The sequence below is a fragment of the Piliocolobus tephrosceles genome, chromosome 3 (genome assembly GCF_002776525.5).
Source record: "Piliocolobus tephrosceles isolate RC106 chromosome 3, ASM277652v3, whole genome shotgun sequence".
NCBI lineage: Eukaryota > Metazoa > Chordata > Mammalia > Primates > Cercopithecidae > Piliocolobus > Piliocolobus tephrosceles.
The window spans coordinates 153,649,500-153,721,588 of record NC_045436.1 but is presented as its reverse complement, the minus strand read 5'-3'; positions in this window follow the sequence as shown (position 1 = coordinate 153,721,588).

Below are 72,089 nucleotides of genomic sequence, written 5' to 3'. Positions count from 1 at the left end.
AGGATATTTCCTGTTATAGCTTAAGTGTGACTCGGCCTTATGTTCCCTGCCTCCAAACCCTATTTTCCTGTCTCAGTTGGGGAGGCCTCAGGAAACTTTCAATCATGGCAGAAGGGGAAGCAAACACATCTTTCTTCAGATGGCAGCAGGAGAGAGAAGTTCAGCGTGAAGTGGGGAAAAGGCACTTATAAAACTGTAAGGTCTTGTGAGAACTCAATATCATGAGAACAGCATAGAGGTAACCGCCCCCATGATTCAATTACTTCTCAGAAGTCCATCCCATGACACATGGGGATTATGGGAAATACACTTCAAGATGAGATTTGGGTAGGAACACAGCCAAACCCCATACAATATAAATATACACACACGTACACACACACTATATATATATACACACACACACACACACACACACACACACATATACACCATTACAGTGTTGAACCATCTGTGGTAAACGAATCCTCTGGATGATAATTAATAAAGGTTAAAAATGCTTATTTCAAAGCTGAAAGCTGCATTAGTCAGGATTCTCCAGAGGGACAGAACTAATAGGGTATATGTATATATGAAAGGGAATTTATTAAGGAGAATTGACTCACACAATCATAAGGTGGAGTCCCAGGATAGCCTGCCTTCAAGCTAAGGTGGTAGACAGCCATAGTGGCTCAGTCTAAATCCAAAAGCCTCAAAAGTATGGAAACTTACAGTGCAGCCTTCAGTCTGTGTCTGAATACCTTCAGTGGTGTAAGTCTAAGGGTTTAAGGGCCAAAGGACCTGGAGTCTGATGTTCAGGGGTAGGAAGCATACAGCATGGGAGAATGATGAAAGCCAGAAGACTCAGCAAGCCAGCTTATTCCTTCTTCCACCTGCCTTGTTCTAGCTTGCCTGGCAGCCAATTTGATGGAGCCCACCCACACTGAGGGTGGGTCTGCCTCTCCCAGTCCACCAATTCAGAAGTTAATCTCCTCTGGCAACAGCCCCACAGACACATCCAGAAACAATGCTTTACCAGCTCTCTAGGCATCCTTCAATCCAATCAAGTTGACACCTAATATTAAACATCACAAGTCCACCTCTTGTCAACCTGAACACCTATGCATCTGAAAGCATACTTAATCTTCAAATAAGACAATAATAAGGTTGTAATTACACATAACATCATATAACTATCCTTCGTATAATCAGAAGCACATTAATCCTTAACCTAAATGCTGTTACATAATGTTAACAACACTTAAATATGGATATAAAGTTAATAAATATTCTCTCACATGATAAAGAAAAAAGAAAGAAAATGAAGACTTTTTTAGTACAAGAGTATACATGCACCAACATATTTTTAACAAAATAAAGAGGAAATATTCATACAAATTACACTCCTCATTTCTGCAACTGGTCACATGGTCACAGCTTGTATTAATAACTACCTTTTTCTACTGCCCATTCTATATCCCCTTGCCTTTAGCAAGCACCTCAATAGGTCATGGTTTTTTACCTGTTGGAGTGACCCAGATCTTCATTTCTGAAAAGTCTGAGCCACTTGTAGCCCTGCCTGAATTGAGTCTTTGTAGTTTTTCATTGACCTTAATTACAAGGCATGGTAACACTAAGAGATGCCCTAAGGGATCTCATGTATTTTACAGATACTCTTTCTCACTCTTGTTGTGTGAGTAGTAGACTAGTTTCATCTTGATAGTTCAGGGCTATCACCCCAGCCACTAATGTAACTCCCTTCTTAGCCTGTTGACTTAGAGGTAGGAGGAGCCCAAAGTGGCCAGGTGGCAATCTTAACTTCCAGTTCAATGAAATCATTGTTGTGTCTCCTGATGGCAGCATTCTTCCCTCTTGAACTAAGACCTCAAGGCCAGTAGAACATGTCAGAAGAACAAAAAGCCAAAATTTTGCTGGTGGGTCACTAGGGATAACAGTGGAGTGGTGCCACTTCCACTTCTAGCCCTTGATTCCTAGACCAGTAAATCTTGGCTGTGGAAAAAACAGTACCATATATTGGACACTGATTCAGGGTATACACAGCCTTCTAGAAAACTTTGCCCCAGCCCTGCAAAGTATTGTCATCTAATCGGCATTGAAATTTTGACTTCAAGAAGCTATTCTATCATTCCGTCAATCCTATCAAGCTGCCTCAGGATGATAGGGGACACTGTAAGACCAGCGAATTTAGTAGGTATGAACCCACTGCCACACTTCTTTAGCTATAAAGGAGTGCCTTTGTCAGAGGCAATGCTGTGTGGAATACTGTGATGGTAGATAAGGTATTCTGTGAGTGCACAGATCATAGTTTTGGCAGAAGCACTGCATGCAGGATAGGCAAACCCATATCTGAAATAAGTGTTTATTCCAGTGAGGAAAAATCACTGCTCTTACCATGATGGAAGAGGCCCAATATAATCAACTTGCCACCAAGTAGCTGGCTGATCACCTCAACGAATGGTGTTGACGGCTCAGTGTTGGACTCTGCTGCTGGCAAATTGGGCACTCAGCAGTAGCCTTGGTGAGTGGAATTCTATGTTGCTAAGCCCATGTATAACCTCCATCCCTGCCACCATGGCCACTTTGTTCATAAGTTCATTGGGCGATGACAGGGGTGTGTGGGGAAAGAAGCTGAGTGGTGTCCACAGAATGAGTCATTCTATACACTTGATTATTACAATTCTCCTCTGCTGAGGTCACCCTTTGTTGAGTATTCACATGGAACACAAATATCTTCAGTTTTTGACCACTCAGAGAGGTCTATCTACATACCTCTTTCCCAAATTTCTTTGTAACCAATTTTCCAATCACACTACTTACAAGTCCCTGATCATTCAGCCAAACCATTGGCTACGGCCTATGAATCAGTATATAATTGTACATTTGGCCATTTCTCCTTCCAAGCAAAGTGCACAACCAGGTGCACTGCCCAATTCTGCCCACTGGGAAGATTTCTTCTCATCACTGTCCTTCAGGGATGTCCTAAAAAGGGGCTGTAGTGCCTCAGCTGTCCACTGTTGGGTGCTGCCTGCATATCATGCAGAACAATCTGTAAACCAGGCCTTAGTCTTCTGTTCCTCTGTCAATTGATCATAGGGAACTCTCCATGAAGCTATCTGTGCAAGATGGAAGAGAAAAGGCAGGGTGGGTGACAGAAGTGAGGACCATGGGCATTTGATCCGCTTTCTCATGTAATTTACTTGTGCCTTCAGGACTTGCTGGAGACTGATTACATATATACCACTTCCATTTGATGATGGAATGCTGCTGTGCATTCCCAATTTTGTGGGCAGATGGGTCAGAAAGCACTCAGATCCTGATAGGTGGTTCAGGTCTCATGGTAACTTTGTGAAACATGGTCCAACATTCAGTTTCTACCAAGGGTCAGTAACAGGTCAAAAAGCTGTGTCTCAAAAGGAGAGTATTTATCTGCAGAAGCTGGCAGGGCCTTGCTCCAAAATTTATAGAGACCTCCACTGTGATTCACCTATGCGGGCCTGCCAAAGGCTCTAAATGGCACTTCTGTGATGGTTAATATTGTATGTAACTTGATTGGACTGAAGGATGCAAACTGGACCAGTAAATCCTGAGTGTGTCTGTGAGGGTATTGCCAAAAATTAATATTTGAGTCAGTGGACTGGGAGAGGCAGACCCACCCTCAATCTGGGTGGGCACCACCCAATCAACTGCCAGTGCAGCTAGAATAAAACATGCAAAAGAAGGTGGGAGAGATGGACTTGCTGAGTCTTCTGACCTTCGTCTTTCTCCTTTGCTGGATTCTTCCTTCTCTTAAACATCAGAGTCCATGTTCTTCGGCTTTTTGACTCTTGGACATACACCAATGCATTACCAGGGGCTCCCGGACCTTAGGCCACAGACTGAAGGCTTCACTGTCAGCTTCCCTGCTTTTAAGGGTTTGGGACTTGCATTGAGTAACTACTGGCTTCCTTGCTTCTCAGCTTACAGACAGCCTATCATAGGACTTTGCCTTGTGATTGTGTGAGTCAATTCTCCTTAATGAATTCCCTTTTATATATACATATATTCTGTTAGTTCTGTTCCTCTAGAGCACCTTGACTAATAAAATCCCTATCTGCCTCTGAAACCTTAAACACACTGAATCTGCTTGGGTCATATGGCCCAAGTGGCAGAGCAGCTTGCCCAGCAGCCTGGAGCTGTTGCAGAGCCCTCTTCTGTTCTGGATCTCACTCAAAACTAGCAGCCTTCCAGGTCACTCAACAAATATGCCAGCCTAAAAAACTTGCTAAGGCATCAGAAGCTTAAGAGGCCAAAATTCTAAATACAAGTATATAGAGATGAGGCGAATATTCTCAATTCTTTTTTCTCGAGTCATTTGTTCAATTTTAACAAGTGACTGAGAGATGGAGAAAATGAATAGTTTCTAGTTCTAGCACAGTGTGAGGGAAAGTGATTTACAAAGACTGCAGCCCAACTTTGAATCAGATCAATTTCTGATTGGTTTAAGATCATCAGCCTCCTACTGCATTTGCTAGTCTCTAGCAATATTTAATTATTTTTAGAGGAACAATGCCATCTAGATCCTCAAATTTTCTTTAAAATTTTCATACTTAATATGGAATATATTAAAAATATACCAGGCAAAATAAACCCATAACTAGAAAATAGGAGGGAAAGGCAGGCAATTGACAGAAACCTGTAAGTGATTGAAAATTTCATGTCATAATTAAATATGTACATGGACCAGACTACAAGGTAAATAAAACTCTACATAAAGAATCAGATAATCATTATTATAATGAAAAATACCTAACATTAAGTATGTAACAACCAGACCTGATGACTTATGCCTCTAATCCCAGTACTTTGAGAGGCCGAGGTATGTAGATTCCTTGAGCCTAGGAGTTTGAGAACAGCCTGGGAAGCATGGCAAAACATTGTCTCTACAACAAAATAAAAACATAATCCAGAGTGGTGATATGTGCCTGTAGTTCCAGCTTCTAGATAGGCTGAAGGGTGGGAGGATCACCTGAGCCTGAGAGGTTGAGGCTCTAGTGAGCTGAGATCATGCCATGGGGACTACAATCTGGGCAACAGAGTGAGACCCTGTCTAAAAAAAAAAAAAAAGAGAAATGTAATAAATAGTCTTCATAACAAATTAATCATCAATGAATAGATGATTAGTACACTGGATAATAGAAAAAGTATGAAGACTGAAGTATGTTGGGAAAATAATTTTAAAACTCCCAAAATGAGTACAGCTGACTTACAGGGCATAATAAGGAAATTTACCTCATAGAAAATTTGAGTATGGTGTACAATAATCAACGAAGAGATAGAGAGTGAGAATGAGAGTGAGAGAAGTGGGGAGAGAGAGCGAGCAAAATTAAACAGAAGAATTAGAAGCAATATTTTACAAGCTAATTAATGAGAGTATTGAAATTGATCACATACATCAAGCCATAGAAAAAAGAAATGCTACACATCTCCAGTGTGATAATGCAAATATAAATGCACCCAGAACATTTTTTTATTTATCTTTTATATTTTAATTTTAATTTTTTGTAGATGGAAGGTCTTACTTCATTGCCCAGGCTGGTCTTGAATGCCTGGCCTCAAGTAATCCGCCTCCCTCGGCCTTCAAAAGTACTGGGATTGCAGGTGTGAGCTTCTGTGCCTGGAAACAGGAAAATAACAGTACAGCTACTGATAATCAAAGACAAGGAGAAATGTTACAAGAAGTCAGAGGACAATATAGACATATTATCTTCAACAAATGAGCCATAAGTCTGACAACTCACTTATCAAACAGATTTATTGGAAAATAAAAGACAAATGGAATGAACTTTTTACAGTTCTAAAAAAAAAAAAAAAGAAAAACTGTCAAACAGTAATTCTGTAGCCAGAAAAAAAAAATTCATAAAAACTTGAAGGCCAAAATAGACATTTTTATACAAACTCTGAAAAAATAATTATTAACAAAGATTTAAAATAATAATAAAATGATTTTTTTTAAGCAGAAGGATTATAAACACCCAAGGTGAAATTATGGAAAAGCAGGAAGGAACAAAGAACATTGCAGCATGCAAGGATATGGATAAATTTAAATGAATATTGGTATAATAATAACAATAACTTGTAGACTTTAAACACATCCAGAATTTAAGCACATGTGAACAGTCACGCAAAAGGTAAGAGAGAAAGTGGAGTTTCAATATTTCATGGTCCTTGCTTTGTTTTGAAAGTCATTAAAAGTATTCCAATTACATTTGAATTCATTACAAATACATTTTATAAGTTTTAGGGTAGCCACTAGCAGAATAGTGCATTTAAAAAGTGGCCATTTAACAAATTACCAGTATGAAACTTATAGAATAAAAATAGTAGAACAAAAAGCCCTCAGTATTATAAATAATTTAATCCAAGAGAAAAAATAATTAGTAAAACAAAGAACTTAAACAAGGTTAAAAATAATAAGTGTATAGTAGATAGTAGGTTAAAACCCAAATATAATAATTACACTAAAAAATATAGAACCAGATTCTTCAATTGAATCAGGTTCTCCAATTAAATTAGATTATTAGATTTTAAGTAGGGAGTGGAGGGCAGTGTTATAAGAAATGTGTGCTCCCATGAGAGATACACCTAAATTAAAAATACATAAAGTATGAAATATAAGGAAGGGAAAAATGATAATATAAGCTGTAATCAAAATAAGGCTGGCATAGCTATGTGTTTATCATACAATGTAGATTTTACAGTCAAAAGGTCACTGAAATAATGATCTTTCAGAAAAATTTTTGGAAATCACCTTTCCTTCAGGAAAATATAACACTTTTATATCTGTATTAATCTAACATTTATTCATAAAAATTCCTAGCAAACAAGAGATGAAAGAGATCTTCCATGATGTAAAAAAAGAGTATTTACAAATGATAGTAGTCACATTTAATGACTCCACATGGAACATTTTCCTCAGAATTGTCAAAGTATGGAAAAGTTATTTTATTACTTTTTTCTTCAAAAATATGCCCAATGTTCTAACATATAGAAAGACACATTTTTAATCTTATTTCCTGCATGACACTATATGAAAAAATAACAATTATATGTAGATTGTAGATTTAAGTACAAGATGTGAAACAATAAATTCTCAGGACAGTACATGGAAGAATAACTTCAGGAGTTTGCAATTAGAAAGTATGTCCTAGGTTGCATAAAATACTAACTATAAATTAAAGGATTAATTAACTGTCCTCCATTAAGATTAGAAACTTCTGTTTATCAGAAGACACAATTAAGATAGTGAAAAGGCAAACCACATGGGAAGACAAGATATTTGCATTGCATATAATAAAAAAAGAACTACAAATAAATTGTTAAAAAGACAGCCAACTCAAAAGAAAAATGTGCAAAGGACTTAATAAGAACATCACGAAGCAGCACAATGGTCGGTATAAACAGCTATCAATTATCAACTAAAGGTAAGAAATGTTTTCCGATGTATGTAAAGGATCTTTGTGTTGGTAATGTGATTATTTTGTGTGACTACAGTTTTGTTTTTGTTTATTTTCTTGGTGATATTCCACAGGATCATTATTTATATAGTTGATGGTTGTTAAGATAATTTGTCAGGGTGTATACAGCTTCTTTTGGAACAAGGATATTGATTTTTCTTTTTTATTAGCTCTAAAAAAGTACCCATTGCCGATGGATACTGTTTTTTTTTCTTTTGAAGCATCTCAATATTGAACTACTGTAGCAGCAGTGAAAATTCTAGTTCTTCTGTCAGGATTCCTTAATGACTTTATACTTCTGTATTCAGTTTTCTCTTACTCAAGCATGTAGCTAGGCCTGCTTCATTTGGGATAAACCATGAGTGAGTCATTCATGGATGCACAAGATGAAAACCAGGATAATTGGTAGTATATTTGGAGTGAACTTGAGTGACAATAAGTATGTGTTTGTATTTAAAATGGCATTTTAAAAAGTTTTTATAACCCCTCAGAATTGAATGGCAGACCTCACAGCATAAACTAATTTTATTTGAATTTTTTAAAAAATTATATTTCATTTATTTTAAAGAATTTTTTAAAGTAGTAACAATATTGTTTTTGTAAAATGGAATTGTTTAAATTAAATAAAAACAAAATTGTCCTTATATTTTCTATTTAGTACTTAAAATATACAGAGTCAATGAAAATATTCAATGACTTATGAGTAGTATAAGCTATATTGAATACATATATACATATTTTTTAAATGTCAACTTTAATTTTAGATACATGGGGTATATGTGCAGACTTACTGCGTGATGCTGATGTTTTGAGTATGGATATTGTAGCGAGCATAGTATCCAATTGGTATTTCTTTCACCCACGACTCCTCTCTCTTCCCCTTCTAGTACTTCATGTCTGTTGTTCCCATGTTTTTGTACATTTGTGCTCAATGTTTAGTTCCCACTTATAAGTAATCAAATACCTACTCGTAATAAATTTCTATTATTTTCTGTTCCTGCATTAATCAGATTAGGATAATGGCCTCCAGCAGCATCCATGTTGCTGTAAAGGACATGATTTTTTTCTGTTTTATAGCTGTGACATATTCCATGGTATATATGTACCACATCTTCTGTATTCAATTCATCATTGATGAGCACCTAGATTGATTCCATGTCTTTGCTACTGTGAATAGTGTGACGATGAATATACACGTGGGTTGCTCTTTAGTTTAATTAGATCCCACTTGACTTGTCAATATTTGTTTTGTTGTCATTGCTTTTGGAGAGTTAGCCAAAAATTCTTTGCCAAGGCCAATGTTAAGAAGGGTATTTCCTAGGTGTCCTTCTAGGATTTTTTTTTGAGGACTTACATTTAAATTTTTAATCCACTTTGAGTTAATCTTTGTATATCATGAAAGGTAAGGGTCCAGTTTAATTCCTCTGCAAATACTACCCAGTTATCCCAGAACCATTTATTGAACAGGGAGTTGTTTCCCCATTGCTTGTTTTTATCCAGCCTTGTCTATAATCAGTTGATTGTAGGTATTCAGCTTTATTCCTGAGTTTTCTATTCTGTTTCATTGTTCTGTGTCTGTTTCAGTACCAGTACCTTGCTATTTGGGCTTCTTTGGCCTTATAGTGTCATTTGAAGTTGGATAGTTTGTTGCTTCTGGCTTTGTTCTTGTTGCTTAGGATTGTCTTGTCTATTTGGATTCTTTCTTGATTCCATGTAAATTTTAGAATAGTTTTCTCCTAATTCTGTGAAGAATGCCATTGGTAGTCTGATACAAATAGCATTGAAACTGTAAATGGTTTTGGGTAGTAAGGTGATTTTAATAATCTTCATTCTTCCAGTCTATCAGCATGAAATATTTTTCTATTTTTTTTGTGTCATCTTTTATTATTTATTTATTTATTTATTTATATTTATTTTTAGACAAAGTCCCACTCTGTCACCCAGGCTGGAGTCCAGTGGTGTGATCTTGGCTCACTGCAACCTCCGCCTCCCAGATTCAAGCAATTCTCCTGCCTCAGCCTCCTGAGTAGCTGTGATTACAGGCTTGTGTCACCACACCCAGCTAATTTCTGTGTTTTTAGTAGAGACGGAGTTTCACCATGTTGGTTAGGCTGGTCTCAAACTCCTGACCTCATGATCCGCCTGCCTCAGCCTCCCAAAGTGCTGGGATTTCGGGAGTGAGCCACTACACGCAGCCATCATTTTTTATTTATGTCAGAAGTGTTTTGTAATTCTCCTTAAAGAGATATTTAACCTCCTTAGTTAGCTGTATTTCATCTTCTTTGTGGTTATTGTACATTGTGTTATGCTCTTGATTTGACTCTCAGTCTGGACATTATTTGTGTATAGAAATGTTACGGATTTTTGTGCATCGATTTTGTATCCTGAAAGCTTACCAAAATCATTTATCAATTCTAGGAGCATTTTGGGAGTCTTTGGATTTTCTTGGTATAGAATCATGTCATCAGCTGAGAGAGATAACTTGACTTCTTCATTTTCTATTCTATTTGGATGTCTTTCTATAAAACATAAAATAATTCTCTTGTCTGATTGCTCTGGCTAGGATTTATAGTACTATATTGAACAGGAGTGATGAAAGTGGGCATTCATGTCTTGTTCTAGTTCTCAAGGAGAATGCTTCCACCTTTTGACCAATGAGTATAGCTTTGGGTGTGGGTTTTTCATTGATGGCTCTTATTATTTTGAGGTATGTTTCTTCTATGACTAGTTTGTCAATGGTTTTAATTATGAAGTCCCGTTGATTTTTTTTTGAAAAGCTCTTTCTATATCTATTTAGATAATAATTTGGTTTTTGCTTTTAACTCTGTTTATATGATGAATCACTTTTATTGATTTACATCTGTTGAACCAGCCTTGCATCCAAGGACTAAAGCCTATTTGATCATAGTGTGTTAACTTTTTCATGTGTGCTGGATTTGTTTATCTAGTGATTTTGAGGATTTTTGTGTTTATAATCAACACAAATATTGGTCTAATTTGTTGTTGTTTTTGTTTTTTTTTTTTTTGTTGTGTTTCTACCAGATTTTAGTATCAGGCTGATGCTGGCCTCATAGAATGAGTTAGGAAGAATCCCCTCTTTCTTGATTTTTTGAACTAGTCTTAGTAAAACTGGTACCAGTACTTCCTTGTACATGTGATAGAATTCAACTACGAATCCACCTGGTATGGGGCTTTTTTTGGTTAGGGTTTTTTTTTTTTTTTTTTTTTTTTTCTGATTCAATTTCAGAGCTCATTATTGGTCTATTTAAGGTTTCAGTATCTTCCTGATTCAATCATGGGAGATTGTGTGTTTTTAGGGATTTGTCCATATCTTCTACATTTTCAAATTTTTGTGCATATATAATTCTTCATTGTATTTTTCTCAGAATAGTTTATATTTCTATGAAATCAGTTATAACATCATCTTAGTCATTTCTGCTTATAATTATTTGGATTTTTATACTTTTTTCTTCATTAATCTAGGTAGTGGTCTATAATTTTTTTTTAAGAAGCTATTCTTTGTTTTACTAATATTTTCTATTGATTTTTGCAATTCCTTTTCATTCAGTTTTTCTCTAACTTTAGTTATTTATTTTCTTCTGCTACATTTGTTCACACAAGAGTTATTCCAAAGCCAGTTGTTTAGTTTTCATATATTTGTGTAATTTTGAGGGGATTTCTTGCTTTTAATATCTATTTTTATTGCACTGTGGTCTGAGAGTATGCTCAGTATGATTTCAATTATACTGAATTTATTCAGATTTGCTTTATGACTGAGCATGTGTTCAGTCAAAATATGTTCCTTGTGCAGATGAGAAGAATGTGTATTCTGTGATTGTTGGGTGAATTGTTCTGTACATGACTATTAGGTATAATTGGTCAAGTGTCAAATGTAATTTCAGAGGTGTTTTTCTGCTAGTTTTCTGCCTTAATAATCTATCTAAAGTTGTCAGTGGCATTTTGAAGTCTTCCACTATATACATAGTTGTCTACATCTTTTCAGAGGCAAAAAAAAACTTGTTTTATGAATGTGGGTGCTTCAATGTTAGATGCATATGTATTTAGCATAGTTAAGTATTCTTATTAGATTGTACCCTTTATCATTCTGTAATGTCTTTCTTTGTCGTTCTTAATTTTTATTGGTATAAAGTTTGTTTTATCTGATATAAGAATAGTGATGCCTGCTCTTTTTTCTTTTCTATTTGCATGGTAGATCTTTCTCCATTCCTTTACTTTGATCCTGTGGGTATCCTTACATGTGAGATGGGACTCTTGAAGACAGCAGATGGTTGGGTCTTGTCTTTTTATCCAGCTTGCCACTCTATGTTATTTAAGTAGGGTGTTTAGCCCATTTATCTTTGGAGTTGGTATTTATATGGACAGCAGATAGGCTCTTACTCAGCTGTTGCTCTGTATTTTCTTGGACTTGCAGCTATGCTCTGTAGTGTATGGAGAAGAGAGATGATCCCCTCACCTGGTATGTTCTTAGGTCTTGGGGGAATCACTTCAGATCATTGACACTATGCCCACATTTTTTTCTGTTAGACATTCCAGGCCACAGGGCTTCCTGTGCAGAGGCCATAGTAGAGGTATCCCACATCTTTTCTGGGTTAATCCTATGGAGGGAGGCATACCCCATGCCCCCTCCTTTCCATGAACATACACATCTCATCCTTCTCAGTTCTCTGAGGTGCAGGCTCTTCTCTTGCTCCATGGCCACAGATCTTGGTTTGGCATTCTTAAGCTGCATACAGCAGCCCTGGTTTGCCCTGGATCAGCGCACAGCTTTGTCCTATGAACCCTTGACGTCAGGTTTTGGGTGCCCTGGGGGATCCAAGGTGCTCCCAGGCCACCTGGAATGTAATAAGTTGGAGCAAAGCACCCAGGCTAGGCAGGAAAGGCCATGCTGTGCACATGCTTCTGCGAGGCAGCCAGGCTGGGGCCCTGAGAGGGGCTGTTGGGCAGGACGGCCTGCTGAGCATTTGTACCCCAAACCCACTGGAAAGTTGTCCGTGCTTTCTCCTGGCCCATCAGTCAGCAAGGACTACAGTTTCTTGGAGGGAGTTGCGGAATCCTGGAGGATGGGCACCTACACCATGCCACACTGGAGCTGCGCTGTGCACAAAGGCTTCTGGTTTCATACCAGCTGCCCTGTGCACAAAGGCTTCTGGTTTCATCCTATCTCTGTCTATTCTCCAGCCAGATTCCCATATCAGCTCAAATGTCCATGGGAAATGTGGAGGTCCCTAGAGTCAGGATCCCAGAGGTTCATGGTGAGATTTGGCAGTTCCCTGTTTCCTTCACTCACCCGTTCTCCAGGAACCATTTGGGGCCAGAAACTAGCCCAAGCTTTTGAGTATTCTGGGCAGGTTCCCAGCTTTATTGCTCTTCAGTCTCAGCATCTATGTCACATCTTCATCCATTCTTGGTGTTTCTTCTCTGAAAATATGTCCAAATTTTGTTGGTTCACTTGAAAACTTGTTATCTCAATGGAATTGGCACTTTCTGGTTGTGTCTAGTCAGCTGTCTTGTTCCAATTTCCATTTATATTTCAAAAATAACAAAATTCTGTTTAGCTAATGCTTATAAAGAGACAAAAAAAGAAACTATTCAGTTGCTACTGGACTTCTCTAAGGCTAAAGAATTTTGCTAGCTATACAAGAATGCCCTTGAGTTGTACAAGTCTGTTTTTTTTTTTTTTTTTAAACCAGAAAACTCAGCTAAGAAAATGCGTTTTTATCTATTGAAATTTAATTAAACCGGAAGCTTTTATTTATAGAGCACACTACATAAACTTGGAATTTTTTTCTTCTCTTTCAATAAAAATTAACCACAGTGTACTCTTTAGGTATAACATTATTAGGCAGGCATACAGGCATTTCAGATATGAGAAATGGAGGGAAAATAATGAGAGGGGATATCCTAGTATTTATTGGATGTTTATTATGTGGCTGTGACTGTATTAGCTATACATTTTAAACTCAGTTTTCAAGGAACTTCATGAAATATTTGTCAGTTGTTCAAGAAGGAGCTGAAAAATCAGAAATCTTTAGTAACTTGATCAATGTTATACAGCTGTTATGAAGGACAGGATTGTAACTTCAAATTTGTTTTTCTTGCAACTTCCAAACTATCTTCTATTCACCTGTGTAATGTCAAATAGAATATGGATACACATTACCCTGATTACATAATGTCTTTTTATAATTATTTGCATATAAAGTTGTAATATCTAAATCAGATTAATCTTTATTCATAATTTCAAAAATATTTCCCATTGATTATCATCATTGGTTTCAATAAATTCAGAAAAATTTTAGATAAAATCAATATTGAAAATATTGATTGTGTTTGATTATAGATATTTATTAGTAATTTCTAAGTAAAATTGATTTATTTCCAAAAAATAGATTCAGTTTATATAAAGGAATTTTTGTTGTTGTTGTTTTTGTTGTTTATAGGGAGTCTTGCTATGTTGCCCAGGCTGGAGTGCAATGGCATGATCTTGGCTCACTGCAACCTCTGACTCCTGGGTTCAAGCGATTCTCCTGCCTCAGCCTCCCGAGTAGTTGGGATTACAGGCACCCACCACCACGCCCAACTAATTTTGTATTTTTAGTAGAGATGGAGTTTTGCCATGTTGGTCAGGCTGGTCTTGAACTCCTGAGCTCAGGTGATCCACTCACCTTGGCCTGCCAAAGTGCTGGGATTGCAGGCATGAGTCAGTGTGTCTGGCCAAGGAACTCTTTTAAACAAACATTTTATAGGACTAAGAGAACATTCTTATTCTATATTGTGTTTGCTTCATAGTATGGTATGTATGTGAACAAGTATTCACACATGTGGATAATACTAATTTGACAGGTAGATAAATGTCACTACTGTGTACAGGATATTTTACAAACCAGTTTGTGCCTCCGAAGATAAAAACAATAAACTCCATCTTCAATAGAGGTTTTTAGAGAAGATATATGGACATACGAATTCATTATGACATATAAAAGTGGATATATTTGTGTTAAAAAATAAGCATATGAAGTACCATGTTTTGTCAGGAGACAGAATTACAACATTATAGCACAGTAAATGTTTAGCTGGTGGAAGGACGGAGAGAAATTCCTCATAAAACCTTTAAGCAAATAGTAGAGATGGGGAAATCATGTTAGTTATAGAATGACATTCAAGTTCTATATAAAGATTTCTATTAAATTCAGCAAGTCTGCATTAAAAATAAAAAGTAAAATAACATATAAAACCAAATCAAAGTGGACTCTTGTACATAAACATCTTTCTCTGTCATTTTGACTTAATGTAGTAGCACACTTTTCATATGAAGTTTCAGAAAATTTATGTGAATTTCTTATTACTTTCCAAAATTATAGTATTCTTTAAATTCTTGAATAAACATTTATAGAGATGTATTTAACAAAGGAAGACAATATAATTCTTTAGTGAAATATTCTATAGTCCACATGCAACTTATCAAATAATCTCTATAATAAACTTACCTATGATTTATTTGTATAAAAATGTGATTATGCTGGGTAAAATGGCATGCTTCTGTAGTCCCAGTTACTCAAGAGGCTGAGATAGGAGGATTGCTTGAGCTCCGGAGTTCAAGGCTGTAGTGCTGGATAATCATGCCTGTGAATAGTCACTGCACCCCCACATGGACAACATGGCGAGAGCTTGTTTCTAAAAAATAAAACAAAGTGATGATAATATTCCCTGAGCCTCGTTTTAATGCAAAACTGAACAATATACTGTTGTGAATTTTTTTTAATGGAGCATCTGAAAGACAAATATCAATGCTGCGCATGCCCAAATTTGCCCATAGCGTGAATGAAGGATTTGCAGGAAATATTGTGAAGTGCAAGCATCAATCTCAATCCGTTTTGCTATGTCCTTACTCTGTATCTATAATGCTTGGTAAATTGCAGAATATTCTGTTAAAATTATTATTTAAAATAATGGCCTTCATTTGTATGTGTTAAATAAAGGCATCTCTAATAATCTATTCCCAGGATTTTTCTCATCATATACGAAAGACAATCATGATCAATAAACCTGATCAACCCAAGTTTAGCTAAATTGGATTTTATTAAATAAACCCATATTAAATTTATTTTTAAACAAGTTAGTATTTATGGCTTTAAAATGTTCATCTATTTGAAAAAAAAAGGTTCATTTAAGAACAGATGGATTGGGATGTGACAGTAAGTTCTCATCATTAGAACATAATTGGTGTAAAAATAAACTAAAAAATTCCAAAATATATAAGGAAATTCAAACAGATAACTGAACAGTTTTTAACTAAAATAAAATGGCAATATCATGTTAGCAAACATTAGCTGTAAGTGAAAAGTACAGGTTAAAAATATACATGAAAGTTACCACCTTTATTCTTGATATCTACTTTTATTTTTATCCTCCAAATTATAGCAGAATTTGAAGGACACTTTAACAAAACAAGGATCTAGAAAACATGATTATACTAAGTTAACATTTACTGCTTATTTACCATAGACCTTTAGAAATGATTGAAAACTGGAAATTCTTTTCTGTAAGATACAAATTAAGTAACTATTCTGTCTTGTATGGGATAGTCAGCTCCTTTTTTATTCTGTTTCTGAGAGGAAGTGTGAGAGGGGAGAGGGAAATCCTAGGCTGCCTAGAATCCTGCCAGAATATTACAAGGTCTATTTAATTTCCTTGCCTGTTGCTGTTAATCATTTTTATTTATGTTTGTATTTTTACTGGTATAATTATTTTCTAATGGTGTTATAGCTTTATTGCTTCTGGGGCTTTTTTCATGCTGCCTCTTGTTCTTGTAATTCTTCCCTTTTCTTTCTCTGTTTATGAGGTCCTATTTGTTTTTGATGTCCCAACTCTAACTTTGAGTATCCAGTAATGACTGATTTTTAGATTAATACAGCTTTCTCTCTCTCTGTCTTTCTTTTATCCTTATACTTATAATTGACATACATATATAGAGCCATAGGGCAATGTGAAAGAATCTTGGAGAAAATCTCCGCGGTGTAAACTGGTAGACTGTTTAATGGAAAAGATTCCAGCCCCCACTTCCAATCATTCACATTTATAAGATATTTATTGTTTATTTGATAAAAGTTCTTTGTAATTTGAAAATTTATTTTGTATCTTATTTATTTTTACCCATACATATTTAAGGCCACAGATAATATACTGTAAACCTCCAAATCCTATGAGTCATGTCCCATGATTTTCATTTATTGATCATATTGTAAGTGTACAAAATTGAGAAAGGGACAGCATAAAATTAAGTAACTAAATATAATGACAATTAAATTTAGGGTATTAATTTGAAAGCAGGATTCAAGACCCAGCTTCTTACTTAACTGTGTGAAATTGAGATGAATATTAAAATATCTAAGCATCAATTTTCTGAAGAGCAATGACAAGAACTTATAGTCATGCATTGCTTAATGACAGGGACACCTTCTGAGGGCTGTGTCATTTGGTGATCTCATCATTATGTGAACAACATAGAGTGTACTTACACAAACCTAGATGGTATAGCCTACTATACACCTAGGCTGTATGGTATAGTCTATTGCTAACATGTAACTGTATTGAATACTGTAGACAATTGTAAAACACTGGCAACTATTTGTATATCTAAACATAGAAAAGGTATGGTAAAGAAAAATGTGCTAAAAAGTTAAAAATAGTACATGTGTATAGAACATTTATTATGAATGGGGCTTGCAGTATGGAAATATCTCTGAGTGAGACAGTGAGTGAGTGAATGAGAAAGCTTAGAAAATTACTATACCTGACCTGGACATGGTGGCTCACACCTGTGATCCCAGCACTTTGGGAGGCCAAGATGGGCAGATCACAAGATCAAGAGATGGAGACCATCATGGCCAAGATGGTGAAACCCCATCTCTACTAAAAATACAAAAATCAGCTGGGTGTAGTGGCAGGAATACAGGTAGTACCTGTATTCCCAGCTACTCAGGAGGTTGAGACAGGAGAATTGCTTGATCCTAGGATGCAGAGGTTGCAGTGAGCTGAGAGCAGGCCACTCCACTCCAGTCTGGTGACAGAGCGAGATGCCGTCTCAAAAAATAAAAAGGAAAAGAAAATTATTATACACTACTGTAGATGTTATAATCATTGTACAATCAGGCTACACTAAATTCACAAATTTTTGTCAATAATAAATTAATGTATTGTAATATTTGTGTTAATAATAAATTGATTTATTATAATAATTAATATATTTAGTAATATATTAAGTTATAGCTTATAGTAATTTTTTAACCATAAAATTTTTTAACCTTTTAAAACTTTTGGACTCTTGTAATAAAACTTAAAGCTCAAATACATTGTATGATTGTACAAAACATATTTTTTTCTTTATATCCTTATTCTGTAAGCTTTTTTCCAGTTTAATTTTTTTTTCTTTTTAGTTTTTTTGTTAAAAACTAAGACATAATTGTACAAATTAGCCTAGGCCTACACAGTGTCAGTATCATGAATATCTCTGTCTTCCACTTTGACATCTTGTCCCATTGGAAGGTCTTCCAGAGCAATAACACACATGGAACTGTCATCTCCTATGAAAACAATGCCTTCTTCTGGAATCCTGCCTGTAGGACTGGCCCGAGGCTGTTCTGCAGTTAACTTTTTTTTTTCTAATAAGTAAAGGGATGCAATCTAGAATAACAATAAAAGTATAGTAAATACATAAAGCATTAACAGTCATTTATTATCATTATCAATATTATTGGGTACTATATATAATTGTGTATGTTATACTTTTATAACAGTAGCACAGTAGGTTTCCTTATACAAGCATCACCACAAATATTTGAGTAATGCATTGTACTAGGACATTAAAACAGCTATGATGTCACTAGGTGTTAGGAATTTTTCAGTTTCATTATAATTATTTTCCTATTTTGAATTTTTTATATTTTAATAGCTTTAGGAATATAAGTGGTTTTTGGTTACATGGATAAATTGTATAGTGGTAAAGTCTGAAATTTTAATGCATTCATCACCCAAGTAGTGTACATTGTTTCCAGTATGTGGTTTTTTAATTCCTCACTTCCCTCTCGCCTTCACCTCTTTTGAGTCTCCAATGTTCATTATATCATTCTCTGTACTTTTGCATACCCATAGCTTAGTGCCAACTTAGGAGTGATGGCATTATGATATTTAGTTTTCTGTTTCTGAGTTACTGCTCTTAGAATAATTACCTCCAGTTCCATCCAGTTTGGTTCAAAAGATATTATTTTGTTCGTTTTTTACAGCTGAGTAATATGCTGTATTAGTCCATTCTCATACTGCTATATAGATGCTACCTGAAACTGGGTAATTTATAAAGGAAAAAGGTTTAATTGAGTCATAGTTATGCAGCCTTAACAGAAAGCATGGCTAAGAGGCTTCAGAAAACATATTTATGGAGGAAGGTGAAGGGGAAGCAAGCATGTCTTACATGATGACAGAAGAGAGAGAAGAGGAAAGTGTCAGACACTTATCAAACAGCCAGCTCTCATTAAAACTCACTACTCACTGACTATCATGAGAACAGCATGGGGGAAACTAACTTCATGAACCAGTTTCCTACAGGTTCCTCCATGGACAAGAGGGGATTACAATTCAAGATGAGATTTGGGTGGGAACACAGAACCAAACCATATCATTCTGCCATGGCCTTTCACAAATCTTATGTTCTTTTCACATTTCAGAACTAATCGTTCCTTCCCAACAATTCCACAAAGTCTTAACTCATTCCAGCATTAACTCAAAAGTCGACATCCAAAGTCTCATCTGAGACAAGGCAACTCCCTTCCACTTATGAGTCTGTAAAATCAAAAGCAATTTAGTTACTCCAAAATACAATGGGAGTATAGGCATTGGTAAATGCTGCCATTCCCAATGGAATGAATTTGTCTAAACAAAGGAGTTTCAAACCCTAGGCAAGTCCAAAACTTGGCTTGGCAGTCATTAAATACTTTTTAAATTTTTTTTTTTTTTTAATTATTTTGTGCCCTCTCCTTCCAAGTTATTAAATCTTAAGGCTCAAAATCTTCTTTGACTCCATGTCTCTGATACAGGGCATGCTGATTCAAGGAGTGGGCTCTTGGGAAGTCTTGGGAAACTACACCCCTGTGGCTTGGGAGGGTACAGCCCCTGCCACTGCTTTCATGGGCTGGTGTTGAGTGCCTGTGGCTTTTCCAGGTGTAGGATGCAAGCTATTTGTGGATCTACCACTCTGGGGTCTGGAGGATGGTGGCCCTCTTCTCACAGCCCTGCTAGGCAGTGCCCTAGTGGGGACTCTGTATGGTGGCTCCAACTCTATATTTTCCTTCCACACTGCCCTAGCAGAAGTTCTCCATGAGGGTTTTAGTCTTGCAGAAGACTTCTGCTTAAGCATCCAGGCATTGCCACAGGTCCTTTGAAATCTAGGTGGAGGTCCCCAAAGCTCAACTCTTGTCTTCCATACACCCACAGTCTCAATACCACATGGAAGCCACCAAAGCTTGTGACTTGCACTCTCTGAAGCAATGATCTAAGCTGTGCCTTGGCCTATTTTAGTCATGGATGGAGCTGGAGCAGCAGGAACACAAGACACCAATTCCCAGGGCTACACAGAGAAGTGGGACTCTGGGCCCAGCCTATTAAATGATTTCTCCCTCCTAGGCATCTGGGCCTGTGATGGGAGGGGCTGTTCTGAAGATCTCTGACAGGACTTGGAGGCATTTCTCCCATTATCTTGGCTATTAACATTGGCTTCTTGTTACTTATGCAAATTTCTGCAGCCAGTTTGAATTTGTCCACGGAAAATAAGATTTTTATTTTCTACCTCATCATCAGGCTGCAAATTTTCCAAACCTTTATGCTCCATTTCTCTTTGAAACATGAGTTTCTCTTTCAGATCACCACCTCTGCCTGAACTTCATTGTCCGTATCACTATCAGCATTTTTGTCAAAGCCAATCAACAAATCTTAGAAGTTCCAAACTTTCCCACATTTCCCTGTCTTCTTCTGAGGCCTTGAAATTTTCCAACATCTGTCTATTACATTAATTCATTACTGACAAAAATTTGTGAATTTAGTGTAGCTTGATTGTACAATGATTATAAAGTCTACAGTAGTGTATAGTAATTTTCTTTTCCTTTTTTTTTTTTTTTTTCATTTTTTGAGACAGCATCTCGCTCTGTCGCTAGACTGGAGTGGAGTGGCACGCTCTCAACTCACTGCAACCTCTGCCTCCCAGGATCAAGCAATTCTCCTGTCTCAGCCTCCTGAGTACCTGGGAATACAGGCATGTGCCACCCAGTTTCAAAGTTACTTCTATATTTTCAGGTTATCTTTATAACGGTATCTCACCATCCTAGTACCAATTTTCTGTATTAGCTCATTCTCACACTGCTATATAGATATTACCTGAGACTGGATAATTTATAAAGGAAATAGGCTTAATTCACTCACAGTTATGCAGGCTTAACAGGAAGCATGCCTAGGAGGTCTCAGGAAACTTACAATTATAGCAGAAGGTGAAGGGAAAGCAAGCAGGTCTTACATGGTGTCAGGAGAGGGAGAGGAGGGGAAAGTGTCACACACTTATCAAACAACAAGATCTCATGAGAAACCACTCAGTATCATGAGAACAGTACGGAGAAACTGCCCCATGATCCAATTATCTCCCACCATGTTTTTTTCCTGGACAAATGAGGACTATAAAACAAGATGAGATTTGGGTGGGGACACAGAGCCAAACCATATCATATGCCATAGTGTATATATACCATATTTTCTTTATCTGTTTGTTGGTTGATGGGCACTTGGTTTGGTTCCAAATCATTGCAATTGCATTGTACTGCAATAATTATAAACACACTAGTGTCTTGTTGATATAATGATTTCTTTTCCTTTGGGTAGATACCTGGTAATAAGATTGATGAATCAATTGGTAGATTAGCTATCTGAGAAATCTCCATACTGTTTTCCATAGAGGTTGTACTAATTTATGTTTTTATCAGCAGCATATAGCATTCCCTTTTCACCACATCCACAAACAACATTTATTGTTCTTTGACTTTTTAATAATGGCCACTCTGGGGTAGGGTGGTATCTCACTGTGGTTTTAATTCACATTTCCCAGATGACTGGGATGTTAAGCATTTTTTTTTTTTTTTTCATTTTTGTTGCCGTTTGTATATCTTCTTTTGAGAAATGTATAGTCATGTCATTTGCCCATATTTTTAATGATATTATTTGTTTTTCTTGATGGTTTGAGTTCACTGTAGATTCAGGATACTAGTCCTTTGTCAGATGCATAATTTGCAAATATTTTCTTTAATTCTGTGTGTTGTCTGATTACTCTAGTGATTGTTTCTTTTGCTGTGCAGAAGCGTTTTAGTTTAGGCCTCATTTGTTAATTTTTGTTTTTGTTGAATTTGCTTTTAGCATCTTAGTCTTAAATTATTTGATTGGGCCGATGTCTAGGAGAGATTTTGTTAGGTTTTCTTCTAGAAATTTTATGATTTTCAAGTCTTAGATTTAAGTCTTTAATTTGTCCTGAGTTTATTTTTCTACATGATGAGAGATATGGATCCACTTTCATTTTTCTACATGTGGTTATCTATTTTTCCAAACACCATTTATTAAATAGAGTGTTCTTTCCCAGTTTATGTTTTGTATGCTTTGTTGAAGATCAGGTGGTTATAAGCATTTGCCTTAGTTGAGGGAGGATTCTGTATTTTTTTCTGCTGGTCTATGCATATACTTTTATAACAGTACCATGCTGTTTTGGTTACTGTAGTCTTGAAGTATATGTAGTATATACTAGGTAATGTGATTCCTCCAGATTTTGTTTTGTTTTGTTTTGTTTTGCTTAGGATTGTTTTGGCTATTCAGACTCTCTTTTGGTTCATATAAATTTTAGGATTTTTTTTTCCTACTTCTGTAAAAAGTGGTAATGATGTTTTGGTAGGTATCACATTAAATCTATAATAGGTTGCTTGGGTAGTTAGGTCATTTTTATGATATAGAATATTTCAATCTTTAAGCACAAGATATACTTCCATTTATTTATGTCATCTATGATTCTTTGATTCTTTTCAGCAGTGTTTTGTTGCTTTACTTGTAGAAATCTTTTACCTCTGTGGTTAAGTATATTCTGAGGTATTTTATTTTATTTTATTTTTTGCAATTTCTGTGAAAAGTATTGAGTTCTTGATTTGATTATCAGCTTGGTCATGGTGATAGTAGTGCTACTAATTTGTGTACATTAACTGTGTAACCTGAGACATTACTAAATTCATTTATCAAATCTAGGATTTTTTGAATAGTCTTTAAGTTTTCTAGGTTTATGATCATAATATTGGTAAACAGATAGTTTAATTTCCTTTTTTGCAATTTAAATTCCCTTTATTTTTCTCTTGTCTGATTGCTCTGCCTAAGACTTTCCGTAATATGTTGAATAGAAGTGGTGAAAGTGGGCATCCTTATTTTGGCTGTAGGTTCGTCATATATAGCTTTTATTATTTTGAGATGTGCCTGGATTGTGGAAGGTTGTTATCATAAAGGGATGCTGGATTTTATAAAATATTCTGTGTCTATTGAAATGATCATATAGATTATGTTTTAAATTCTGTTTATGTGATAAATTGCATTTATTGACTGGCATAAACTGAACCATCCCTGCATCCCTGGAGTGAAATATACTTGACCATAGTAAATTATCTTTTTGATGTGATGCTAGATTCAGTTTGCTAGTGTTTTACTGAGGATTTTTCAATTATGTTCGTTACGAATATTGTCTGTAGTTTTCTGTTTTTTGTTATGTCCTTTCCTGGCTCTGGCATCAGAATAATGCTGGCTTCACAGAATGTGTTATGGAGAATTTCCTCTGTCTCAATCTTTTGGAGTGGTTTCAGTAGGATTGATACCAATTCTTTTCTGAATGTCTTACAGAATATGGCCATGAATCCATCTGGAATTGGGCTTCTTTTGACAAATTTTTTATTATGTATTAAATTTAATTGCTTGTTATAGTTCTGTTTATGATATTTATTTCTTCCTTATTCAAGCTAGTATTGTTGTATATTTTCAGGAATTTATCTATTTTCTCCAGATTTTCTAGTTTGTGTGCATAAACGTGTTCACAGTAGTCTCATGTGACCTTCTCTATTTCTGTGGTGTCAGTTTTAATGTCTTGATTTTCCATTTTTAATTGAGCTTATTGGAATTTTCTCTCTCCTTTTTTTGATTAATTTGCTTAATGGTATACCAATTTTATTTATCTTTTCAAAGAAAATAATTTTATTTCACTGATCTTTTATATTGTGTTTTTGGTTTCAGTTTCATTTAGTTCTGTTCTGATCTTTGTATTTCTTTTCTTCTGTTAGCTTTAGATTTGGTTTGTTCTTATCTTTCTAGTTTCTTGAGGTGTGACATTAGGTTGTCAATTTGTGATCTTTCAGACTCTTTGATGCAGGAATTCAGCACTATAACCTTTTCTCTTAGTACTGCTTTTGTTGTATCCCAGAGGTTTTTATAAGTTGTATTCCTGTTACCATTCATGTCAAGGAATTTTTAAATTTCATTTTTCTTTTTTTTCTTTTTTTCTTTTTTTTTTTTTTGAAACAGAGTCTCATTCTGTCATCCAGGCTGCAGTGCAAGTGGTGCAATCTCAGCTCACTGCAACCTCTGCCTCCTAGGTTCAAGCGATTCTCCTGACTCAGCCTCCTGGGTAGCTGGGATTACAGGCACATGCCATTATGCCTGGCTAAGTTCTGTACTTGTGGTAGAGACAGGGTTTTGTCACGTTGAACAGCCTGATCTTGAGTTCTTGACTTCAGGTGATCCACCACCTCGGCCTCCAAAACTTCTGGAATTACAGGCATGAGCCACCATGCCCAGCCTAAATTTCTATTTTGATTTTATTGCTAACCCAAACATTCAAGAACAGGTTTTTTGAAATTTGCATGTGTTTCTATGGTTCTGAGATTTCCTTTTGGTATAATTTCTAGTTTTATTCCACCGTGGTCTGAAGAGATGTTTGATATAATTCTAATTTTTAAAAATGTATTGAGACTTGTTTTGTGTCCTATCACATGGTCTATTTTGGAGAATATTTCATGCTCTGAAGAGAAGGATGTATATTATGTGATTTTTGGGTAGAATCTGTAAATATCTGTTAGGTCTGTTTGCTCTAGAGTGCAGTTTAAATCCAGTGTTTCAGTGTTAACTTTCTCCCTTGATGACATGTCTAGTCATTGTGTTGCTTCCTGTCCTTTTTTTAAGGTTTAGTAGCAATTATTTAATAAATCTGGGCACTCCAGAGTTAGATACATATATATTTAGAATTGCTATGTATTCTTGTTGATTGATCCTTTTATCATTATATAATGACCCTCTTTGTCTGTTTTTCTTTTTTTTAATTAACTGTTGTTGCTTTAAAATCTATTTTATCTGATATAAAAATGGCAGCTGCTGCTCACATTTGGTTTTCATTTGCATGGAATTTCTTTTTCCATCACTTTACCTGGAGTATATAAGAATCCATACATCTTAGATGTGTCTCTTGAAAATAGCAGATATTTAGTTTGTGACTTATTAAATCCATTCTGCCAAACTGCATCTTTTATGCAATCAGCTCCATTTTAATTTATGGATCACCATTGTATATGTGATCTTTTTCCAAAAGGTTGTTATGCATCATATAACTGTATTTCTATCTTATATTTTATTGCAAGCATTAAGTCTTATAACTGAAAACATAAACGTAAGTTGCAAAGTTTATTAAAAACCAATATAAATTTTCTGTACCAGCATTTTTTCATCCTTGGAGATATGTAAAAATGTTATAATATGCAAATGAGAAAAAACAGCATAAAAAATTAATGATATTTTGTAGATTTTGTTAATAAGTAGCCAACACAAATAAACAAGTATTTTTTTTTTCTTTTTCTGTTTTTTTTTTTTTTTTTCACGAGCTCCACAAAGCGTTAGTAAAAAATCAGGTTGGAAGTTTCAGGTTGGAATTATCCAAATGTTAACAACAACAGATTAGATAAGAATTTGAATTCAATTCATCAAGTTTAGCATAACAGTGAAACTGGTAAACCATAGCTATTTTTTATTAAAATTTGACAAGCAGAAAAAATAATCAATGAGTTAAAGTGTTAGCCAGTTTGGCTAAGAACACAATGTTTATAAAAGAAGTGGAAGAAATTTAAAATGAAATGATTAAATGAGTACATTGTTTATAGTATTAAGAAATGTTATATTACCTCGGCATGTAATGTTGATGTATGCTAATCAATGAAAATGTTTTGCTAGTGTAAATTTTACAGTATAAAAAGTAATATTATTCTAATTTTATGACTTTATTTTAAAATGTCCATTTGCTTTTATGTATATATGATGCAGGATTTTTTTCAGTGCTAGTTTACCTACTGGAGACCTCCACCTACTGGACAACCTGCCTAGGGCCTTGCTTGGCTCTGGACTTGCTACAGAATGTATCCTACCCACTTAACATTGCAGGCTGCTCTTGGATTGCACTACAGCTTGGATCCCGTGCTTGCTTCAGGTTCTATGCTCAATCCGCCACTGAGCCAAGCATGCTTTTACTTGTTTCTGTCTTGGGCACCAGTATCTGGGTAAGAACATGGTGGTGCCTGAAAAACTTGGAGATGCCAGTGACACTGCAGCCACAAAGCGGGTGTTATTCCAGTTGTCTGCAGCTGGATGAATGAGGGCATGTTAACAGCTTTTTCAGTCCCAGTGCCCTGATCCAGCCCATAGCTTCTGGGCTGGCCAAACCCTGCTGCTGCTTCCTGTCATGTGAGACAGCCAACTGGTGCCAGTGAAGGGTGGAGGACTATAATGTTATTGGCTTTTTTATACCCATGTTCAGCAGGTATCAAGTTCTTATCCCACGTCCAGAAACAATTAGGTTATGCTGACAACCAAAGGGTGAGCAGGGCAAAGTGTTTTATTGCATGACAGCTCTCAGTGGAAAATGGATCCAAAGAGGGCAGCCCCTTCCTGAAGTAGAGTAGTTTCCCTAAGTGTGGCTGAGTCTGGAGTTTTTATGGACTCAGAATGGGGAAGTGTGTGCCGACTGGTTTGTGAGTATCCAAAAAATGCTAAAGAAAGGCACCACTCAAAGATGGACATGACAGTGTGAAAAACCAATTAGGGAAGGGTAGGTATATGTAAAATGGGTGAAGGATAGGGATCGATCAGAGGAAAGCATGCCAAACTGGAAGAGAGATTCTCAATCTGGTCCATGGATTTATCAGAGACTTGTGGCTTGGTTTTCAGGCTTTAAACTGTCTTCAGCTTGAAGGCCAGGTTTCACTGGGGACCTGCCGCATCTGCCTCCTGCCACTATCAATCCCCTCTGAAGAGGTAATACTAACTGCCATTAGGATAGGGACAACAACTGCTCTTAACTGCTTTTTGCTGATGCAGCACATTGTTTGGGAAGAGAGCAGCCAAATCTCTCTGAGGTCTAAGCGTCCTCAGTAAATGGGAGGCATTGCTTAAGCCTCCAGTTGCATGACCTTTTGGAGTTTGATGGCCTGAAGGTGAGAAGAAACACATTTTTCAAAGAAGTTAAATATTCACATAACAAATATTTGTATTACACAAAGAGGAGCTAAAAGGAAAAAAATCTGGTTCCCAAGATAACAAAAACAAAAACTAAAATACACGAATCATTCTGAAAACAATGTTGTGGCCAGAGCTGTTTCATTCTGGTGGAAGAGATTGAATCTTGCTCAGGGGCAGTTAAACTTTAGAAGAGGGATAACTGTTTAGGGGAGTAGATAATCCCATTGGTGTTCAGGATTAAGGGATCCTTGGCCAAGATGTCTCATGATGAGGGAAAGAATGAAGGTAAGAACAGCAAGCGTAGGCAAGACTACACAGAGGATATTCATAGAAGACTAATTATTGCCACTTACCTTTTATGATTTTTAGCTTAAGGTACACAATTTCTTTAAACTGGTACTTCAGGAACTCTTCTGGGTCAACAGAGGTAATTCTATCAGTTTCCCAGGCCTTTACTTGAGTATAATGAATCCAAGAATTTCTTCCAGTGACCTTTTCTTCCAGTGACCTTTACTGCTGAAGGAGTAGAACAAAGTACAGTGTAAGTTCTCTCCCACTCTGGGCCTAGAGAGAGAGAAAGGGAAGGAAGAGTTTTTGCCAGTACTAGGTCCCCTGGGTTGAATGGATGTGGCCCTAGTTCACAGAATTGGGCCTCTGACAGTTGTTTCAGTTCTTGTTGGGAATGGGCCAAAGAAGTTGTATGTGTAATTAAATCAGCAGTTCTTTTGGTCTACCAAGAAATCATTGGTGAGAAATGGCCAGTCATACATCATTTCTCAGGGACTTAAACCCAACGTTGAAAGGATGTTTGTAATATACAGTTACAAACATGTTACATGGAAAGAAGAATAGTCCAGGGGAGATGGGTCTCTTGAGACAGTTTTCTGAGGTGCTTATTGATTATATCATTTGTTTTATCCACCTTTCCTGAGGACTGTAGTCTCCTAGCACAATGAATATGGTATTGTATGCCTAGTGCCTTTGAGATCCCCTGGGTGACACCCATGTTGAAAGAGGGGCCATTATAATTCTGGAGGCACTTAGAAAGACCAAAGCAGAAGGATCGGGCAAGGTGGCCAAATAGGAACATCTCTCATCTGCACCTCCCAGCGAGACCACCACAGAATGTGAGTGATTTCTGCATTTCCAACTGAAGTACCCTGTTCATCTCACGGGAACTGGTTACACAGAGGGTGCAGCCCATAGAGGGTGAGCAGAAGCAGGGCTGGACATCACCTCACCCAGGAAGTGCAAGAAGTGGGAAGGCCTCCCTCCCCCAGCCAAGGGAAGTTTTGAGGGACTGTGCTATCCAGCCTAGATACTATGCTTTTCCCATGGATTTTTACAATCCACAGACCAGGGCCCTGGGTTTCAAGCACAAACCTGGGCAGCTGTTTGGGCAGACACTGAGCTAGTTGCAGGAATAGTTTTTTCTTTTTTGTACCCCAGTGGTAACTGGAATCACAGTGGGACAGAGCCATTCACTCCCCTGGAAAGTGGGTTGAAGCCAAGGAGCCCAGTGGTCTCACTCAGTGGGTCCCACCCCCATGGAGACCAGCAAGCTAAGAACCACTGACTTCAAATTCTCACTGCCAGCACAGCAGTCTGAAGTCAACCTGGGACAATAAAGCTTGGTCAGAGGAGGGGTGTCCACCATTACTGAGGCTTGAGTAAGTGGTTTTCCCCTGACAGTGCTAAGGAGGTTGGGCAGATCAGACTGAGTGGAACTCAACACAATATAGCAAAGTGGCTATGGCTAGACTGCCTCTCTAGATTCCTCCTCACTAGGCAGGGCATCTCTGAAAGAAAGACAGCAGCACCAATCAGGGGCTTACTGATAAAACTTCTATCTCCTTGGGACAGAGCACCTTGGGGAAGGGGCGGCTGTGGGTGCAGCTTCAGCCAACTTAAACGTTCCTGCCTGCTGGCTTTGAAGAGAGCAGAAAATCCTGACAAGGAGGATTCTCCCAGCACAGCGATTGAGCTCTGCTAAGGGACAGATCCCTGCACCTCCTCACTGGGAGACACTCCCCAACAGGCATTGACAGACACACATACAGGAGAACTCCGGCTGGCATCAGGCCCGTGCCCTTCTGGGATGAAGCTTCCAGAGGAAGGAGCAGGGAATAATCTTTCCTATTCTGCAGCCTCTGATGGTGATACCCAGTAAACAAGGTCTGGAGTGGACTTCCAGCAAACTGCAGCAGACCTTCGGAAGAGGGGCCTGACTGCTAAAAGAAACAGAAAACAGTAACAGCAACAGCAACACAAAGGACCCCCACACAAAAACAACATCCAAGGCCATCAGCCTCAAAGATCAAAGGCAAATAAATCCATGAAGATGAAGAAGAAAACAGTGCAAAAATCCTGAAAATTCCAAAAACTAGAATGCCTCTTCTCCTCCGAATGATCACAACTCCTCTCCAGCAAGGGGACAAAACTGGATGGAGAATGAGTTTGACAAATTGACAGAAGTAGGCTTCAGAAGGTGGGTACTAGCAAACTCCTCTGAGCTAAAGGAGCATGCTCTAACCCAATGCAAGGAAGTTAAGAACCTTGATAAAAGGTTACAGGAACTGCTAACTATCATAACCAGTTTAGAGAAGTATAATATAAGTGACCTGATGGAGGTGAAAAGCACAGCAGGAGAACTTCATGAAGCATACACAAGTATCAATAACTGAATTGATCAAACGGAAGAAAGGATATCAAAGATTGAAGATCAACTCACTGAAATAAGGTGTGAAAACAACATTAGAGAAAAAAGAATGAAAAATAATGAGCAAAGCCTCCAAGAAATATGGGACTCTGTAAAGAACAAACCTACGATTGATTGGAGTACCTGTAAGTGATGGGGAGAATGGAACCAAGTTGGAAAACACAATTCAGGATATTATCCAGGAGAAATTTCCCAACCTAGCAAGACAGGCCAAAATTCAAATTCAGGAATTCAGAGAACACCACTAAGATACTCCTTGAGAAGAGCAATCCTGAGACACATAATCATCAGATTCTCCAAGGTTGAAATGAAGGAAAAAAATGTTAAGAGCAACCAGAAAGAAAGGTCAGGTTACCTGCAAAGGGAAGCCCATCAGACTAACAGTGGATCTCTCTGCAGAAACCCTACAAGCTAGAAGAGAGTGGGGGCCAATATTCAGCATTCTTAAAGGAAATAGTTTTCAACCCAGAATGTCCACATGTTGTGAGTGTGATCCATTGAACAGTAATTGAATCATGGGACAAGTCTTTCCCATGCTGTTCTTGTGATAGTGAATAAGTCTCATGAGATCTGACGGCTTTATAAGGTGGAGTTTCATTGCAGAAGTTCTGTCTTTGCCTGCTTCCATCCGTGTAAGACATGACTTGCTCCTCCTTGCCTTCCACTATGATCGTGAGGACTCCCCAGTCATATGGAACTGTAAGTCCATTAACCCTTTTTCTTTTGTAAATTGCCCAGTCTCGGATATGTCTTTATCAGCAGCATAAGAACAAACAAATATACCCTGCTTTATGGAACTATTGTTTATATGATTTGGTTGTGTCCCCACCCAAATCTTATCTTGAATTGTAGCTCCTATAATTCCCACTTGTTGTGCAACAGACCTGATGGGAGGTAATTGAATCATGGAAGCAGGTCTTTCCCATGCTGTTCTCATTGTAGTAAACAAGTCTTATAAGATGTGATGGTTTTATATAAGGACAGTTATCTGGCACACACTCTCTTGTCTGTCGCCATGTAAGACATGCCTTTTTTTTGCTCCTCCTTTGTCTTTCATCATTATTGTGAGGCCTCCCCAGCCAGGTCAATCTGTGAATCCATTAAGCCTCTTTCTCTTTCTCTTTATAAAATACCCAATCTCAGGTATTTCTTCATAACAGTATAAAAATTAATATGCTTGTTCTATAGAAGAACTTTTCAGTCTGTTAGTCTGTTTTTTTGTTGTTTGTTTGTTTGTTTGTTTTGGTTCTCTCTGGCCTCATGGGTTTCACTGTTGTCTGTTCACAGTCACATTCAAGTTCCCCAGCTTTCTCTGGAAGGAAGGTGGCTGGGTTTAGGATGGGACAGGTTCTTAATTGGACTGTAGAGTCTAATAGCAGAACTTGATATTTGAGAAGGCAGTTATCCATTAGACAGAGACTCCCCTTAGAAGACAGAAATCCTGCCACATCATGTGGGGTATAAATGATTCAGTTATTCCCCGTGATTAACTTAGCAGCCTCTGATACCAGCAAAGCCACCACTGCAAGTGCCTGGAGGCAGGTCTGCCATCCTTTAGTTACAAAACCAAGATCCTTGCTGAGGTAGCCTACAGGCTGCTGAACCGGACCTTGGACCTTGGTTAGAACTCCTATGATCATTTTCTTCCTTCCTGATTCATAAAGATTACATGTCTTCGCTATGGGAAGACTAAGGGCTGGTGCCTCAGGCAAGCCTTGTTTTAGTTGGTCAAAGCCTTTTTAGCCTCTGGTTCCCAAATCAGGGAGTGAATTTTAGCTGCCTAAGTCTCCATTATTAGGTGATGTAAGGGATGCGCTATTTTATGATATCCAGGTAGCCATAGTCTGCAGAATCCTGTAATGCCCAATAATCCCCTCAATTGCTTGTGGGTTTTTGGTAGCAGAATGGAGAATGTGGGCTTAATCCTTTCTTTGCCTAGTGCCCTGTCTCCCCTGACAATACTAGACCTAGGTACTTCACTGAAGTCTGACAGAAGTAAGCCTTAGATTTTGAGACTTTATATCCTCTGTTAGCCAGAAAGTTAAGAAGAGTCTCACTATCCTCCTGAGAGACTTCCTTAGTTGGGGCGAAGAGGGGAATGTCACCTACATATTGTGAAACTTTACTCTGAAGATAAAGGAACTCAGAGAGATTTTTTGACAATGCCTGTTCAAACTGAGGTGTGGGGGGAGGGGAGCTGTCTTGGAATTTCTGAGGTAACACCATCCAGGTTAACTTGGTGGTCTGATTGGAAGGATCTTTTAATGCAAACAAACAATGGAGTCAGAGTCTAATGGTATGCAGAAAGTCATCCTTTAGACAGAGCACTGTGAACTATTTAGTTTCCTCAGGTATTTGAGTTAGCAGGGTCTAGGGATTAGGAACCACCAGGTGAATTGGAACCACAACCTCATTAATGAGGTGTAGGTCTTGGACCAGCCTCTATTCATATTGGGGTTTGTACCCCCAATATGAGGGTATTACAAGGGCTGTTGCAGGGTTTGAAGAGGCCTTACATCCTCGAGTTATCAATGATGGCTTCTAGTCCCTTCCTAACTTCTAGTTTCAGGGGTATTATCTCTGGTTAGGAAAGGAGGTGGGATCCTTAAAGTAGATCCTGACCAGTATGACCATTGTGGCTCAGCCAGTTTTCCTTGAGTTGCCCAAACTTCTGTGTTAATATTAGTATACACGAGGGGAAGTCAACGAGTCTTTCCTGAAGCCATAATGATGGTGGTTCCCATATGAGCCAGAATATCCAACAGAGGAGTTGGACTTTCAGGCATGATTAAAAAGTCATGGATAAATAAGAGGTCTCCCCAACTACAACTAAAAGGTTAAGAAAAATATCATGTTAAAGGCTTTCCTGAGATGCTCCTCAGGATTGTGCTAAGAGAGGAGTGGGGGCCTGGATTGGAAAGAAGAACTGAAAGGCCTGCTCCAGTGTCCAGGAGGAGGTCCACCTTCCTCCATTCATTTTCCAGAATTATGCAAGGCTCCGGGATTTTAACAGTGGTCTGGTACACCAGAGCTGGAGAGAGGAGCCCCAGGACCCGTCAGTCTTGCTGGACCATTTAGGAGACTGGCTCTGAATCCAATGACCTGCACCTCTGGTGACAGTCTGAACTCCAGTGCTTCCCATCACAGATTGGACAGGGTTAAGAGGGTTTCCTCATGCTGCCTGGGCAGCTAGTCCTTTGTAAAGTGCCCTGCCTGGCTTGCCAATTTTGTAGCAGTTAACAGGTGCATCTCAAGGATTCTGGGGTTTGTTAGCCTGCAAGACAGCCATTAATGTATCTGCCTTTTTCTTGTGTCTGCTCTCTCTCTCTCAGGCCTCCTCCCTATCCCTATTGTAAAGGACTGAGATGGCCACTTTCAGGAGGTTCTGTAAAGTAGTCTCTTGTCCCATGGCCTATTTCTTTAGTTTTCTCCTGATATCAGGGGCTGCCTGAGTAATAAATTAATTTTTAGGATTGACTTAATCAGAAAATAGAGAGGTGTGCTTTAACAATGCCTCTCTTAGCCTCTCCAGGAAGGCAGAGGGGTTCTCATCTAATCCCTGGTCTATTATGGATAGTTTGGAGCAACTGAGAGGCTTAGTTCTACTCCTTTGTAAGCCATACATCATGCACACCTGAAAGTGTTTCCTCTTCCATTCTCTCATTTCCTCATTGGGATCCATTCTAGGGTCGTCCAATGGTACTGCCATTCTTCCAGTTGGATGAAGCTCACCCTCTTCCTTGGCACTATATGAGATAAAAAGTTCATCCCCAAAATTCTATGCTCTTTGCAGGGTAGCTTGCTTCTCAGTGGTATCAGGGTTTGATTCAAAAGTAACATAGCATCTTTCAGGAGAGTTCAAATACTTGGGTTAAGTTCTGGAAAGCCTCTATATATTTGTCATGGTCGTCTGAAAACTTGAAAAGATTCCCCTTAATTTGCCTTAAATCCTGTAAAGACATGGTGACCTGGACCTTACTGGGGCCATATCCTCCAGGTATCTGTTGTAGGGGCAGGAAGTAGACTGAGGCCTGGCTAAACTGAAGATTTCTAGAATGGGGCAAGCTAGAGAGATAACATAGATGAGGAGGACAGGATGGACCAAGAGGAGAAGGGCTGAACGGAGCTGGCATCTCTGCTGGAGGTACCTCTGGGATTTGTTTCTCTAGTTCCTTGGGGGGTTACCTTTTGCAGCCTCTCTTGATATGACCACTAGGAGGGTTGAATCAATCCTACAGTGTCAGCAAAGGTTTATATTACTCTTCAAGGCACAGAAAGGCTGAACATATAGGACCTCAGACCATTTGCCCTCACGTTTACAGAAAAGGTCCAGCTGCAGGATGGTATTGAGATTAATACTCCTTCCTGAGACCAAGCCTGTCCTATCTACAAAACATAACCTGGCCAAACACTTGTGCAAAAGAATATGAGGTGTTTTCTTTCTCACTGACAGTGATTCAGGATACGCTCCAGGGGAGTGTAGGATGAAGATGATTGGTTACTCATCTGAAAGAGAGGGAAAATGTGTCCTTTAATTCCTTTCTTTCTGCAAAAATTCAGGGTGCATGAAGAAGAGAAAAAAAAAGGCATCCCCTTTTATTTTCTGTCCTTTTCTTTCTCAAGTCCTGGCAGCACTTGTCAAAGGATCTGTGTTCAATCCATCGCTGGGCCAGCATGCCACAACCTGCTTTTGTCCTGGGTGTTGGTATCTGAATAAAGGGAACCTGAAAAACTTAAAGAAGTAGAAATCCCAGAGCTGCAAAGGGGATGTTATTCTACCGTCCACAGCTTGGCGGATGGGGGTGTGTTAACAGCTCCTTCGGTACCATTGCCCTGCTCCAGCCTGCAGCTCGTGGGCTGGCCAGGCTCCACCACTGCCCTGGTTGCATAGGATAGCCACCCACTTCTGGTGGAGGGCTAAAGGTGTTATTGTCTTTTTCAAACTCACATTCAGTGGGTCCTGAATTCGTGTCCCACATCCAAGCAGGATGAATATGGAGGAGGGTTTTATTTTAGTGACAGCTCTCAGTGGAAAGAGGACTCAAAAAGGGCAGCCCTCTACCCGAAGACAAGTAGTCTCTCCTTGTGTGGGTGAGTCCTGGGTTTTTACGGGTTCAGAATGAGGGAGCGCATGCTGATTGGTTTGTGAGTATGCGAAAAAGGCTGAAGAAAGGCACCACTCAAAGATGGACAGGGCAGTGTAAAAAACAATTAGAGAATGCTCGGTATATGTTAAACAGGTGAAGGGTGGGGATCATTCAGAAGAAAGTGCCCCAATCAGGAAGAGACGTTCTTAATCTGGTCTAGGGATTCGTCTGAGACTTGAGGTTTGGTTTTCAGGCTTTAAACTGTCTTTGGCTTGAAGGTCAGGTTTCACTGGGGACCCATTCCTGTCTGCCTCCTGCCGCTATCACATATATTTTATTTATTATATATATTTTATTTTATGTGTGTATATATACATATTTTATTAATAGACCATTTTTAGAGCAGCCTTTAGTATACAGAAAATTCGACCAGAAAGAAAGTACAGAAAGATCCCATATACTCTGTCTCCTCCCACCCTCAGTTTTCTGTATTAACATCTTGCAACAGTGTAATACATTGCTATAATTTAATCAATATTGATACATTATTATTAAGTAATGTCCATAGTTTACATTAAGTTTACTGTTATGTAAAATTTAATGGGTTTTGTCAGATATATCAGGTGAGGTATTCACCATTACAGTGTCATACAGAGAAGCATAACTGCTCTAAAAATTACCTTGTAAAACCATTTTGTCCCTCTCTCCTTTTTCCCCAAACACTGGAAAACACTTATCTTTTACTATTTTTTTTAGTTTTACCTTTTCTAAATTCTTATATAGTGAAATTATGCTGTGTACAGTTTTTTCAGACTGACTTCTTTCACTTAGCAATATGCATTAATGATTCCTCCAGGACTCTTTGTGGCTCAATAATCCATTTTTCTATTGCTGAATAATATTCAATAATATGCATGTGACACAGTTTATTTATCCATTCAACAACTGACATATATCTCCCAACTTTTGGCACCTAATGAAACTGCTATAAATATTTTTATATGGACTTTGTGTGTGTGAGGATATAAGTTTTCAACTCATTTCTGTAAATACCTAGGCAAAAAAATAGTTGGATTATGTGGTAAAACTATGTTTAGCTTTGTAAGAAATTGATAAAGTGACTTCCAAAGTTGCTGCATTATTTTGCATTTCCATCAGCAAATAATGAGAGTTTCTGTTGCTACGCATCCTCACCATTATTTCATGCTGTTAGTATTTTAGTATTTACCCATTCTGGTTTGCATGTAGTAATACCTCTTTGTTATCTTAATGTGCATTTTTCTAACCACATGCAACTGTACTTCAAAATGTTTGTAACAAACTATAGAATTAAAACATAAAAAGAAAAAATATAACTTTATTTCTCAACCTAGGCTTCATCAAGTTTAAGACAATTTTGTAAGCAATGATACCAACTCTTTAGTACGTCCCTAAAGAACTGAAGGTCCTGAGAATTTAACCATGTCAATATAGTCTTTTAATTTTTTAGAGAAGAGGTTTCACCAGGCTGATGTGCAGTGATGCAATCTTAGCTTACTGCAGCCTCCAACTCCTGGGCTCAAACTATCCTCCCACTTAAGCTTCTTAAGTAGCTGGAATTACAGGCACATGTCACCATGCCAGGCTAATTCTTGGTTGTTTATAGAGACAGGGAATCACTGTTTTGCCCAGACTGGTTTCAAATTCCTGAGCCCAAGTGATCCTTCCACTTCTGCCTCCCAAAATATTGTGATTACAGGCATAACCCATTGTATCCAGCCTGTTTTACATTATTAACTAAAAATAAAAATAAAAATAAAAAATAAAAAAAATCGGTATTCTTTACATAGTATTTTTTAAATTATAAAACAAAAAGAAGCCAAAAGGAGTTAAATAATCACTATTTGGTGGATGTCTAATGATTTCTCAGTGAAAAATCTCAAAAAATTACTATTGTTTGATGAGACAATGAGCAGGAGCATTGTCATGGTAAATAAAGACTGTCTAGTGATGCTTTCCTGAGCATTTTTCTGCTAAAGCTATGACCAATATTTTCAAAACTTTCATTATAGGCAGATAACATTATTGTTCTTTGGCTTTGCAGCAGTCAACAAGCAAATTGTCATCATCATCCCAAGAAACTGTCATCTTTGTTCATGACCAGTCCACTTTTGCTTTGACTAGACCAGTTCCACCTCTTGATAGCCACAACTTTGATTGTATTTTTGTCTTCAGGATTGTACTGATAAAGCTCTATGTTATTTCCTTTTACAGTTCTTCAAAGAATTGCTTCTGGTTCTTGACCATACTTGTTTAAAATTTCCATTAAGTCTCTGCTCTTGTCTGGAGTCAATCTGAGCACAATGGTTTTGGTACCCATCTAGTGGACAGTTTGCTCAACTTTAAGTTTTCAATCAAAACTATTTAAGCTGAACCAATTGAAACGTCCATGATGGCAGGCATTATTTCTGTGGTTAATTGATGGTTCCCTTCACCTAGGGCACAAACAAAATTAAGATTTTTTCTGGCAAATTGATATGGAATGTCTGCTGCTGTGTGTTTCGTTTTCAACAACATCACATCCTTTCTTAGAATAAGTTATCCATTTGTAAACTGCCGATTTATTTGGGACATTATCAAAATGTATTGTAAACTTTTCATAAAGAATCTATGATTTCACTATTCTTCCACCCAAGCTTCAGTATATATTTTATGTTTGTTCTTGCTTCAATTTTAGCAGAATTCATGTTGCTCTGATAGGAGCTCTTTTCAAACTGGTTTCTTATCCTTCTTAGCACCTAAAAATATATCCTGTTTAGACATGTTACAACAAGTTAATATGAGTTTATTGTAATGCAAAAAAATTAAAGTCTATGCAGAGTTTTGTCAAACCACACATTTTCCATAAATACTTTGAAGACTCTTCACATGTTGAATGTTTTTTCATATGCTTACTAGTTATCTATATCAACTTTAAATAGGTGTCTGTTCAGATCTGTTATGAGTTGAACTGTTTCCTAACAATTCATATTGTTAGTGCTAGAAGAGATCCAAGTTACCCCAAGTTACTGGTGACAAATTCATACCTGTCTGCAGCAACTTCAGCCCTTGTCTCCTCAGAAGAAATAGTCTGACTGAGGGGAATAAGGCAGAAAAAGAGATTGAAGCAAGTTCCAAAGCAGGAATGGGAGTTTATTTTAGAAGGCCTTAGAACAGGAACAAAAGGAAAGAATTCGTGGAAGAGATCCAAGTGGGCTCCTAAAGATCAAAGAGAGAAAAATAAGGAGCCTTTAACCTTGATCCTGGGACTATATAGGCTCACCTCTTTCTCATGATTCTTCCCTGAGGATGGATTTTCTGCATGCACAGTGTTCTCCTTACCCTTGGGATTGGACAGTGTATTTGGGGAGTTACATGCATGACCATCTGAGACTTTCTTTTTCCGATGGAATGTGCCCAGAAGATCATACTTTGCTATTTTTGTCTCTTAATCTGTGTGCTCGTGAAGTTGCTTCTCCCTAGGGCCTATATTCAATTAACATTTTGATGCTAACAAGTGTGCTTTACAGAGTAGAAGTTTTTAACTTCAATGGAGTGAAACTTACTAATTATTATTTTTCATTAATCATGCTTTTGATATTGTGTCTTAAAACACAACAAACTTAAGATCACATAGAAATTTTTCTTTGATATCTTCTAGAAATTTTAGAAATTTGAGATTTGCATTTTTATCTATTCTTTTTAAATTAATGTTTATAATATATGTAAAGTCTATATGTATATGTGTATATATAATGTATATAATATATATTTATACATAAATATATATGAAGTATATGAATATATGAATTTATATATATAAATAATAATGAATTTATATATATAATATAATTTTATACATATATATATAGAGAGAGAGAGAGCGCGCACTTGAATGTGTGGTTGTTCAAGCACCAGTTGTTGCAAAAATTATCCTTCCTCCATTTAATGACCTTTGCTCTTTTGTCAAAAATTGCCTATTTTTGTGTTGATTTCTTTTTAGGTTCACCATTTTATTTCATTAATCTATTCATCTATTTTTTAAGGAATACCACTCTCTTTATCACTATAGTTTTATAGTAAGTCTTGAAGTTGTATACTGATATTCTTTTGACTTTGTTCTATCTAATACGGTGTTAGCTCTTCTAAGTTGTCGTCCTTACATATAAACTTTAGAATCGGTTTGTTGATATCCATGAAGTAAGTTGCTGTAATTTTAATCAAGATTGTGCTGACTATGTAAAGTCAATTGGGAATTTGACTATTTTTATTTAGTTAGTTTTCAGTGCTGAGAGTGAAACTCAGCTTCATAATTTAAAATATATTTTTTTAACAAGGTAATCAATTTTCAGTACAAAATTACAAAATATATATATAAAACTTCTACTATCTTATTACTCAGAGTAACATCTTTTAACCATGTCTTTAAATATCTTCAATAATTACCCCATCACTATAGATATTATGTCTGAGCTTTTGTTTTTTTCTCATATTATTTTGAAAACTGCTGCTCACCACCATGAAAAATTAGAATTTATATTGTTTCCTTGAGTTTATAATTGCTTTTTAATTTTTTTTTTTTAACCGAAGCATAATATGTCTTAAACATAACTTAAACTTATCTCACTAACCATGGATTTCCTCTTTCTAGATTTCACTCAAAAATTATTCAAATTTTCTCTCCAATTTCATTGGTTATTCTCTAGTCTCACTGTAATGATGTCCTTCGGGTATTTGTTTTACTCTATTTCTAGATTAGATCCATTGCTTCCTCAGTCTTGCATCTTCTTTCTTTATTAACTTCTTTATTTCATATCCTTGAGTAACTATGCCCAAAAAAGACAAAAGGAAATAGATAAATTCTGGATGTTTGCATGTCTGCATCTCTCATTTTTGATAGTTTCAATGAATATTGAATTCTAAATTAAAAACAATTTGTGCTCCTACATATATAGGCATAATTTTATATTTTTCTACATGCCAGTGTTGCTGATTAAGACTCATGTGAATCTGAAATTTTTTCCACTGTTAGAATTAGTTTTAATTTTCTTTTTACTTCTTCTTTTTTCTTTAATTTTCTAAGAATTTTAAAGTTATTCTCAATGTCCTAAGATATCCACACCATCACAATATTTCATTATGAGGCCTCCTTGTTCTCTTCCTGTTTTTCTTCCTTCTCTATTATTATTACTTTGTTTTTCAACATTTTGATTATTTTAATTTGAAAACAAATTTTCTAAAAAAATTCCTTTGCTCTTTTGTAAAATTTTTAAAATTTTAAATTGTTACTCTTTTTTTCATAGTTCTTTCTGGAACTCTTCAAATTTACCCTTTGTGTTTCTTTCATTCCTTCTCATACCTTTATTTTCTTTATATTCTATGATATAGAGGTTATCTTTTTACTTTTATTCCAACTCTTCTATTGAATGTTTGATTTTGTAATTATGTGTCTGGCTTGGTCAATTTAGGCTGCTACAAAGCAGAGTACTATAATCTGGGTGGCTTAAATGCCAGAATGTATTTAACACAGTTTTGGAAGCTGGGAATTCCAAAATCTCTCCTTTTGTGTGTGTGTGTGTGTGTGTGTGTGTGTGTGTGTGTGTAACATGAACAAACTGAGACTTTTCCTAATCTGTAAGTTATAATTGTTTATTGCTTAATGTCTCTGTGTTCAAATTATTTCTCTCTTCTCTCATTTTACTATAAGCAGTCAGGAGGAATCAAGATGCTTTTTCAACATTGTACTTAGAACTCTCCTCAAATATCCAATTTCATCACTCACAGTTCTACCTTCCAAAAACCACTAGAACACAAACACAATTCAGCCAAGTTGTCATTTTATAACAAGCACAATATTTTGTTTATTGCCCAAAAAACATGTTACTAATTTCCATCTGAGATATCACCAAAGTAGCTCTTCAAATCCATATTTCTATCAACATTCTGTATACAGTTATTTGTGTGTTCTTTAAGAATATGAAAGCTTTCTCTATAGCTTTCCTCTTCAATTTCTGTGTCCTCACCAGAATCACCTTTAAATTCCTTCAAAGCTAAATGTAGGCTTTTTCTACCATGCACCTCAAAATTATTTCAGCTCCTACCCATTACTCAGTTTCAAACTGATACCACGTTTTTAGATATTTGTTACAACAGCACTGCACTTTTCAGTGCCACCTCTGATTTTGAAATTTGTACATTATTTTTTAGGCATTGGTATATTCTTTTCATTGCTACATTAGATTCCATCAGAATTTCTGTCAATGAAATGTTGCATTGTTTTCGGGTGTTTATTATTCTAAAATTTTCTTCTAGGAAATTTGTCTCTATACAGATTCAGGAGTTTTTCTAGATATGATACAGAGAATAAAAACCGGGCCAGGCATGGAAGCTCACGCCTGTAACTGCAGCACTTTGGGAGACCAAGGTGGGAGGATAACCTGAAGTCAGGAGTTCCAGACAAGACTGGCCAATATGGCAAAATCCCAGTATCTACTAAAAATACCAAATTAGCTGGGTGTGGTGGTACATGCCTGTAATCCCAGCTACACGGGAGGCTGAGGCAGGAGATTCACTTGAACCCGGGAGGCGGAGGTTACAGTGAGCCAAGATCACACCATTGAACTACAGTCTCAGCAAAAAGAATGACATTCTGTCCCAAAAAAGGAAAAGAAAGTGTTAGGTTATGTTCTAACACATTTCCAAAATGGTTGCAAAATATTATACTCCAACCTGCACTGTAAAGGGTTCTTGTTGATTACCACTCGTCCCAACTCTTAGAATTATTTGACTTTCATTTTTATTTTTAAAGTCAAATCTTGTTGAGTTTAAATTTGAATTGCCCTGCTTACACATGAACACTTAAGAAGATATTTACTACATGTTGCATAATCTTCTCTGGAAGCACCCTGCATAAGTTTTGCCTAGTTTCTTTTGCTTACACATGTTTTGAAATTGATATGTGGGAGATTTTTATGTATTCTGAATATGAATCTCTGTTGGTTTTACAACCACCAAATATATACTTCTAGTGTTGCTAGTCTTTTCACTTTATTTACATTATCATGTGATAAAAGACATTTTTAAATTTCAATTAATCAAAAGTACAGAAAAAACATTTTCCAGTAAATGCTTAGGTTTTTCTGAAAATTTTGAAATATTAATATTAAAAATTGCTTCTTCTTACAAAACATTTAAAGAAATACTATGGAAACTTGTGATATGTTGATTATTTCTCTAATTTCCTGAAAACATAGAGTTCTTCTTTGTGTCCAGATGCAAAAGATGTTTTTTTTTTTTTCTGTTTAATTTTCTCTAGTTTTCTAGTGCTCAGTTGTATGATGAACTCTAAAATGATGAACATTATGACATGCTATCAATCATTATAACCAAAAATAATGTCAAGTGCAATTACTTATTAGTAGTCCTCTTATCTGTTCTAGTTTTGCTTTGACTAATACAGGTAATGAGTCGAGTGCCATTTTTCTTATGCACACATAAAGGAAGAAAAATATGATGTATTACAGAATTACTGAGGTTTGTTTTTGTTTGTTTGTTGTTTTTCCCCCGAGCACCTTAGGTTTCTTTGTTTAGGTTTAAACTTGATGTCTTCAGAAGATTTTGTTCATTTTTAAAATAATAATAACACAAAAAATAAAGACATAAGCTACAAACATATTAAGTCTGCAGTTTCTTTGCTAATATGTATGCTGCAGAAACATACATGTGATAAACTCAAAGATTTTTTTTACCTTCTTAGATTTTCTTAAACAAAATTAATGGTCTGTGTTAAAATCACTGGTTTTCTTATCAGATCCTCAATATGAGTCTCATGTAAATACCAAATAAGCTATTTTGCTTTGAGTTTAAATATTTTTTAGTATTATTCTCAGTATTAACTAAAATATGCCTTTCAATTCACCTTGACTATGGATCTCAAATGAACAACTTCAATGGTTTGTCTATGGCTCTGAGGAATATAGGTCAGTCAATTTAATTAAACCCTCGTACTATTATACAATTGTGGTTTTAGACACATTTTACAACAAAATAGAGTTATTTCATATTAAAATACAGGTATATTTTAATAGATAATCTGTATCTATTACATATCTTTGAATATACATAAATATGTGTCACAATATTAGAAGTCTGTAGAAAATATGTGAAAATTTTTACATGGCTAGTTAATTTACTTATTTTCAATTCTTTATCTTTCTTATAACCACCTACAGAATTAGTCTATGTTACTAGATTTAATAAAAACTCTTCAAACTAAAAGACAGACATCACCTAGTCTGTGTTCCAATGTGTATCATTTTTATAGATCATACTGATTTGGTAGAAATATTATAAAATACATCATGTGCTTAAATAGTGTATTTTTCCCATTGACTCTTCTGTATACTTTAGTTGTCTAATTGTATTGCTTCTAATATTCTGTGACTCGATTTTCTCTGCTTTCCTTTAAAAAGAATCACATACTAATAGGTTGTATTTGCCTCACTGGCTGTGTCATTGAGACTTTTATTAAGTCATTGGTTTCCACTTACTTCAAAGCCTAAACTTTATCACATTATTTTCTTTCATATTTACAGGTAAACATTTGTGAATAAGGGTGGCTTTGTTTTCAGTGTATGTAAAATAAATTCTGGAGAGAATGGAATTATAAGTTCTTATTCTATTTTATTACACTTCCAAGAAGTTAGGACTTTATTAAATGTGTGACTTCCATTTGCATCCCTGGAGAAATAAATTAAAAGAGTGAAAGTGTTTATTTATTGTGATTTTATTATACATTTATTAAGTTCACAGCAAACTTTGTGCTATAACTAATTAACAAAAACAAAAATGCTGTGAATTTACATATTCAAATATTTAATTAAATATTTGAATTGTTTATTGTCAATAAACCCTGAAAAAAGACTGGAAGTATTTATTTAGTATTACTTATCATAAGCTTAATACCAGAATAATCCTTTTGCTGATATAAACCTTTTGTTTCTACCGAATATATTAAAGATGCGTTCATTATTATCATCAACTTAAATGTCTAATGCAGTTCTTAGTGCTAAAAAAATTAAGAAGAAAAGAAGCAAAATAATATGTATTACAAAATGTTAATGTCTTAGAAGTAAAAATCATTTTACTCAGAAGAATATTTAGCAACTTTATATGTATAAGCAAGTTTATTGTTAATCTATAGCAATTACGATTAAATTAGATAATTATTTCATTCATTACATAAATATTTATTGAATATCTAATTTGTGTCAGGTACTCTTCCAGACACTGGTGCTATGTTAGCGAACAAAACAAACAAAATGTTTTGCTTTCACTCCCTCCCTTCTATAAAACTGGACTTATGTTAGGCAGAATAGGTAGTGAGAGAGGTATGGAAAGAACGCACACCACTGAGTTATGAGGGTGGCAGGTTGGAAGTGCTAGGAGAAGTGACCATGGGAAACACAGGCAAGCTTATAAAACCAATGGAAATTGAATCATTTTAAGATGTTAAAAGAAGATTCCACTGGAGCATTGAAAAACATGTAATATCATCTGACTACAGGTACTGTCCATCAGGCGGGGAGTAGCTGCTTGGAAAGACTGGATTAAAACGAGGGATTAAAATACTCTAGAGTTAAGTTTGGGAAACACACTGAAAGCAAATGAAATAAGAAGGTAAAAGTCACAAAGAATTCTTCAGTGTGGTTTTGAACTCAAGCCGTTTGCCTATCCTCAAAAATAAGCCCTGACTTTTATATTAAAATGTTGGTGAATGGAAGTACATTTCCATATATGAAGTTAAGATAAAAATCATCATAAGGTATATTTTGTATTATTTATTAGAATCCTTTACTTCATGTTATTTTTTTACAATAACCAACCAATACCTGTTAGTCTCAAAATATTGACCAGAGTTTTCCTAAACACTGAAATAATATATCAGTAATTATGCAACTTTAATTTTGTGGAAAATATAACTACATATATTCAGTCTTCCCACCCCCATTGATTCATAACAGAAATTCAATTATTTGAATGCAGAAACTGGACTTTAACCCGAATCAATGCATATAAAAGGAAGTCAAATTTTAAACTGTCACAATCATCTTGAAATCACTTTTTTATTTTTGTTAAAATAAAAAAAATTTAAAAATATACTTATTAAAATATATAATATGATTATTTTTGGTTTTCTTCATGGTTACAATTAGCTTTATGTTTAATTTTTTTGCATATTGAATGCAGATTTGGTGGCTGTAAAAGTGTATAAATAAATAGGTCATGATACCCACACCTATTAATTAAAGCCTGTATTTGGATAAATGCCATAACATCCAATGTAGAATGTATTTTAAAATATTACATTTTAAAATAAATTAACTATTTTTAACTGATATCCATATTGAAAACATTACAATACAGCACTGTTCATGGAAAATAATAAATTTCACTTTTTACAATCTATTTTTCAATGCCATTTTATTTACAATCATAACAATTTTCAAAATTGCTCAGCAGGTTAATTCTAAGTATATGAGGCTATGTGATAGGTTGGGAAAATAGCACACTATTTTTTTCTCCTATAAATACATTCTTTTATTCTTCCAGATGATCAACCAACAGCTGCTGATTGCTTCAGCTGTCCTGTATTTTGGTTGATAAATAAAGCATTCTTTTGATTTTAAAATCTGCTATTATTATGCATATACCAATAAATCAAAAAATAAAACTTTTTAAAAGTCTCTTCTTTTGGATTTAAATTGGCTTGGGAAAAAATGTATACATATGCCTTAAGCATTCTGAGAATTGTGGCAATAAGAAAGGTATATTACTCTCTTTTTAACAATTTGCTCTACATTTAAATAAAAGATGCATCAGCATTGTAATTATTATAATTGCCTCATTAATATCATTATTTTATTGGAAGGGGAAATGAATGAATAACTTGCCCACATACCAAAAGTACTATTAAATAAACATTCTTATTATGTAATTGTCATAAAAAATCTGCTTTTTATTTTAAATCTGAAGTTTATTATTATCAGCTGAACACTTGCAAAGGCTAAAGCACTGAACTCTTCTGGATCCGGTGTGTCTGTTGCTATTGTCTCTTTACGTGTTTGTATTTTTTTTGTTTTGTTTTGTTTTTTGATTACTACAAAATCGTGATCAAATCTTTATTGAGCTATTGATTACTACAAAATCTCGATCAAATCTTTATTGAGCGTGGCGCAAGCCTGTAATCCCAGCACTTTGGGAGGCCGAGACGGGCGGATCACGAGGTCAGGAGATCGAGACCATCCTGACTAACCCAGTGAAACCCTGTCTCTACTTAAAAAAAAAAATACAAAAAACTAGCCGGGCGTGGTCGTGGGCGCCTGTAGTCCCAGCTACTCGGGAGGCTGAGGCAGGAGAATGGCGTAAACCCGGAAGACGGAGCTTGCAGTGAGCTGAGATCTGGCCACTGCACTCCAGGCTGGGCTACAGAGCCAGACTCCATCTCAAAAAAAAAAAAAAAAAAAAAAAAAATCTTTATTGAGCTATGCAGATAAAAAATGGAGTTCCTTATTAGAACTTTGAAAATATATGAAATTGAATATTTGTAAAAATGATATAATCTTCTCATCTCTAACTAATTGTTTTGTTATTACAATGTTTTTATTTATTGCCTTTTCAGTAACTAATAATGCTTTAATAATAGAACCACTTAAATTTTGCAACCATTTCATTGTGGTTTTTCTTAGCATATGAAAAATGTTTTCTCATTATATTAACAATTCTGTGCATTCTATATCAACATTTTTGACCTTATGACAAACTAATACTTTATCCTTTGAAACTTATTAAAAAATATGCAGGAAATTTTAATTTTTCATTCCAAATATAGGTTCATAAGAAATAAAGTTTACTTGAACAAAATTGGAATGAACAAATATCTTACAATTTGTTGGGTGTTACATATATATTCTTACTTAATATACTAAATTATTTTCTAAAAAATCCTTTCAGTATGTTTTATAAATGTATATTATACAACAGATGATTTATTTAGGTGCCATGTTTCCATCATTAGTCAGATATTGCAAGAACATATTCTTCTTCCCAATGAAGTAGGGTTTATAAACTCAAAGGCTAACATAGTATTGCTTATTAAACACATTTAGGGAACAAATGTGAAAATTGCATGCATATCAATATTGTTTCATTTAATTTAGATTTTATTACAGTTGTTTTTACAGTAAAACCCCATCATCAAACATAAATTTACCTTATAATAAGTCACTAAAAGAATTTTCATCTGTATCAGTGTTTCTCAGGTTCGGTTTAGTTTTGTTTACTTTGTCTATAATTTATTTGGGATTTGTATTCTCCTCTTTGTGGTATCCAATGGAAAAAATATAACTATATGATTTTATAACATGCATATTTAAAATAGATTGTGCGAGTGTGTTTATATATACATCAGCTTTAGTGAGGGAGACACAAATTATTCATATTTCCAGGAATGTAATATATTGTTTTACATATATATTTAAAGCCTAGGCATAAAACTGTGTTGCATCAGTACACTTTATCTGTCATAAAAATTATTTTTCTGGACTCCTCATTTTGTCATGCTCCTTTTAATAACGCAAGTCTGATCATTAGTCATTTCATTTTTCTGACTAACATCTTTGCATTAGGGATAGACATATGATCTGACAAACATTAGGAATATACAGTAAGAGTTTTGCTGGGATTATTGGAATAGAGGCAAGCTGTTCATGTTGGGTATAAATATGGAGCCTAAACTTGTGAGAAGCTGCCATCTGAAAGCCACATAAAAGGTAGAAGAGCTAAGAGAAGACAATAAAATGTTTTTTTCGTTGTTGTTGTTTTTTTGTTTTTCTGTTTTTTTTTTTTTTTTTGCAACGGAGTCTTCCTCTGTCACCCAGGCTGGAGTGCAGTGGTGCTATGTTAGCCACTGCAAGCTCCACCTCCCGGGTTCATGCCATTCTCCTACCTCAGCCTTCTGAGTAGCTGGGACTACAGGCGCCCGCCACCACGCCCGGCTAATCCTTTGTATTTTTAGTGGAGATGAGGGTTTCACCGTGTTAGCCAGGATGGTCTTATCTCCTGACCTCGTGATCTGCCCACCTCAGCCTCTCAAAGTGCTGGGATTACAGACGTGAGTCACCGCCCCTGGCCAAAATGATGATTTTTTAAGCTACTAAACCCAGTTATACTAACTGAAGCCTATAATTATGAGGCAGTGCATTTCTTTTCACTTTATCTGTTTGAACTGATTTGCAAGTGAGAGTCACTTAATTGATGCTTTAAAGTTAGCCATAAAAGAAAACAAACAAAACTAAAACACATAACAAACTACAGTTGTTGAGTGTGGGTTAATGGCTATCAATATATTTCTCTAAATAAAGATAATTTTCTAAATAAATGACACAGTTTAAATACGTATTTACTCTTTCAGAAGTATTTATTCAGCCCCAATGTAGGCTAATCAGCTAGCAAAACAGGTAAAAATCTCAGACTGCAGGAGCTTGGTTTCCTTTAGGTCAATTTAGTGCCAAATGTTTTCCTTTTTTTTTTCCTCTTCAGTCTTTAACATACTCATTAACAAATAGATCTTAGGAGAATATAAGACATGTGAAAATTGCGATCTATTTGTTAATAAGACCGAAAGACTCATTTACATGATGAGGGTTTACTTGGGGAGGTGCAATTATTGTGCCTCCAGCTCAGGGTTATCTCTAGTATTGATTCATGACAACTTTCTCCACTAGAAACTCCTAATTTGGGTTTGAGGTATTGCTTTTCTTAGAGTCTCATCTAGCCTTGTCTTCTAAGGCAGAGTCACATATCTAATCGTCTACTAGGTATCTCCAGCTGAGACAGGAGAATAGGGTCTGGAGGCAGAGAACATAAGGCCAATTCACGCTGACTTCCTAGAACTAAATCAAATGGAAACACTTCAGCTATGACAGAAAATATCCTCTCCATCTACATGTGGCATACACCAAATAAATGACTTTCTAACTTTACTCTATCCTCTTCATTTACATAGCGCATACACTAAGTAACCAATGGAAATCTCTAAAGGTATTTAAACCCCAGAGAATTCTGTAACCTGACTCCTGAGGCCCTATGCTCACCCTGGCTCCCACCCTGTGGCGTGTATTTTAATTTTCAAGAAATCTCTGTTTCTGTTGCTTCATTTTTCCCTTGCTTTGTTTTTGTGTTAGGTCCAATTCCTTGTTCAAGACGCCAAGAACGTGGGCAACCTCCACCGGTAACACAGCTAAATTTTCCATAAACATCTAACTGAAGTTCTAACATTTTCTTTTCACATGCATTCAAAAATTTCATCTATTAGGAGGGATGAAGAGAGTGCATCGAAACGCTGCTTTATTGCTTGAAAGTCTGCATTGCTAAGGCAGCATCTAGTAGCAAAAATTAAAGAAAAAAATAAGGACAGAAGTACAGGGCTGTTGAAGTTGCAATGCACCCATTTATAAGTGTTTTTTTCCTTCTATAACTGTTCCTCTTCCATCACGTGAAATACTATTCTAGGGACACTGGATGAAATTTATAGTTTAATTTTTATTGCGAGAAGAATTATATCCAGAATGCAATCCGCAGGATGATTAGTATAGATATTAATTGTCACTGGTTTCTTGTATCGGTTCATTTTCCATATAGCTTTTAAACGTAGTAATATTTTTCCCATATTCAAATTAGGAATAGGGATCCAGAAAAGTAGAAAATAAAAATCGTTGCATTTGGTGGATCAGTAGAAATAGTCTTTGATATTTCTTCTTATAACAGTTCTATGAAAATAGCATTAAAAGTGAACACAGAAGCCCTAAAATAAACTTAGCAGATGACCTTCTGGATTGGATTTTATGATATCTTGTATGGATTGTTGCCTCTGAAAGTATAATGAGAGAGCCAGAAAGAGAAATAATCTCTTTCATATTTGTTATAAAAATTAAACATCTTGTAACTATCCCCCAATCTTCTTCCGATTTAACAAAAATAAAAATATGAGGTTAGTTGAGGCAAGTCAGGTGAGAAGCAGAGCTTTCCTATTCTGCTTACTCCCTTTTCAACTACAAAATTTATATATTTTTTTTCCTTCCTTTCTTCCCTTTTTTTTAACAGCATTGAAATATTGAGAGAAGGAAGTTTAAAAAGATCAGCTAAGAAGACTGAAACAAACGTTTGCCCGATTAATGATTTTTTTTCACTTTTATAAATTTAAAACTTTCTACCTGTATGACAAATTTATTATTTTTACAAATGTGAATTACATGTAAAAACAAACTAGGCAATTCAAGAATTAACATGAATGGAGACATAGAGTGCTAATTGTAAGGAAATTATGATTTTTCCATTAGTTCATGTGAACAACAAAATGAAAACAATAAACAGAGTCATAAACTACTTTAAATATATTGAAATCCTCATAATCTTAAGATGATAATGACATGAATATTTTGAAAATTGGGTTTGGCATAAAGTAGCACTGATATTTGGTTTTATTTTAGTAAATAGATTTTAATTCTCTAATGCGAAGCAAAATGTGCAATGTGGTTACTAAAGAGATCTGAGAATAAGTTTTCTCTCTAAAACCTTCCAGTTTGTTTGAGCCAGTATCCCCCCAAAATTCTACTTTCAACTGCCTTAGCATTTCCATCTCTAAATTCAAAGTTAAAACAGCAAAAATATTGTATTTATATTTTCTCATTATTTCAAGCCCTGTCATATCACTTATGGCATATTACTTAATGATAAATAGTATCATAAGTGAAATTGCATGCTATAAAATATCATAATAGAATAAATAAAACAGAGAACTCGGTGGATTCATTTTATTTTCCTTGATCCATTAACCAAGCATTGCTATTATCTTCAGTGGCAGAAATGGCTGATGACAAAAGGTTTGCATTTTCTGCTGCTGAGCTGAAAACACAGATTAAGAAACAGGCAAGATTTTTAATAATTTTATTTTGAAATGTGTAGATAATAATTCTGCTTTTTTCAGGGGTGATTAGAGCTATTTGACATCAAGCAAGGTAAAAAAAATAAAAGAAAAACATATAATTTACCTTTCAATATAAAAGCTAAATGAAGCCTCAAAAAATGATTAAATCTGTCTTCTTTCTCCTACCTGGGCTAAACCTAAAAATGGCAAAGAGATGAATGAAGGTCTGAGGTGAAAGTCAAGTTAGTATTTTTCAGTAATCATTCTTTGACTCATTTACCAATTCACCCACTCCACAAATGCTAATTGAGTGGTTTCCAAGTGCCAGGTCCTGGAGATGCAGGTACCTTGCATCATTTTTCTAAATCCTCACCTTCAAGAAATCAGTAGGGGGTGAGGCCAAGCTGTGAGATGGGAAAAAATACAGTAAACAAATACTGGAAAGATGTAAAGTCTTTGACCAGAGAAAGAGCAAGAAAAACATGACACATCAAAGAAGGATGCATTAATGCCCTAAGAAGAAAGAAGCAACTGTGTTGAGATGGCATAATGCTAGGTAATGGGTGGTCACAGACGGTCTGAACAGACAGGGAAGAGGAATGTAGAATTAATCCTGAGGTCACTCTGAGGCTACTGAAAGCCTTTAAACATGGAAGTGATAGGTTAAGATTTGCATCTTAGAAATATTTTCATATCAATAAGGGAGAATGCCAGGATAAATAAAAAAAAGGAGGCCACATATAGCCTTCTACTGGTGAGAAATTATGTCCTGAGTTATGAATTGGTAACAGCGGGAATGCAACACAGTCTTTACTGGATACGGTAAAGTACTTTCAACAAATGTTCTGCTTAGAACCATATATCTTGCTTTCATTTCTCTTTCAGAAACTTTATCCCACATCTTTGGGTTGGAATATCAACTAATAGAGAATTAGCATTTTAGCTTTCTTAGAGTGGATCTTTGAATATACCCAACAATTATTCAATAAACTTTCATCCTTTCATTTTTTAATTCTAGCAATCCACTTTTCCACATTACTTTCTAATATTATAGTAACAAAAATCTGTTCATTGAACACCAGCAAACCTTTGAGATGAAAGTCTACAAGTTTTTACCCTCAGTGCCAAGCACGGGGCCTTGCACTTACAAAGTTTCTAATAAATATTAAATTTAGATATGTATGAATTATTTAGCAAATGCTATCAAGTTACTTAGAGTGACTCTTTCCTCAACAACTTGGTAATAAGAGAGGTAAAGTAGGATTCTAGGATTAATGTCAATGAGATATTAAAAAATTACATTAAAATGACAGAAAAAAATACATATAGATGACTAATACTAGATTGTATCCTCAGTGAATTTATTTCTTTATCTGGCAGTATTTATTTTCTGGAAATTATTCTTATCACAAGATACAAAATAGGTATGAGACTAAATTAAATATTAGACAGATTAAACAACTTTTATGGGACACTTCAGTTATAAGTGACAAAGATTCAATTAAAAATCACTTAAGCCAAAAGAAAGAAAAAGAGAGAGAGAGGGAGGTAGAGAGGAAAGAAGGAAGGAAGGAAGGAAGGAAGGAAGGAAGGAAGGAAGGAAGGAAGGAAGGAAGGGAGTTTCCAGTTTTTATAGATCCAGGAAGCACCAAAATCCATATGTTAGAGTTTGGAGTGGCTGGATCCAATGGTACAAACAATGTCATGGGACTTTCTGTCTTTTCACACTCTGCACATACTTTTCTATGTGTAGTAGCCATAATGGTCCCAAGTCAATACTTGCATCTCATGAGTATACCTGGTCCAAGAAATCTGATAGAAAGTCCTAGGCAGATAATGGTTTAATCAGCTTGTTCTCCACCCACATTTTTTAGTCTATCACAGTGACCAGGCAAGCTGTTCACTTAAAAGTGTAGAGGGCTGGGTGTAGTGGCTCATGCCTGTAATCCCAGCACTTTGGGAGGCCAAGGCAGGCAGTTCATGAGGTCAGGAGATCAAGATCATCCTGGACAACATTGTGAAACCCCATCTCTACTAAAAATACAACAAAGTAGCTGGGCGTGGTGGCACATGCCTGTAGTCCCAGCTACCTGGGAAGCTGAGGCAGGAGAATCACTTGAACCTGGGAGGCAGAGGTTGCAGTGAGCCGAGATCCTGCCGCTGCACTCCAGGCTGGTGACAGAGCAAGACTGCCTCAAAAATAAATAAATAAATAAATAAATAAATAAATAAATAAATAAATAAAATAAAATAAAACAAAAAAGTGTAGAGAGGACTTGCTTGTTACAAGAGAATGTGTTAGCTTGAGGTACGTGGAAACTGCAGATTCTTAAAGGCAAATCTGGCAGTGCCCATCAAAAGGCAAGGCTGACTGAGGTCTTTCCTGTAGAAATGGATACATCTAAGTATACTCAAATACCCAAATGCTCTCATAATTTAGCTAGTGGTAGAGTTCACAGAGTCTTTTCTTAGTAACTCCCTTCTCTGCCACTAATTCCCACAATGAATTTGGACTGTTCATTTCTTCATTTTATTTTCATGAAAATTTAGAACTTCACATTCCTTTACTTAATATGGTTATTCATTTATGCACTATCAGCCAAGGAGGAGACTGCAGAAATCATTTTGCCCAAAATACTATATTTTTAAGGAAAATGGGAAGATAGCTGAAAAGCAGTACATTGTACTGTTTGTGCATTTTTAAAATAATTTTCCTAAACCAAGTAATTTTTTTAATGAATCAGTGTTCTATTTACATAATATTATCAAATACATTTTAGTGTGCTATTTTTTTCTTCTTTTGTTAAATGTATCTTGTTCTGACATACATGTGCAGTACATGCAGGTATGTTACATGGGTAAATGTGTGCCATGGTGGTTTACTGCACCTATCGACCTGTCATCTAGGTATTAAGCCCAGCATGCATTAGCTATTTATCCTGATGCTCTCCCTCCCTACTTGCCCCCACTCCAGCACGCTCCAGTGTGTGATGTTCCTCTCCCTGCGTCCATGTGTTCTCATTGTCCAGTTCCCACTTACAAGTGAGAACATGCGGTGTTTGGTTTTCTGTTCCTGTGTTAGTTTGCTGAGGATAATGGCTTTTAGGGACATGGATGGAACTGGAAGCCACTTTTTAAAAATTAAGATGTAATTCTCCCAAACACATACGTTATAATTTCCTACGATTGTTCCAACTTTTTTTCTCATAAAAACTGGCAACAGCTACACTGCTACTGTTGAATACATTAGAGGTGTTTTCCTCTTTCAGGACCTTTTCACTTGCTGTTCCCACTTCTGGAATATCCATCTCTTAAATTGTTTCTTGTCTTAGTCCCTTGCTTACTTCAGGTATTGACTCACATATCACCAACTCAGAGAGTCTTCTCCATTCAATTTAAAATCATCACTGTCCTCTACCTCTGTAAAAAGGGCTATTGCATCTAAACCTATACAAGAGTTAAGTATTATGCATTAATAAAAGTGTATTATATTTTCATAAAGGAGTCCTAGATAGATCAATTTATGAAGCACCCACAGAAATAATAAGTTGTAGTGTTCCTATTAAAAGCATAATAGATATCTGTATATTAATTTCTAAGATATATTACTAATTTGTTTTAATGTTGCCTTTTGTTTATAAAAATGTTACAATATACACATACATCTACATACCTACGCATATACATGCCTAAAGATGTAAGCTAGTTCTGAAAAAAAAGACATACTTTTTTTGAAGAGGGAAGTTTTCTACAAAGATGCATGCATTGCCATTCCAATAACATATTTTTTTAAAATAAAAAAGAGCAATTTATTCACCCATTACAAAGTATTTATTGAATAACTGTTATGTGCCATATACTGTGAAAATTGACCTACCCAAGTTCACAGTGTTGGCTGCAAGCTGGTGACTCTCAGGTGTCTCATATATAAATCCTACTATCTAGTATATTGTGTTATCTGGAGATATAACCTAGTATCTCCATCCTTGTCTGGTAGCTATCATTCTATAAGGAGCAAAGTTAGCAAATAAATAAATGAAATATACACAGATTCTGAAATGACACTGTGAAGGTGGAATAGCCATTCTTCATGTTGGAATTAAGGCATCCACGGGTACAATGCGTCTAAAAACTGGAGGAAACACAAGCCAGGCAAAATGGACTGTGAGGCATAATGCAATCGAATACACTTGTCAACAATATTTTATTTTTTCTCCCTTTGGAGGAGGAGAAGGAAGGGAACATCACATTATAGAGAATGAGGGAGAGACTACACTGAAGATTTCCCAGGTTTTGGAAATGAGGAAACTGGCCTCTAGAACTAATATTTGCGTGTCAATACATAATGAATCATAGGAGAAATGTGCAAACTCATCTACAGATATCAAATGAATTTGCCATCTCCAGAGGGCTTCCTTAGCAGCTATATTTCTTATTATAAATAAATCCATTTTCCTTTTATTTTTGTTCCCCAGTCAGATAAATTTTGTCACTGTGGTTCTACTCATGTCAAATAGACACCTCTGATAGTGACATGCTGAGACTCATTCCCTAGACTGTGGTGCAGTCACTCAGGCTCTGCAGGTGTAGCCAGTTGGGCCTTCTCTAGAGATTCATGATAGCAGAATGACTCACTGTCCAAAGCTTTCCACTAATTTACAATTATTGCATATTTAACATCAAATTCTGAGTCAATCTTTTAAAAAGTAATAATAAGTGAATGGATTCTATAAAGCAATAACTCTTGAAGTAAAATACGTAAAGCAAAAGCTAATTTATTAATTATTAACATTCTGTGTGCTCATTCTGTTCTTTGAAATAGAATATTTTAACCCTTTTATTTTTGTAAAATGTTAAAACTGAGTAAGTTAAGTGTAGAGGGACTACTTTCTATATTTGAAGTTATAGTTAATCTTTTCCTATGTGCTTATTCTTGAAAATAAGATAAATAAATCAGAGCTAAATTTCAACATATACAGATTATCATGATCCATTATCCTGAGTTTTGATGTTTCTCTACTATTCACTTAAAAAAGTTCTTGTTTCAGCCAGGCAAGACATAACTACACCAAATTAGCTATATCACTTCACTCTGTTCTACACAAAATGATATCAATTGCAATCATAAAGTATAATAAAAAGGAATAAAAATAGCTTTCATCACTAAAAATTGCAATTCAAGTCTCCTGTACAAAATATCAACAGCTAGATGACATTCATGGCAAAAATCCGTTGGTAAGATATGTGGACTAAGTCAGCAGTTTGCATTATTTATCTTGGCTTTTTTCATTTTACTAGGTAAAGCCCATTTATCCAGAAACTTGTGCATAGTAATATAAGAATAATATTCAACATTGTATTGATTGGATGTAATTCTATAAAATCCATAAAGTTTATTCAGATACATAAACTATATGTTTATATATCTTTTATATATATATATATATATATACACACACACATATAGAGTTTATATAAATGTATATCTATTCATATATATCATAAATTTGAGGCTTTACCAAATTTATAATGCAATATTATATAGGGGATAATATTCCTATACTTATTTTGCCAAAACATAATTTTAATGAATGCATAGTACACCAGTATTTAAATGCACCATAATTTGTAACTAATTTCAAAGTTTTGAAAGATTTGGTAATTTTAAAGTTATCCTATTTTTAACTAATGCTCCAATTATCAAGTTTATTCATATATCTTTAGAATTTTCTAAACACTTCTTGAGGATAATTCTTAAAGGGGGATTTAAATATATATGTATAGACGTGTGTGTATATGTTGCATATATACACACACATATATGCACATAATAAAAATATTTGTACATCTTTCTAAATTAGTCTTCAGAAAACTTGCTCTACTTTATAATCCCACCAGCAATTTATGGACTCTTTCTGTACATTTGCAATAATGTACATATTCATTTAGAAATGGTCTTGTATACATGTAAATCTTAATTTTCCTTGTTTTAGTGAATATAAGAATTTTAAATATATTTCCATTGAATGTTGTATTGCTTCTTTTATTATAATATAATGATGAAAAACAAAATATAATGTTTCTGTTTTTCATTTTATAGAATTTGGGGAAACACAGAAATCGAAAGAACTCAAATTAATAATTACATCCAGCTAACACAATAAGAGCATAATATAAGGTTAAAATGGAGAATATGCGTCACTTTTATAGGGCAAGGTGGACAGTAAAATTCTAATTGCACAATGAGATGGAAAAATATGAGTGAGGAAGAGAGAAGTGATTCATACTAAAGTTCTTGTCTTATTTGGAAGCATAGAGTTGATATTGACTCACATGAAAATAAATATAATTGTCATAATAATAAATATGGAACAAAAATAAAAGAATAAAAATTGCTTATTGAATCAAAGCTTGAATGTTAAAATGATTGCAACAAAAACTTGGTAGGTAGAAAACTTAATGAAGATGCATGATTAAGTCTAATCATATGAATAGTGACAGAAAATATTAGTATGTTAAATTTCCCTGAAAAATAGCAGAGAATCTCAGATGGGGCAAAACAAGCAATCTTTTCAACAATACCAAAACCAAAGTCATCCAAGTTGTATGTGACGTACAAGAAACAGATTTTATTATATAAATGAATTGGTTAATTTTTGGAGAGATGATAAACTACCTAAATTGACTCAAATAGAGGAAGAATATTTGGTCATATCAATACACAGTACATTTTAAACTTAATAAGGTATCTCCTTAAAAGGATGCCATATTTATAATTATCTATTATTAAGTTCTCTAGTCATTTAAGAAAGAAATAATCTGATATTATATAAACTGGGAACATTAAAAAAATGAACATCTTGTGAAAGTCAGTGAGTCAAGTAAAATCGTTACACTGAAACGGTGAAAGTATTAAGTAAAGGCATTCACGTAGACTTACATACATTGTAGACCCATCTCACAACAATAAATATAAAAATCTTATATAAAAGTTAAAAAATTAGACAACATAAAATGATATATATCTATCTTTTCTTATGATTAATTTTATTTTATCATTTTTTGTTACAATAATGACTTTATATATACATGTATATATATGAAGGCTATAACTAAAATCTAACTTAACTGGAAACACATTTATACAATCAATTTACTTAACAGATAAAAGAGGTAAATGCCTTTAAATAGACATTGTACAGTATTTTAGGAAAATTAACAGTTACTACGTAAGTAAATTCTACTACAATAAAGAAAGAAAGAATCTTTCATCAACTGATAAAAGTCATTTATCATTGCCTGACAGTCAATATCATAGTGTAAAATAAACCCTGGAAAGGCAAAATGCCTGTTATTTTTACTCTTCAAGATTGTAGTTGATGTTCTAGTCATCGCAATAAGACGAGAAAAAAACAAAGAGTAAGGGGGTGGGGTCTATCGTTATTAGAAACAAAAAGACACATCTGATATTATTTACCAAAGCTTTAAAATAATAGAATTTTAATATTCACCTTTAAACAATTATAATTTTAAAGAGCCAAATTTTCTAACTTAAAACTTTAAATAAAAACTATTATCTCTTTGGGGAAAAAAAATGTAATTATTAAGTTTAAAATACTCCATTATACCACACACAGAAATAAATTCAAATAGATTTTATATATATATAAATACATATATTGAGGAAAATTATAAACTACATTGGTGAAACGAGGTCCTTCCAATGCAGGACACAAATTACAGATATTATAAAGAACAGAAATTGCCAGATTCTACTATTTCATGTTACACTATATAAAGATGAAATGCTCATGACTGTTTAGGAAACATCTTTGAAACATATAAAATGGGTTAACAAATAGTATCCATTACAGCTAAAGTTTCTATAATTAATGATACTTTCAGTATATACAATTTTAGGTAATAAATTAAGCTGGGTCTGTGATAATTATGTAGAAAATAAAAATATATATGTCCAATTAACTTTTGACAAAAGTTTCAATTTCATCAGTAGTCACGGAAACTAAGATCAATGAGGTTTCTTCTCCCCTTCTACCCTAGAATGTCATTTTTTCTTTTAATTAAAATTCAGTGCTAATAATGTTGTTGGGAGAATTGTACATTTCAAAACTGTTAGATAAATGTATTTTTGCACGGCAAGGTTTGAAAATGATTTGATAGAATTATCAAAACTTTAAATGCACAAAACATTTAACTAGCATATCCTTTCCAGTTGTCCATTTGTTAGGATGTATGCATAAACAGTCATATACGAGTGTATATTGTATTAATATTTAAGACAAACTTAAACACAACTCCAATGTGTATCTATTTAAGTACACACATTTTAGTATATCTACATTATGAAATTACAAAGAGAAAAAATGTAGAATATATATAAACAAATAAATATAAGTATATTTTATATGTTTCTGGCCTCTGCAAAATATTGAAAATATCTTAAATCATATTCAAGAAGCAATGTATATATTAATGTAAAATATTGCAAAAATAATAGTATGCACATGTGTACACATAGGAAAGTTGTGGGAAATATTACTGCTTAGCACCTGCTAATGGATAGTATGGGAAAATAAAGAGATATTTAAGACACCTACTCTCAACTAGTTTCATCTGTAGGCATGACACAAAATATAAATTGCAAAAATATGTCTACTGTTAAGGGTAAAAGTTACAGTTATCATCACATTCATCATAAACAGAGAATCAAAACTGCTGTATTGATAATTTAGTGTGAATTGCATTAGATCATATAGATTTTTTTGATAAGAAAAAAATTTGGAGAAATTTAATGCAATTACTTTATAAAATAAATTCCATCTAAGGCAGCTTCTTCTTCTGCAAAATCACTATTTTTTTGCCAAATAATGTGTATAAATTTTGGAAAAAATATAACTTTGTGCTTTATTCATCTATTAAAATTTCTTGCTAGTATATCAGGTAAAAGTAAAATATCATGCAATAAATCTATAATATAAAATGCTCCAGTGACTTACTGGATTGTTAAAATGTTCCAGTGACTTACCTAGATTGTTAAAAGAGTCAATTTTAAGAATTATGAAAACAGAATGAGATTTTATACATAAAAGGAAAAGCAGCCATTTTTATCACAGTGTTTATCAAAATAGTAATGTATATATTTTTCCTTTTCTGCATTCAAGGATAACTTAATAAGAATCATTTGATGATGTAGTAGAATTTAAATACAAAGTTTTCAATATCACTTAGTTAACAATATTTAGAGTATTGATAAAATATGTGAAAATTTAGCATTCTTTTTGTTAGTGTTTTGCATATATTAATTGGTTGCCTCATTTCTCACAAAAACCTATTTATTTTCTATTGTAAAGGTGTGGAAACAGAGGACAGAGAGCAGTAAAGTTACTAAATTGATAGAATTACACAAACAAATGTGTGTTGGGGAAAGTATAGATTACATATGTACATATGTAAAAACCAGATACAGATAAAGCAAATATTTACAAATCTAAAATTAATAGTAATTATATATAACAAACACATGGTTTGTGTCCAATATGCATTAGCTCATTTTTAACTTTTGGTCAATTAAAGATTAATTTATGAATTCTTCTTTTCAATAGGTCATGCTATTTTTTCTAAATTTTTTCCAAATTTGAAGGAAACTAATAAATATACAAAAGTTAGTTTTTATTAGTAGATAAATAATTTATATATGTATTATTAACTACTATTTTAAGTTTAAAGTAAATTAGGATTAAGAAAAATATATACATCTTATAAGTATACATAAATTATTTATTTGCTGTATCCAAAATATGTTTAAGAATGCATAAATATCATAGAAATGGCATTTCAGTAGTAAGTGAAGATGTCTTACTTATTAGAATTCAAATGAGAAATACGCTTGTTTGTACAAGCTTATCAAGATTTAAGTAAAAATCAAACAGTGTCATTACTTTTTACCATTCCTTAATATTGTAACATAAATCATATTATGCATTTATTCTTCAAACTTTGGATATGGAACAAAGGTTCCCTTTCCTCCCTATTTTAGACTGCTGGCATATAATTTCATATTCAAAGTTTTGCAAAAAATTCAGTCCAAAATGCCCCTCTACCATTTCTAGTATGAATTTATTTATGGTGGGGTTCACACTTAGACATTATAAAGCAGTTTGAGAGTAGAAACTTCTTGATTATTATATATTCTAGCCTTTTACATTCATCCCATCCAAAAATTCATCTTTGATCTTTTATAGCCTTAAGTCCTCCAAAAACCTTTAATTTAATTTCATGGACATAAAAATCACCTTTATTGCAAACTCATATTTTATAGGTTTACATAATATTTAATTGAGTTATTTTCTCTCTCTCTCTCTCTGTCTCTCTCTCTCTCTTTCTTTCCTTCTTTTTTTGAAATAGAGTCTTGCTCTTGCCACCAGGGTGGAGTGCAATGGCATGATCTCAGCTCACTGCAAACTCCACCTCCCGGATTCAAGTGATTCTTCTGCCTCAGCCTCCCAATTACCTTGGATTACAGGCACCCACCATCACGCCTGGCTAATTTTTGTATTTTTAGTAGAGACAGGGTTTCACCATGTTAGCCAGGCTGGTCTCAAACTCCTGACCTCGTGATCTGCCTGCCTCAGCCTCCCAAAGTGCTGGCGTTACCGGCGTGAGCCATAATTGGGTTAATTTATCACAATAACAGTGTAACTGGCATAAAGAGATTTGGGAATAAAAATCTTACTCTGTGAGCATGGGACTAGCCTTCTATCAAAGAGAGTTTTCTCTGCTATAAGCATTTCCAGGGAGAATAGAGACCTTCAGCATTAGTTGGTTAAGTAAAAGCTAGTTCATACACCTTCTTTCTCTCTGTCTCTCTAGTTTTTTCTTTCTTTCTTTTTTTTTTTTTTTCCCAATTAATACCTGAGAAAGTGAGTGTACATTTGATTTGGGCTATACAAGTAAATGTGATGTAACTTTAATGAAAAAAATAAATGTTTACTGTGAAAGCTTCTCATGAAGACCAAAGCTTTTTGGCCACTGCCAGTCTTGAAGAAGTTACTACAGAATGCCAAATATTAAATGTAGTTGAACTGATATCCATCTACTGAGCATATAATATTTTCTAGTAAGATAAAACACCATGACATGTATATGGAGCTAAGTTTATACATTCAGTTATTTTTATGTTTATCCTTATTCATAAACAAAGCAATAGACTTTGGGAAACAGCAAGATACATTGAGAATGCCTTTGATATATACTTTCAAAAATTTTAGTTTTAATTGACAAATAAAAATTGTATTTATTTATTGTGCACATTTTGATATTTCCTAAAGGAATTGCAAAAAAAAAAACCACTTATAAATACATTTTATATTTATATTGGTCCAATTACAGAGAAGCAAATATTGCCTAAAGGTATGTAACAACCTAATGAAGAAAAAAACACATATGAAGCAAAAGTTACTTTTATCACATCATTTTTTCATAATTACTTGAATTTTTGATGACTTCAAAACTCAAAAATCGTACTATTATTTTCATATGTATATTTGCATATTTGATTTTAAGAAACAAAGATAAAATGCCATTACATCGCCTGGTGTTACATTCATCTTTCATAATATCAAAATTTCTCTATTAGCAAATTCTGTTTAAACCTGCTCAAATTTGAGGAACTCAATGACTATCAGTGTTCTTAATTTGTTTAAAGAGAATAAAAACTATTAGCTATATCTGATAGGATTTTCTTTGAGAAGATAAATGATTTAAAGAAAAAAATATATTAAAAAACTAAATTTGTTATGAAAAAACATCATGTAGTTTTGAGGTAAGTACTCAAATAAATCCTTTAGTGTTTCAGGAATTACTGTTTCTTTCAATTGCTAACATATCTCCAATGTATAGATAATTCTCGTTTCTTTGTACTGGTGCTTAGCATTTTCTTTCACGAAAGTAATATTTTTTGCATTTAGGAAGTTTTGACGAAAGACTAGTAGTCTTACATGATTAAAGTTGAAAAAGCCAGTGTATTTTGGATTTGGGTTCCCAGTAGTAGAATGCTCATTCTAGGGAAGGAGAGGCATTAGCTACATCCAGTGTCCAAAGGCAGCAATGACAATATGACTCCATAGAAAACCTGGTATATAGTTTGGTTTCATTCTGGATGTTAGCACCATGATTGCTAGCAATTTTCTGAGTGTAATTCACCAGACTTACTGATCATTTTCATAGCTATTCCTTTCTTGGCTTAAAAATTACTTTTAAACTAATAATACTTCCTGATGCACAATTTGTGTTTGATGATTATAAATGCCTTCATAGTATAGAAAGAAAAGAAGTGTTCCTAGAGGTTAGATAATTTGGTATCAAGTCCAAAGTGCATTATTAACTTGACCCATGACCTTGGGAAGACTCCTGGTCTCTCTTTTTTATAATATGTGAAAAAAAAAATAATTGCTTAGAATACATCACTGATGAGTATGCTTCCTCATTAGCTTGACAATTTTCAGTGCAACTTTAAAATGTATACTGCTAATCTTAGTTTATACTCTGTTGTCTCCTGAGAAAATGGCAGGTAACTTTAAAAAAGGAAAATGAAATTTATTGTAAGAAATAGAAAAAACAAGACTTATTACAGTAAGTTATTTTTAAAAAAGGTCTGGCGTGAGAAGAGTAGAGGGATGGAGGGAGAAGTAAAGAGAGGAGGGCAGTAGAGATTCCCTCAAATACATTAGTATGGCTACCCTCAGGATACCTAAACATCACAGCTTTGCATTCCAGCTGTAACAGTAGATGCTAGTTTGGAAATTTACATGAAATTAATTTTTCTGTCTGTAGTGCCCTAAATCAGTCATCTGGACATCTAAAATGGGTCATTTACTGTCATGACAATAAAAGCCACAATTTTGTTTTTTTTGCTATTCTGATACTAGCACATGTATAATCAAAAGTTATTGATATCTTACTCTTGTTTATTCCCACAGTGCAACATGCATGAAATGATACAAAGTTACAGGTAAAAAATAACGCAAAGTTTTGAGAAAATAAATCTATTTCAAAAATCTTGCACCTAGGTTTGGTTAGCCTAAGAGCAATGACACTTTGGACCAACAGAGAGATTTTACAGTAATAGAGAGAGCAAGAACTAGAAAGCACCCTGTCTTCTCTGTATATTCAGGGCAGAATCAGGGAATACTGAGTGAATAATGCACAGAATGAAATTTTAACATTCCAGTTCCAGTTTTTCTCCTACATCTCTCTGTGACTTTGGAAAAGTCATTTTGCCTCTGTGAGTGTCTGCTTTTCCAATTGTGAAATGAGAATGGTGATAATGTCTATTTCTAATGCCTGTGTTTACTTTGTAATTGAAGGGGTATAATGCAAGGGAACACATTTTTGAACTCTACTGTGCTGTGTAAAAAGATGGGCTTCAAAAACTTATAAAGGTGTTTCCTTGCTGCTCTAGCTCAACTGTGCCAAGACATTACCATTTAGTGGCTTAAAAAAGCAGAAATGATTGACATTCTACTTTTCAGTGAAGAGGTAATCTAGTTGTCAAAATGATTTTGTTTTCTTTCCTAAGAATTTCTTACTAAGAATGTGAGACTGTAGAGAGTATTATTAAATGGTGTAAGGAAGACTTAGCCCATAGTAGATTTCCCAATGGCATGACATTTCTAAACGTTTCTTATGTAGGTGGGGCTCAGTGGACTCTCTAAGAACCACAGTGGCAGATATTTAATAAATATCTCAAATTACACAGAATACACTTAAAGTGCCTGGTAATAAAGTGCTTTTAAACACAGTAAGAGTTATAGAAAGTCCACTATATTGTTTAAAGAACAAAGACCACCACAATTAAATTTTAAAGTGTCAGAAATCCCTTCAGCAATTATCCCCCAGAAATTTTGTGATAGACTTTTTTGTTCTGTATCTAAAACCTAAGAAGCTTAATGCCTTATACTGAGATGGAAAAAGTGGAGAAAAGCCTGTAATTCTCAGGCTCTCCTTCCTCCACTGTATGCAAATCCCTTAGTGGTATATAAATGATTTCACAGCCAAGGTTCTCACAGTAAATAATTTACTTTCCCACCATATTCTTTATGAGTGCTATATACACTCTTTATGAGACAGCAGTAAAATTCAGTAGGTTTCTTTATTTGACCAACTTTGTTCATCCCGGGAAGCAACACATATACACTTAACTGCTTCTACAGTAAGTCTCGGTTTTAAAATTGCAAAGCAGACAAATAATTTGTTTAATCAAATCTTAGTGTTAATGAAGTTATCATATATATTGTATGTGAACCAGTAATTTTCCAAACTTAAAACCAATGATACAACTACAGTGAATGTGATTTCATTGCGATGATAATCTTGAAGTATTTTTATGGACTCACAATGTATTAGATACATCAGTATGCTCATCAGTTGTCATTTTTAGTGAAAGATTTGAAGAAATGATAATTAATAGGGAGTTCTGATTGATGAATTTGTGAGTAAGCCAGGGTACAACCATAAAAATACAATTTATATTTAAATGGAATATTCCAAGCACCTCTTAAAATATGACCCATTCTCTTATTTTATTTCTTACCTGCTTACCTGAAGATGTAATGCAGAAGGGAACGAACATTATGTGGCCTGAAAGAAAACACTGTCAGCCAACTTCAGTCTGATGAGGAAACTTCCATCCAGTTAATGTCAACTTGCTCTTGTATGGCTGCGTATCCTCACATGTTGCATTATGAAAAGTCCCTAAGTAATTTCTTTTTTTTTTTTTTTTTAGAATGAGTAGATTATAAAAGATACACTATATCCCATTATAGAGTGATGCCAAAGAATGTACTATCTCCATCAGTGCTTGGTCATCCCCAACTCATCTCTACAAAAAAAGAAACCACACACACACACATACATGGTTTCCAGCTGCATCCATGTCCCTACAAAGGACGCAAACTCATCCTTTTTTATGGCTGCATAATATTCCATGGTGTATATGTGCCACATTTTCTTAATCCAGTCTGTCACAGATGGACATTTGGGTTGATTCCAAGACTTTGCTATTATGAATAGTGCCGCAATAAACATACGTGTGCATATGTCTTTATAGCAGCATGATTTATAATCCTTTGGGTATATACCCAGTAGTGGGATGGCTGGGTCATATGGTACATCTAGATCTAGATCCTTGAGGAATGCACACACATGCACACACATACATGAGCCAAGAATTATAGGAAGTAAAGTACTTTGAAAAATCACAGACTTTTGGTCAGTCATGGTGGCCCACACCTGTAATTTCAGCACTTCGGGAGGTCAAGGTGGGAGAAAAGCTTGAGGACAGGGGTTCAAGACCGGCCTGGTCAGAATAGTAACACACTATCTCTAGAAGAAGTAAAAAATTAGCCAAGCGTGGGGACACATGCCTGTAGTCCCAGCTACTCAGGAAGCTGATATGGGATGATCACTTGAGCCCTGGAGTTCGAGGCTGCAGTGAGTTGTGCTCATGCCACTGCACTCCAACCTGGGTAACAGAGTAAGATCCTGTCAAAAAACAAAAAGGAAAAAAAAAAAAAAGTCCACAGACGTTGGTGTTAGAAAGCTATCTTCAAATCCCACTTCTTCACTAACTATTTTTGTATTAATAGCTTTGAGCAGGTTACTTAATTTTTCTGCATATCGGATGTTTCTAGTAGGGGTTGAGACAGCACATATAACGAGTTCTGTAGTTTCTTTCTTTTTTTTTTATTATTATACTTTAAGTTCTAGGGTACATGTACATAACGTGCAGGTTTGTTACATATGTATACTTGTGCCATGTTGGTGTGCTGCACCCATCAACTTGTCAGCACCCATCAATTCGGCATTTATATCAGGTATAACTCCCCATGCAATCCCTCCCCCCTCACCCCCCATGATAGTCCCCATGTGTAATGTTCCCCTTCCCGAGTCCAAGTGATCTCATTGTTCAGTTCCCACCTATGAGTGAGAACATGCGGTGTTTGGTTTTCTGTTCTTGTGATAGTTTGCTGAGAATGATGGTTTCCAGCTGCATCCATGTCCCTACAAAGGACGCAAACTCATCCTTTTTTATGGCTGCATAATATTCCATGGTGTATATGTGCCACATTTTCTTAATCCAGTCTGTCACAGATGGACATTTGGGTTGATTCCAAGACTTTGCTATTATGAATAGTGCCGCAATAAACATACGTGTGCATGTGTCTTTATAGCAGCATGATTTATAATCCTTTGGGTATATACCCAGTAGTGGGATGGCTGGGTCATATGGTACATCTAGATCTAGATCCTTGAGGAATCGCCATACCGTTTTCCATAATGGTTGAACTAGTTTACAATCCCACCAACAGTGTAAAAGTGTTCCTATTTCTCCACATCCTCTCCAGCACCTGTTGTTTCCTGAGTTTTTAATGATTGCCATTCTAACTGGTGTGAGATGGTATCTCATTGTGGCTTTGATTTGCATTTCTCTGATGGCCAGTGATGATGAGCATTTTTTCATGTGTCTGTTGGCTGTATGAATGTCTTCTTTTGAGAAATGTCTGTTCATAGCCTTTGCCCACTTTTTGATGGGGTTGTTTGTTTTTTTCTTGTAAATTTGTTTGAGTTCTTTGTAGATTCTGGATATTAGCCCTTTGTCAGATGAGTAGATTGCAAAAATTTTCTCGCATTCTGTAGGTTGCCTGTTCACTCTGATGGTAGTTTCTTTTGCTGTGCAGAAGCTCTTTAGTTTAATCATATCCCATTTGTCAATTTTGGCTTTTGCTGCCATTGCTTTTGGTGTTTTAGACATGAAGTCCTTGCCCATGCCTATGTCCTGAATGGTACCACCTAGGTTTTCTTCTAGGGTTTTTATGTTATTAGGTCTACCATTTAAGTCTCTAATCCATCTTGAATTAATTTTCGTATAAGGAGTAAGGAAAGGATCCAGTTTCAGCTTTCTACTTATGGCTAGACAATTTTCCCAGCACCATTTATTAAATAGGGAGTCCTTTCCCCATTTCTTGTTTCTCTCAGGCTTGTCAAAGATCAGATGGCTGTAGATGTGTGGTATTATTTCTGAGGACTCTGTTCTGTTCCATTGGTCTATATCTCTGTTTTGGTACCAGTACCATGCTGTTTTGGTTACTGTAGCCTTGTTGTATAGTTTGAAGTCAGGTAGCGTGATGCCTCCAGCTTTGTTCTGTAGTTTCTTTATGGAAAAATACTGGCTGGAAACTTTTGGTAGCCCACAGAATTCTTGGTCCATATTTTCCTCCAGGCATTTGTGCAGTAACCAGCCCCTCAGCTGTGTCATGTGTTTCTCACTTTCTGTCTTGGAAGTTCTCTAACTCTACTGATGTTTACACATGAGGAAACCCACTTATTAATGACAGAATGACCTGGGAGTTTGAGGTAGTTAACATGCTGTGGAGTAGCTATTGAACTATGAGAATGTGATGGTTGGTGAAAAACCTCACTTCTTTTGTTCCTTCCTTCCTTTTACCTTCCCCGTTCTGCATGTTTCCTTGGACAGTCCTGGTGGGATCAAGCCTCAGTTGCCCTCAGTGCATCAACTAAATAACTCCATAATCAAGCCATTGTAATGGCTTTCTCTGCTTCCTGTCTGGCTTTCTCCCATTTATCTCCTGCTCCCTGAAATGATTTTTTCAATTCAGTTACGGAATGCAAGCTTTTATTTCCATCTCTATCGGATTGGGGTATACTCTTCACCAAGACAAAATTATCAATGCTCTTAAATTATTTCAAGAAACAATGAATTGGGGCTAATAATAATTGAATAGTGTATTAATTGCAAAATTAGTAATCAGTCTTCTAAATCCCTGGTTGAAGGCCCTTCACAATGTGACTTTATAGCACCTCACTTTAAGAGATAAAGTTTCACAGAGCTCACTTTGTGAAAAGGAATGACAAATGCAATGTTGATGCCAGCATACATTGGAAAAGAACCTTGAAACTGAGGTTTCCTCTCTCTTGCCACTCATGAGAAGCATATAGCTATTATAAGATGAATGAGTCTAGGCTAGCTATCTGGATGATGAGAGACACTTAGCCAAGCCATCCTTGTCAACCTAGATAACATCAATCAACAACCAGACAAGGGAAAAACACCATTCTATACCAGCCTGGACTGGCCGAACCATCGACTGGGCACAGAAATCAGCACAGTTGGTTTACACCAACAAAACATTTGTAGTCTAGCGAGAGAATTTTGAAGAAAATAAATGTTGCTTAAGACCCTCATTTTAGAAGCAGATTGTATTTCTTTTTCTTTTTCTTTTTTGTTGACATAAGGTCTCACTGTGTTGCCCAGGCTGGCCCTGAACTCCTGTCTTCAAGCAATCCTCCCATCTCAACCTCCCAAAGTGGGAGCCTCCATGCCCAGCCAGGGTAGTTCATTATGCAGCAAAATTTCCCTATATCAGAGAGAGTACATGTTGTTTTCCATCACTTTTTAATTTCACATCAAGTAAGACTCTGCGACTCCACGTATTCTTTTGAAAATATGACTATTTAAATTTTAATGTACTTGACAAGTCAAGCTGCATTATGCTTTCTATAATTTTTCCTTTTTTTCTATTTTTGTTCAATCTTAACTATTACAGATTAGTTTTATAGCTCTCCAATGGTACATGTCTTCTAAGGTGCACCACCCTTTTGTAATATCCTCCCTTATTTTATATGGATATATGATATTTATGCTATATCCTCACTTATCATTCCCACTCTGGGGAATGCCAGCTATCTACCACATCAGAAAGACACACAAGCAGACTCAGGAGAGGCCCATGTGGTGTGGAACTAAGGTCTCCTGTCAATAGTTTCTATTGAAAAACTGAAGCCTTCTATTACCACGCTGAATAAATTTGGAAGTGGATTCTCCCCAAGTTGAACCTTCTGGGGACGCCTCTAGACTATAACTTCATGATAGACCCTAATTCAGAAACACCCAGCTATGCTGCTTCTCAATTGTGAGGTGATTATTGTTTGCTGTTTCCATCTGCTAAATTTGAGGGGTAATTTGCTCTATTGCAATAGGTAACTAAAGCAAGGCTCAACAGAGATGGTCCATATGATGTAGATAAGTTACTTGCCCTAGATCTCCTTATGAATCTTAATTTTTACAATTAATTTTCATTCCTGGGCTTTTTAAGTCTAATCAAGTAACTAATCATCAGTGTATGCACTCGTTTGAATTGCAAGATAATCCTTAACGTCAGGATGGTGCTTTTGTGTAACACATTTTTTTTTTTTAATATCAGAGGAGTAAAGTGTTTGTCGAATATATTAATAGGATATTAGCAGGCAGTTGCAGGGATCTTCTCACAGCCTTTTGGGACTTACACCTGTAAGCAAAACACATTGGCTCTATTTTTCTTTTCTTTTTTTTTTTTGAGACGGAGTCTCACTCTGTCACCCAGGTTGGAGTGCAGTGGTGCAACCTTGTCTCACTGAAAGCTCTGCCTCCTGGGTTCACGCCATTCTCCTGCCTCGGCCTCCTGAGTAGCTGGGACTACAGGCTCCCGCCACCACTCCTGGCTAATTTTTTGTATTTTTAGTAGAGACGGGGTTTCGCCGTGTTAACCAGGATGGTCTCGATCTCCTGACCTCATGATCCACCCGCCTCAGCCTCCCAAAGTGCTGGGACTACAGGCGTGAGCCACCATGCCCGGCCGCATTGGCTCTATTTTTAAACACACATGAACATATGTGCCTGAGCACATGCACACACACAATACACTGTAAATCTTTGGTACATACTGTCAAATCAGGAGACCTATCTTTTTTTATGTAGCTCATTTCTTTTTGACAAATTGTCTATGTCTTGGCTTCCTATTTTGATACATCATCTGAGCCTACTATTTCTGGAAAACTCTTCCTGCCATAGAGTTTCACTAATATTTATAATGCAGAAATCAGATGTGTCCTGAGTCTCATTCTCCACTCATCTTAGCCTTTGCTATTTAAAGTTATAGCCAACTAATTTTCATTCATCTATTTATCCATACAACTGTTCTTAGATTTATTCTTGAGGCACATATCCTGTAATTTATTGGTGAGGGAAATGTTTCTAGAAAAGCGCTTCTCCTGGAATATTAGATTCTCTTGTATATTAATATTTTTATAGGGATCTTCTTAGTGGTAGTTCTATAATCCAAAGCAATGATTTTCAACAGCAGAAAAATCAAGATTTCTTTCAGGGAAAGCAAAGAGTGACAAGAAAATATTTCACAACAGTAAAATATTTCATATTCCTGAAAGAAAAAGAGGTCAATACATGCTCAGAGTGAGGAGATGAGTTAGGCAAGTGAGACAGTTTGAAGCAGGCGTCCCAGCCCCTGTAGGAATCTTTCTACACGCTGAGAAAACCATTATTTCAGGAATTCTGCTTCATGAAATTAAAAAATAAAATAAAATGTCTCCCGTTAATGGAGATGCCAAGGGTGGGTGACATTTTTGGGTCTGTGGCCCCACAGCCTAAATGATGTGAAAATGTGTGATCCTTGCTGAGTTGTTTGCTCCATTCCACGGGCAACCAGGCTGATGTGTTCTGCTCACACAGAGATAGCTCACAAAAATATCTGCCACACCTTTAAATATCAAATGGAAAGCTTAAAATATACAATTTTGAATGCTTTTTCATTTATGTCTACCTTTGTCTTGTCTTCCGCTCTCCCCAAGAATGTACCCCAGGCAGATTAAATCTCAAAGATAAAGAATTCATTTCCAGAATATGTTTCCTTGGTACATTAAAAACAGCTTTTAAGATTCTATTTTCTGGTTACATGTTATTTTCCCTTATCATCCAACAACTGTAATATTAAGAAAATTTATTGTGTAGCCTAGGGCCCCGGGAACATAGGACCAATATGCCATATGACTGTAGATGTGGGGATGCTGTTTACAGCTAGCCAAATTATGTTCATTGGGATATACTTTACCTCTGTGAAGTGTCGAAAATCAAATATACACGTTTTACTGGAACACCCATACTCTGAACAAGTAGAGAAATTATGTTCGTGTATAAACGATATTTTGATAACTGGAAGCAACTCTTTTTCTGGAGTTTCTCTTGCCTACTGCAGAAAGAATTCTTCTCTCATTTGTGTTCTTATAATACT